Here is a 72089-nt window from a genome sequence, read left to right as displayed (position 1 = left end):
TGCTAACCTATCAAATCTCAAGGCATACTCTGTAATCGTCATCCGATTCTGAGTTAGGTTGATAAACTCGTTAACCTTTGCAGCTTGGACTGCGACACTGTAGTAATTCTCATTAAAAATGTCTCTAAACTCTTCCCAGGTCATAACTGTGACATTTCTTCTTTGAGTTACCACATCCCATCAGATGCGGGCATCCTCTCTGAACATGTAACTGGCATAAGCTACCCTCTCATTCCCTTCCACCCTCATGAAATCCAGAATGGAAGAAATCATGTTCATCCACTGCTTTGCCCGTAGTGGGTCTGGTCCACCCTTGAAGGTGGGAGGATGCTACTTCCTGAACCTCTCATACAAAGGTTCCCACCTATTCTCCATAACAGGTTGAACTGGCACTAACACCACAACTTGCTGAACCTGCAAATCAATGCCCTGAGGAGGGCCTGTTGCCTCAGCTGTTGAAGCTCTTCTTCTATTCGGTGCAGTTTGGCTTCCATTTTGGCAAACAACTGTTGCCAATTCTGTGGGGCAGGTGGAGGGTTCTGACCCTGGTTGTCATCCTCAGCCCTATTACCGCAGAGTCTGATTAATTGTCGAGGCATCTGTTGCCAATATGCCTGCAATCAACGACGCCGCTCATTAGGCATGATAACAACATCCAAAACCACCTCCCAATTCACATCAACAAATTGCAATTGCATATAGGGCAGTTCTAGTCAAAGACCAATCATAAACAACAGTCTGCAATACACAAATAACATACAACACTCAAAGGGGCCATGCCCTAGCATCATGCATATATTAACGCATTCATCATGCTCTATATAAAATAATCAGGCAAACAGGGAACTTAAGCACATAATCAAGCATATAATTCAATCACTGCCAACCAATCTTGAGTCAAGCTTGTCACTGGCAGCGAGTGTACATGTTCAGTCAATCTCCAGGAACCATAAACCTTGGCTTGCTCTGATACCAAGTTGTAATGCCCTACTTCCTTAAAGTCGTTACTAAGTGAGTTTTAAACGTCCAATTAACTCGTTGTGAATGCTAAAAATCTGGTACTTAATGGAGACCCAAAACAAGTGCCAAGAGCCCCTCACGTGCCACCAAGGACCCGCGCGTGTTGACCGCGCGACGCCCCTGCTCCGCGTGCGCGCACCTCGCGACGCCCCTGCTCTGCGCGCGCGCACTGCGCAACGCCCCTGCTCCGTGCTCGCGCACCGTGCGATGCCCTTGCTCCGCGCGCACGCATCGTGCGACACCACCAGGATCCGTGCACGGGGTGGCCTCGCCCTCAAGGGCCACGCCCAAGTAACATGCAAGCATAGGGTGGCCTCGCCCAAGGACTAAGCACGCCCAGTGGCCTCGCCCCAAAGGGCCTCGTCCCAAGGGCCACGCGTGCCTAGTGGCCTCGCCCCAAAGGGCCTCGCCCAAAGACTAAGCACGCCCAGTGGCCTCACCCCAAAGGGCCCAGTCCCAAAGGCCATGCGTGCCTAGTGGCCTCGCCCCAAAGGGCCCAGTCCCAAAGGCCACGCGTGCCTAGTGGCCTCGCCCAAGGACTAAGCACGCCCAATGGCCTCGCCCCAAAGGGCCTCATCTCAAGGGCCACGTGTGCCTAGTGACCTCGCCCCAAAGGGCCTCGTCCTAAGGGCCACACGTGCATGATGCCAGTGTTCAAGGTGGCCCACAAGAGATAAAAAGAGTACGAACGAGGTACCTCTAAAGGGGTACGTGCATGCCTGCTAGGATCAGGGGACAGGCCTGACACCTGTACCCGACAAGTAGTGGCAGTTGGGAATAGTACGAAGAGTGGCTACACCTCCACCATGTCTCTGACACCCGTACAAGGCGAGTGGTGGAGTCATGACCGGGTACAAAAGCTGAGGTGCTCCCATGACCTCTGACCGTGTACCGGAGTCGACACCACTACACCTGATACCACCTTCCTGATAGTGTACTTGTGCACAGATTGGTCTCCAGGACCACCATGTATCCAAGGCCATCAGAGCCTATTATAAATAGAACCCCTCTCCCACATGGGGGGGGGGGGGGGTTGGAAAATTTAATGTAGCAAGTGCTTGAGAGTGAATGAAAGATTGATTTCTCCATTGTTGTTCTATCATTGTTCTTGAGTTATTACTTAAATTTCTACAGCTTTTTCATTGACTATCTTTACTTGATAATTTTTTCCAACTCAACTTAGTTGACGAGTTCTCACCGTCAACACTCGCTAATCGAGGTTTTAGGTTAAAAATGTGGCTAAAATGTAATAAAAGTCATAATTTGAAAATGTTTTCATTCATTGGAATTATAAAGCTTTATACATTTGGGATCCCAAAATACTGTTTAGAAATATTTACAACTCAAAAATACGATTAAGGTCGACTAAACGACAACATTTAGATTAATACATAACATCTCCAAAAAATACCCCTAGCTGTGGCAGCCAGGTAGGCCGAACATGTACACGTCGCTTCATGCTCTCTGTACTCATGGTTGGTCGACTTTTCCCTTGCCCTTATCGACACCATAGAGCACCCGTGACCCGAAGCCCAGCAAGAAAACTTAACACAAATAATCAACATATGCATATCTATCAGTCAGCATATAATAAAGCAGCTAACAGGCTAAACACTTAGTGGCCATGCCGTCCCAGGCACTTTACTAGGCCCTGGGTTCGCGGTCCACACCGTGAGGATGACTTAAGCATCCGAGAAGGGTCTCACCCTAGTGACTTGCACTCTGCGTGCTCAACACGGCTCCCAGCCCTTTGCCATACTCGGCCTTGCACTCCACGTGCTTAACGCCGTTCCCGGCCCCTTGATGTAGCATCTCAAATTTGCTAATAAGATTTAGGGCCTTGATTAGCGTGCCTGGAGGGCAATAAGTGATTTTTTATGCTAATATGTGAATTTGCTGAGTATGTGATTAGAAATGCATGTTTCGGTGAATTAAATATGCATGTGGGCCCCATTTGGTTATTAGGGGCATATTTGAAATTTTAGCCCGTTGAGGGCATAAATTTAATAATTGTGATGTATTCGTGTTGCACGATCCGAGATAGTCCTAGGGAGCGGTTTAGCTAGAAAGTCACAACGGGGTCGAATACCTGACTTGGAGCGAGTCAATGGGTAGTTCGAGCATTAGATGTTTTATTGGGTTATCGGGTTATGGAAATAAAAATTTGGAGATATATTTGAAGTTAGAACATATAGGAGGGATATCAGAGAAATTTACCATTTTGCCCTCAGGGATGTTTTTGGTACCCCGAGCCTTAGAGGTAACTTAAATGACTTAGGATTAGTAAAACAAAGCCAAGAAACATTCTGAACCTTGGAGAAACCAACTCTCTCTATCTTGGAGTTCTCTCTCTTTGGAAGCTTGGAGACTTTGATCTATAGGAGGATTTTGGCTTGCTTTTCAAGGGAATTAAAGTTGGTTATGAATGAGGATTAGCTCAGGGACAAGTTATAAGTTGAGGTAAGGAATCTAGCACCTAATTATCTGAATTATGTTGAATTTCTGCTGATGTTTCAAGGTTGTGCATGTGAGCTAGGTGGAGAATCACTCTTGAGTTTTAGATGAGGTTTGGGGTCAATTCTTGTTAGGTTTTGTTGCTGAGACTATGGTAGAACTTCTGTGGTGATAGACTTGAAACGTTGGGTTGATTTTGGGGTAAATTAGCTTGGATTTGGTGGAGAAAATGGAGGATTTTTCTAGGTTTGAAGGGTCGGGCCGTGGCATTGTTCTTGCTGAGCCGCGGCCATCTAGAACACTTGGGAGGCAAGGAAGAAGGGTGGGCCGCGGCACACCATGGCTTGGGCTGCGACGCACATGCCTTGTTTTGGGGGTTGGGGTTTCTGGTTGAGGCGGGCCGTGGCATGGGTTCTTGAGGCCGCGACGCTTAGTGAGTTTATGGACTCCAAGGAGGTTTTAGGCTTGAGAATCCAAAAGTTAAGGCTCGGGATGGATTTTATCATCCAGATTGATAGAATTCAAGGTCCCAAAGACTAGCATTATGAACCAAAGTTATTTACTGGATTAGAACTAGATGGATGAATGTTGTTGATACGTTGTGAATAGGTTTTCAGCGAGGCTTGGACTAGGGGATTGTGCTTGGGACATCGGTGCTTGGAAAGCTCAGGATATAGGTAAGAAAACTGTTGTACTCGTAGAGCAGGGTGAACCCTATAGTTTGTGTTGCAGGGAAAGACCCTATATGATTGTGTTGCAGGGCGTGGCCCCATTGATTATGTTTATACGTGTTTAAGTATTTGTTTAATTATTCTATGGGTGCATATATGTGAATGAACGGCAAGAGCCGGGAATGATGAAGGTCGAGAACGGCAAGGGGCTGGGAGCAGCGTTAAGCACGCGGAGTGCGAGTTGCCAGGGTGAGACCCCTGTAGGATACCTAGGATATCCTCATGGTGTAGACCGCAAATTCAGGGCCTGGTAAAGCGCCTGGGACGACATGGTCGATATGTGTTTAGCCTGCTGGCAGTTTTGTTATGTGTTGTATGATGGTTATGCATATGCTATTTTCTTGTGTGGAGTTTTCTTGCTGGGCTTCGGCTCACGGGTGCTCTATGGTGCAGGTAAGGGCAAGAGGAAAGTCGACCAACCATGAGTACAAAGAGCGTGAAGTGACGTGTACATGTTTGGCCTGCCTGGCTGCCACAACCAGGGGTATTTTTGGGAGATGTTTGTATTAAACCTAATTTTTTCGTTTAGTCGACTTTAATTATATTTGTTTTAGCTGTAAATATTTCTAAAACAGTATTTTGGGATCCCAAATGTTTAACGCTTTATAATTTTCAATGGATGATTACATTTTCAAAGTGTATGACTTTTATTACAGTTTAGCTACACTTTTAAACCTAAAACCTCGATTAGCGAGTTAATTGCACGTTTTAAACTCACTTAGTAACGACTCTAAGGAGTTAGGGTGTTACAACTTGGTATTAGAGTGAGCCAAGGTTTATGGTTCCTGGAGATTGACTGAACATGTACGCTCGCTGTCAGTGACAAGCTCGACTCACGGTTGGTTGGTAATGATTGAATTTTATGCTTGATTATGTGCTTAAATGCCCTGTTTGCCTGCTTTTCTTATATAGAGCATGCTGAATGAGTTAACTTATGCATGATGTTAGGGCATGGCTCGTTGAGTGTTATATGCTATTTGTATGTTATGTGGATTGTTGTTTTCGATTGGCTGATGTGAATTGGGAGGTGGTTTTGGATGTTGTTATCATGCGTGATGAGCGGCGTCGTTCATTGCAGGCATATTATTAAGATGCCTCGACAATCATCGAGACTTCGCGGCAGCAGGGCCGAGGATGACAACTAGGGTCAGGACCTTCCTCTTGCCCCACAAAATTGGCAACAGATGTTTGCCAAAATGAAAGCTAGACTACATCGAACAGAGGAAGAACTTCGGCAGCTGAGGCAGCAGGCTCCTCCTCAGGCCACTGGGTTGCCAGTTCAGTAGGTTGTGGCGCCAGTGCCGGTTCAGCCTGTTATGGAGAATAGGTGGGAACCTTTTTATGAGAGGTTTAGGAAGCAGCATCCTCCCACCTTTGAGGGTGGACCAGACCCACTGCGGGCAGAGCAGTGAATGAATATGATTTCCTCAATCTTGGATTTTATGAGGGTGGTAGGGAACAAGAGGGTAGCTTGTGCCAGCTACATGTTCAGAGAGGATGCCCGCATCTGGTGGGATGTAGTGACTCAGAGAAGGAATGTCACAACTATGACTTGGGAAGAATTCCGAAACATCTTCAATGAGAAATATTACAGAGTTGCAGTCCGAGCTGCGAAGGTTGACGAGTTCATCAACCTGACTCAGAACCGGTTGACAGTTACTGAGTACGCCTTGAGATTTGACTAGTTGGCGAAGTTTACGCCAGATTTAGTGCCAACTGATGCGGCAAGAAGGGATAGGTTTGTGCGAGGGTTGAATGTTATGATCGCTCGTGATGTTATGATTACATTGGATCTAGAGACTACTACATATGCCCAGGTAGTGGACAAGGCCCTTATAGCCGAGGGGGCCGAGGATCAGATATGGAGAGAAAGCACTGTTAGGCGCGATGCCAGGAGGTCAGTGCCTCCTTTTATTGGATTCATTTGGGGTAGTGGATCCAGTGAGTAGAAGAGAAAGGCCCCAGATTATTTTGTTCCACCTAGCTTGGATAGGAGGGTACGGGGTGCTTTTGGCAGCCGTCAGGGCAGAGGTGACAACTAGAGGAGTTTTCGAGTGTGTTCTTGGTGCAGACGGCGACATCAGGGAGAGTGCAGGATCAGGGTTTGCTTTATCTATGGGAGTGTCAATCATTTGAAGAAGGACTACCCATAGGCTAGGAAAGAGGAGCTAAAGTAGGGTGACAATCTCGCTCCTGCCAGAGTATTCACCTTGAGTCAGACTGAGGTGGAGGCTAGCCCATCAGTCGTGACAGGTCAGATTTCTAGTGCTGGTTCTTCTTAAACTGCATTGATTGATTTGAGAGCTACCCATTCATTTGTGTCTACTAGAGTGATAGAACAGTTGTGTAGACCTAGTGTAGTGTATGCTAGGGGTTTCATACTTTTTTGCCGACTGGGGAACTGGTAGTCTCTAGGAGATGGATTAGAGCATTGCTAGTAGAGATAGACGGTAGGGAGTTGTCAGTTGATTTGATTGAGCTAGTGATTGATGACTTCGATATGATTCTAGGGATGGATTTGTTATCGAAGTATGGGGCGACGATTGACTGCAAGAGTAGGATGGTGACTTTTGAACCAGAAGGGGAGGTACCCTTTGTATTTGTGGGGACAGTTAATGGACTATGGGTACCTATGATTTCTGCACTGAAGGCTAGAGACCTAATGCAGGAAGGTTGCATAGGATTCCTAGCAAATATTGTGGATATCTCTAGGGTTATGTCGGTTGGACCGAGTGAGACCAGATTGGTATGTTAGCTTCCAGATTTATTTCTAGCAGATTTTCCAGGGTTGCCGCCACAACGGGAGATCGAGTTCGTTATAGAGTTGGTGCCAGGGGTGGAGCCAGTATCTAGGACACCTTACAGAATGGATTCGTTGTGAGTAGGTTTTCAGCGAGGCTTGGAGTAGGGGACTGTGCTCGGGACATCGATGCTTGGAAAGCTCGGGACACTGGTAAGAAAGCTGTTGTACCGGTAGAGCAAGGCGAGGCCCTATAGTTTGTGTTGCAGGGCACGACCCTATATGATTGTGTTGCAGGGCGTGGCCCCATTGATTATGTTTATACGTGTTTAAGTATTTGTTTAATTATGCTATGTGTGCATATATGTTAATGAACGGCAAGAGTTGGGAACGGGGAAGGCCGAGAACAGTGAGATTTGGGAACGGCGAAGGCCGAGAACAGCAAGGCCGAGTACGGAAAGAGGCCAGGAGCAGCGTTAAGCACGCGGAGTGCGAGTTTCCAGGGTGAGACCCCTATAGGATACCTGGGATATCCTCGTGGTGTAGACCGCAAACCTAGGGCGGCATGGTCGATATGTGTTTAGCCTGTTGGTGGTTTTGTTATGTGTTGAATGATGATTATGCATATGTTATTTGCTTGTGTAGAGTTTTCTTGCTAGGCCTCGGCTCACGGGTGCTCTATGGTGCAAGTAAGGGCAAGGGGAAAGTCAACCAACCATAAGTACGGAGAGCGTGAAGCGACGTGTACATGTTTGGCCTGCCTGGCTGCCACAACCAGGGGTATTTTTGGGAGATGTTTGTATTAAACCTAATTTTGTCGTTTAGTCAACTTTAATTATATATTTTTTGAGTTGTAAATATTTCTAAAATAGTATTTTGGGATCTCAAATTTTTAACGCTTTATAATTTTCAATGGATGATTACATTTTCAAATTGTATGACTTTTATTACAGTTTAGCTACACTTTTAAACCTAAAACCTCGATTAGCGAGTTAATTGCACGTTTTAAACTCACTTAGTAATGACTTTAAGGAGGTAGGGCGTTACACTTGCCGTACTCGCCCTTCGCCGTTCATTCACAAATATGCAATACATAGCATATATTCAACAAATATTTAAACAAATACAGAACATAAACAATAGGGGTACGCCCTGCAATTCTATCAAATAGGGTCGTGCCCTGCAATACAAACTATAGGGCCACACCCTGTTTAACGGGTACAACAGTTTTCTTACCTATGTCCTAAGCTTCTCGAGCACTAATATCCCGAGAACAGTCCCCTAGTCCGAGCTTCGCTGAAAACCTAGTCACAACGCATTGACAAAAGCTATCTATCATGCCTAATCCATTAAATTACTTTGGAATGCAATTCTAGTCTCCGAGAGGTTGAATTCTATCAATCCGGGTGATAAAATCCATCCCGGGCCTTAACAATTGGGTTCCCAAGAAAAAAACCTACAAAACAACCAATGCATTGAATTAGGGCCATGGCCCAGCCCCTTAAGGGCCACGACGCGCCCCAAAACAGAGGCACAATGCCTCCCTGTTGGGAGATGCGGGCTGTGGCATGCCCTTCCTAGGGCTGCGGCGCGCCTCAAGAACAGAGGCCTCCTTAGGCCTTCACGTACACGCGGGCTGCAGCATGCCCGACCTTGGGCTACAGCTCGACCCCCAAACCCAGAAAACCTCCATGCATTCCATGAGCTAACCTCCCTGAATTTCACCATTTCTGAGCCTTAATCCTAGAATTCTGCCCAGGACTCAATTCCAAACTACATAACCAGTTAATTCACCCAGAAACTCCAACAACAAATCTCCAAAAACACTTCAATTCCATCACTTAAGTTCTAACTCCCAAACTCTAAAAACAGAGAAAACTAAACAGAAGTTAATCTTAAATCCTTACCTCTGAATTAGTTTTGGCCTAAGCTTGACTCTAGTTGCCCCAACTTCACTTCTCCCCAAGCTCAACAAACATGAAGCTTGAATTCCTATGCTTGATTCCCCTCTAAAATCTTCAACCACCAAAGAGGGAGATGGAGAGAGAGAACTGGTTTTGTAAGAGAAAACAGCTGAGAAACTTCTATCTTCTTACTTTTGTTCTAGTGGTTTCCCAAGGTTCTAAGTGTATATCCATTAGCCAAAAAGACTAAACTGCCCCTAAGCCTATCCTCAACTCTTTAATGCCATCAAGGGCATTTCAGTCATTTGCCAAATCCCACTCAGTCCTCGAGTATTCCTATAAATCCCCATTTAATTCCGACATACTAAATCATTGATAAGTTAGTATCCATTACTCAATAATTCCCGAACACATAATATATACCCAAAATACCCTCAGGCTCCTCCCAAGCCGGGCATTTGACCCCATTGTGACTTTCTAGCTAAACCCTCCCTAGGACTGTCTCGGGTCGTGCATCACAAATACATCACCACTTACACGTGGTGTCAATCACAATATACACAAATATTGCATTTATGGCCCTTAGCGGGCTAAAATTACAAACATGCCCCTAACAACCAAATGGGGCCCACATGCATACTTAATTTACCTAAACATGCATTTTTAGTCACATACTCATCAAATTCACATATTATCATAATAATTCAATTATTGCCCTCCAGGCATGCTAATCAAGGCCCTAAGCCTTATTAGCAAATTTGGGACGCTACACTATAACTATAAAGTCGTCCATTGATTTAGTCATTACATGAGTTATAACCCTCTGCTAGTTGTTTAGAATTAAAGCTAGCTCTTAATGTTCATTAATGTAACGTCCCAAAAATGCTAATAGGGTTTAGTGCCTTGATTAGCATGTCAGGAGGGCATAATTGGACATATGTGTGATTTATAGATTAAATGCTGACTATGTGGCATGCATGATTTATATGATAATATGAATATATTTATATCCATGATTATGAGTATTAAATATGCATGTGGGCCCGTTTTTGTTTATAAGGTCATATCTATAATCCTGGCCCGTTAAGGGCATAAATATGATTATATATGTTAAATGATTGAGACCACATTATTATGTGGATATATTTGTAGTATATGGCTCGAGGCGATCCTAGTGTGCGAATTAGCAAAATAGTCACAACAGGGTTTAATACCCGGCCCGGGGTGAGCCTAGGGGTATTTCGAGAAACTTAACATATACTTGAGATTTATTGGGTAACGAGTAAAGTATTTGGTGATTAGTTGGACATGTTGGGATTAATTGGGAATCGGTAGGATGACTTGAGGAATTAGCGGGAATCGGGGTTAATGACCATTTTGCCCGTAAGGGCAAATAGGAGGCTGGGTTAGTATAAGGGCTATTTTGGTCATTTTAATTAAAGAGATATATTGGGAAGAGTTAGACTTAGGTTGGAGTGATCAGAACTTAGTGGAACATATCAGAATACTCTCAAACACTCTGTCCATCTCCCTCTCCCTCTTACACGTTCTCCCTTTCCCTTTTCTAGAGATTAAGTGAACTTTGAAGCTTTGGAGGAGAAAACTCAAGGAATTCAGCAAAGAAATTTGGGAAATTAAGCTAGGGTCAGCCAAGGAACAACTGGGGAATTCAAGATACTAAACTGACGTAAGAATTTTGTCTTGTTTTTGCTAGGAATTCTAATTGTTAGGTTGAGTTTAGACTAGTTTTTGGATGTTGATCGAGTTTTGATTTGGGGTGGTAATTTTAGTAGGTTTTGGGGTGAGTTATTATCCCTAAGCTATGTGGTTTAGAGTCCTAGACTCAGTTTTGGGTTTGGTTGAAGGTTGCAAGGGATTTAGGTTGAATTGAGCTAGGAAAGTGTTGGAGAAACCCAGGGAATTCTGGGTTCATGGGGGCACGTTGTGACCTAGTTCATGGGCGCCACGGCCCGCGTGCACCAAAAGGCCCTGGGGGCTTGCTGACTTGTGGGCACGTCGCGATCCTAGGGGCAAGTCGCGACCTGCCTTCCCCCCGAAGCAAGAGGCTAGCACCTCTGACTTGAGGCGCGTCGTGACCCGCCTAGGCAGCCATAGCCTAGGTTGGTTTTTAGGCTTGGGGAGGCTCAGGGATTTAAACCTAAGAGCTCAGGACAATTCTACTACCTAGTTTAGTAGAATTCAAGGTCCCGGAGACTAGTATTTGTTTTTAAAACATTTAATTGGATTAGAATTTGATAGTTACCCACTACTGCTAGTGACTAGGGTTACCGTTAAGGCTCAGGACTAAGGGTCGTGCTCGCGACCGCTTTTTATCCTTCCCTCGGGACTTAAGACAAGAAAACTGCACCCAAGCGGTTGTGAATGGGACTGATATTCCCTGTAAGTGAATGTATGTGTTATGTAATTTATATATTTGTTACGTGTAATATGAAAGTACGACCTAAGAGAGCCGAGGCTAATGGTAAGTATACTGAACGCAGCTCGGCCTAAGCGAGCTGGGATCAACTAAGTAACCAGAGGGCTCGACCTAAGGATGCCGACACCTAAATATTGCATTAAAGATTGAATTATATGTTTGGAAGTATATGTGTTTATCATTGCCTAGCCTAATACTTGTATTCTGTTGATTAATTGAACTAATTGGACTAAAGTTTGTTATATACACTTGTTGCTATCTATGCTTGTTGATTATGGTTTTCTTGCTGAGCCTTGGCTCACGGGTGCTACGTGGTGCAGGTAAAGGCAAAGGAAAGCTAGACCAACCAAGAATTGGAGAGCTTTGGGGGTGGTGTGTACATTGGAAGCTGCTCGACTGTCACGGCCGAGGGACCTACATGGATTAGAGCTCAAAACTGTATTTTCCCACTTAGATTGGCTTTTTCTGTATTAACTTTTTAGGGTTGTATCTACCATGTAAACAGTATTTTTGGGATCCAATGTATAAAACACTTGTTTTAATGAAAGTCAACCATTCTATGATCAAAATCTTTTAACCCTAACTTGTCAGTTGACTTTAGAAGCACATTTATGTTCAAATGACTTGATTAGTGAGTCTTGAACTATTTTAAACACACAGTGTACCGGTCTTGGTTACCCATGGCGTTACAACTTGGTATCACAGCGATCTAGGTTTAAGGGTTCCTGAAGAGTCGCTGGGCATGTACACTCGTCGCTAAAGACAAGCTCGACTCAGGGTTCGGTAACCATATATGTGATTATATATTTGAATGTTTAAATGAAATATAAATGCTTTGTCTGCACGATTAATAGGGAGCATGAGATATACTGATAGAGCCTAGCCCTTGACTGCTAAGTGAATATGCTAAGGCATTCTTATTAGCATTGCTACTGTATGTGAATAATTGTTTAAATGCCTGATTGCATTATGATTGTGTATTGTTAGTTGAGTTTCGGCGCTGGACTGTGGAATGATTATAAAACTGTTATCATTGTCTGACCAGCCGAGTCGTTGATTGCAGATAAACTTGGATAGTTATGTGTCAAAGGCGATCAATTCGACTAGACAACACCGGGGTCTGGGCTAGGGGTGATGAGCAGGGTCTGTAACGCCCTGGCTACCCCAGAACAGTTACGGTGAACGGTGGACCGGAAATTTAACTCGTTACCTGAGTCCTTTGGTCAAAAACGTGCTCTAAGTGTAATTAACAGGTTAAGGTACAAAACCAATAAAAAGGAAATTGAGATTTTATTACAAAATGCTCTGCAGAGCTAAATAAAACATTTACAAGTGGTTCTCAGTACAAAATGGTCACTAGTGTCTGAAATTTACAATCCCGCCGACCTAAGCGGCAAAAATAGGGTAAACCCCCTAGTTCCTCTGAGAACTCCTTGGCCGTGGTGGTCAAGCGGCCGCATATGTACACATCACCACTTCAGCTCTCCACTCAAGGCTAGGTGAGCTTTTCTTTCCCTTTACCTGCACCACATAGCACCCATGAGCCATAGCCCAGCAAGAAAACATAATACTTTTCATGAACATTATCAAATGATTATCATTATAATCACACTGAACATAAAGCTTTCAAGCAAATGTGTGAATATCACATGATTTAGCGGGAGAGTGGCTGTTAGGTAAGCCACCGGCCTCCAAGCTCTGTTTTCTAGCGGGAGAGTGGCTGATAGATAAGCCACTAGCCTCCAAGCTCTGTTTTGTAGCAGGAGAGTGGCTGATAGGTAAGCCACTAGCCTCCAAGCTCTGTTTGTTCATCGACCCTCAGGGTCGGTCAGGCATTAATGCTCCTTGAGTCATTCAATGCTAGTGGTCGATTAGATCTAATCTCTGTTGGCTTGCGTGATTCACGCCAAGGCCGTTCTGACAAGTAAGTCAGCGCTTCCTGACCTGTGTCCAGTAACACTGCCGAGCCTGACAAATAAGTCACAGCCTCACAGCTGATACTAACACTTTTGTCGATTCGGTATTCAATCCATGTCCATATTTATACAATCAACATGCCTCACAAATATCCATGCATGTCACACTTGGGGTGCAGTTTTCTTACCTTTGATTCGAGCTAGAATGAGCAAAAGAACAACATTTGAGAACGGTTTAGCTTTTAGTCCTTTAGCGGTTACCTAATCACAACACATTTGGGATACCATTAATAATCAAGATAATCAAGGGTCTCAAACCATTATATAACCTCCAAGAGATCAATCCAAACTAATCCAAGTAGCAAGGACACTCCCGAGGCCTAAAACTAGGTTTCCGGGGTCAAAACGAGGAAACGGGGCAAAAACAGGGCAAGGGCTGCGGCCCTAGCACCTTGGGCCGTGGCCCCCAGGGTTCCTAGAGGCTAGGGCCGCGGCGCCCAGCGAGCACAAGCTCCCCACCTGCTTCTTCAAAGAAGGGCCGCGACGCCTCAAGAACAGGGTCGCGGCACTCCACCCTGGGCCATTCCCAACCGCGTTTCTAACACTCCAAAGCCTCCAAAATCATCCCTAAACATTCCCCAATCATCAAAACAAAGTTCCCAAGCTTCCCCATGCATCAAAACCCTCAAAACCCAAGGCTCGAACGAACCGAAAACTCAACAATTCACAAAATCAATTCAAAGCTTAGAAACTCAGAAAAACTCAAAACTTAAACTTCGATTACCTTCAATTGGGTTGTTTTCCGTCGAATCCTTCGGTTAAGAAGCTTCTAATCTTCCCTAGTATCGCTATGCCTCGATCCTCACTCGATTCCGACTCCTAGAACTCAAGATTTCGTCAAAAAGGCTTAAACGGTAAAACGAACTTTGAAAAGGGAGAACGGAAGGTTTTCTTATTGTATGTTCTATCTGATAAGCTCTTCAACCTTAAGTAACCTCAAATAAAACCTAATGCTCGGGGTCCCGAAAACACCCCCGGGGACATTATAGTCAAAACCTCCAAAATTTCACCCTGATCTCAAATATTCCCAATTTATCATCAAATGAACATTTCTATTACCCCAAAATTGACCCCATTATGGTAAAACCGCTAATCCACTAAAAATAACCGTCTCATGACAAATAGCTCGAATATATCTCCATAATAATGGAATCTCATTCACCAATCAGGTTATGCACCCAAATACACAAATTACCCTCAACGGGCCAATTATCATCACACCCCTGTAACAAGAGATATGGACTCACATGCATGCATTTCAAATCATATCATAATATAATCAACATATACATGCATTATCAATTAATAACATAATTAAGCAAGTATGGCCCTCCCGGCCTACTATTCATGCCGTTAAACTCATCGGGGAATTCGGGGCATTACAACTATCCCCTCCTTACTGAAATTTCGTCCCCGAAATTTACCTGAACAGCTCGGGATACTGACTCCGCATATCTGACTCCAGCTCCCAGGTCGCCTCCTCGACCTTGCTGTTCCTCCACAATACCTTAACCAAAGGTATTGTTTTATTCCTGAGGACCTTGTCCTTTCTATCAAGTATCTGAACTGGCTGCTCCTCAAAGGAGAGATCTGGCTCAAGCTCCAGATCTTCATAACTTAGAATATGGCCCACATTAGATACATACCTCCGAAGAGCTGATACATGAAACACATTATGCACGGCAGACAACGCCGGAGGCAAAGCCAATCTGTAAGCCACCTGACCTATCCTCTCTAGGATCTCGAATGGACCTACAAATCTAGGACTCAGCTTGCCTTTCTTCCCAAACCTTCTCACCCCTTTCCATGGTGAGACTCTAAGGAAAACATAGTCCCCTACCTGGAACTCCACGTTCCTGCGCTTGGGATCTGCATAGCTCTTCTGTCTACTCTGAGAAGCAAGCATTCTAGCTCTAATCTTCCCAATAGCCTCACTGGTCCTCTGAACTGCATCAGGACCTAAGTATCTCCTTTCTCCTGTCTCATCCCAATGAATGGGAGATCTGCACTTCCTACCATATAGCATCCCATAAGGTGCTACTCCAATGGTAGATTGGTAACTGTTATTATAGGAGAACTCAATCAAAGGCAGATACTTACTCCATGACCCACCGAAATCCAGTACACATGCTCTCAGCATGTCCTCCAAAATCTCGATCGTCCTCTCAGATTGCCCATCTGTCTGAGGATGATAAGCTGTACTGAACTTCAACTGTGTCCCCATGGCTGTCTGTAAACTCTTCCAAAACTTGGAAGTAAAAGTGGGGTCCCGATCTGACACGATCGACCTAGGTGCACCATGGAGTCGCACGATCTCCCTCACATAGAGATCTGCATACTGATCAACTGTATATGTAGTCCTCACTGGCAGAAAGTGAGATGACTTGGTGTAGCGATCCACTATCACCCAAATAGAATCATGCTGACCTGTAGTCCTGGGTAAGCCCACCACAAAGTCCATTGTGATGTCTTCCCACTTCCACTCTGGAATATCCAGAGGCTGCAGTGTTCCTGCCGGCCTCTGATGCTCAGCCTTGACCTGTTGACATGTCAAGCACTTAGCCACATATTCTACTACATCTTTCTTCATCCCCGGCCACCAGTATAACGATCTTACATCCTGGTACATCTTCGTGGTGCCTGGATGCAAAGAGTAAGGTGTAGTATGAGATTCATCCAGAATCTCTCGCCTCAATGCAGTGTCTAACGGAACACATATCCGCCCCTTGTATCTCAACAAACCTACCTCAGACACTGTATAATCCCTGGATGCTCCAGCCAGAACATCCTCCCTGATCTTAATCAGCTGAGGATCACTCAGCTGACCCTCTTTGATCCTCTCTAACAATGTAGACTGTAGCGTAATGTTAGCCAACTGGCCCACCAGCAACTCTATACCAGCTCTTGTCATATCATCTGCTAACTCTCTGGCTATCAGTCTCACACCATGAATCTGCCCCGGACCCTTCCGGCTCAAAGCATCAGCTACCACGTTGGCTTTCCCTGGATGATACAAAATCTCACAATCATAGTCTTTTACTAACTCCAGCCAACGTCTTTGCCTCATGTTCAGGTCTTTCTGGGTGAAGAAGTACTTCAGGCTCTTGTGGTCTGTATAAATCTCACATTTCTCTCCATAGAGATAATGCCTCCATATCTTCAAAGCAAAAACCACAGCCGCCAACTCTAGATCATGAGTAGGATATCTCCTTTCATACTCTTTCAGCTGCCGAGAAGCATAGGCAATAACCTTCTCTGATTTCATTAAAACACAGCCCAAACCTTGATGAGAAGCATCACAGTAAATCACAAATTTCTCCTGATCTGTCGGAAGACTCAGAATTGGAGCTGTAATCAATCTCTGCTTCAGTTCCTGGAAATTGTTCTCACACTTATCTGACCACACAAACTTCTGGCTCTTGCGTGTCAGCTCAGTCAAAGCACTAGCAATCTTCGAGAACCCTTCCATGAACTGCCTGTAATACCCTACCAACCCAAGGAAACTTCTAACCTCAGAAGCATTCTTTGGCCTTGGCCAATCTCTGACCGCTTCGATCTTTGATGGATCTACCTTAATCCCCTCCTTACTGACAATATGTCCAAGAAAGGATACCTGAGACAACCAGAATTCACACTTCTTGAACTTAGCAAACAATCTGTGTTCCCTCAGTCTCTGTAGAACCAACCTCAGATGCTGCTCATGTTCTAATTCAGTATGAGAATATACCAGAATATCATCAATGAAGACGATCACAAACTGGTCTAAATAATCCCTAAACACTCTGTTCATCATATCCATGAAAGCAGCAGGGGCATTAGTCAATCCAACTGACATAACTAGAAACTCATAATGCCCATACCTAGTACGAAAAGCAGTCTTCGGTATGTATCCCTCCTTGACCCTCAACTGATGATAACCAGAACGAAGGTCGATCTTAGAGAATACCTTCATACCTTGCAACTGATCGAACAGATCATCTATCCTTGGCAAAGGATACTTATTCTTAATTGTCAACTTATTCAGTTCCCTGTAATCTATACACATTCTCAGAGAACCATCTTTCTTCTTTACAAACAGAACTGGCGCACCCCAGGGTGAGAAACTAGGTCTGATGAAACCCATATCTAGCAGCTCTTGCAACTGCACTTTCAATTCTTTCAACTCAGCTGGGGCCATTCTGTATGGTGCTCTAGACACTGGCTCCGTCCCTGGTGCCAGTTCTATAACGAACTCAATTTCCCTGTGTGGTGGCAACCCTGGCAAATCCTCTGGAAACACATCCAGAAACTCACATACAAGTCTAGTATCCTCTGGTCTCACTGGCATGACCTGAGTGGTGTCAACCACACTGGCTAAGAATCCAATGCATCCTCTCTGCAAAAGATCCCTGGCCCTCAACACAGAAATCATAGGAATGCGGGGTCCATGCACAGTGCCAACAAACACAAAAGGATCCTCACCTTCAGGCTCAAAGGTGACCATCTTCCTTCTGCAGTCAATAGTTGCCCCATACTTTGCCAACCAATCCATACCCAGTATCATATCGAAGTCAGTCATAACTAACTCTATCAGGTCCACTGACAACTCTCTGCCCTCTCCTGTCACTGGCAAAGATCTGACCCACCTTCTGGACACCACTATCTCACCAGTGGGTAACAAAGTACAAAACCCCACAACATAGAAATCACAAGGTCTACACAACCTATCAATAACGCTACTAGCAACAAAGGAATGCGTAGCACCAGAATCAATTAACACATGATAAGGGGTTCCTGCACTAAGAAGCTGACCTGTAACAACTGAGGGGGAAGCCTCAGCTTCTGCTTGAGTCAACGTGAACAATCGAGCTGGGGCCGAGCAGTCCACCTTTCTGGGTTCCTCTTTCCCTATCTGAGGGCAATCTTTCTTAAGGTGACCCACTACTCCACACAAATAGCAGGCCTTTGCTCTACACTCCCCCAAATAGCGCCTCTTGCACCTAGGGCATTCAGGACGAGCCTTCCAGGCTTCACTGTTCCCAGGACGACCTACTGTAATACCACGAGGTCTCCTGTCAGGACCTGGAACTGGGAAGGTATCAGGAACCTTCCTCTTCTGATCACTGGGGCCAACACCCCTACCAGAACCAACAAATGGAGGACCTGGCCTCCTGAAATCCCTTCTGGCTGCATTGTCACGCCAGATCTTAATCTCTGCACTCTCAGCTGTGAGTGCCTTCTCCACCACCTGTGCATAAGTAGTGACTCCTGCCACAGTGGTGATGCGAACATCACGGGCTAACCTGGGCTGTAGCCCCTGGAGGAATCTCTCTCTCCTGGTCCCATCAGTGAGCACCAGCTCTTTGGCAAACTTTGCCAAACAGTCAAAATTTAAGGCGTATTCAGTAACCGATAAGCTTCCCTGAAGTAGCCTCATAAACTCATCGGCTTTCGCCGCTCTTATAGCATCATTATAGTATTTCTCATTAAATAAGGTTTGAAACTCCTCCCAACTCAGGAGATTAACATCCTTAGTCTGGCCAACCACTTCCCACCAAATCCGGGCATCTTCCCGAAACATATAGGCAGCACAGGCCACCCTCTCACTACCAACCACCTTCATAAAGTCAAGATTAGTATTAAGCATGCTCATCCATTGCTCAGCTTTGATAGGATCAGCGCTGCCTTCAAAAACTGGAGGTTACTGTTTCCTGAACCGCTCATAAAGAGGTTCCAATCTGTTTTCAACCCCAGGCTGCTGCCCAATAACTGGCACTGACACAGAAGGTGCCTCTGACACATTAACCACTGCAGGCACTTGTTGCTGCCTCAGGAGACGAAGCTTCTCTCCCTTTTTCAATACTATATCCTGCAAATCACTAAACAACTGTTGCCAGTTTGCAGGTGCTGGCTGTGGAATCTAGGATTGGTCATTCTCTTGTCCCTGGCTGTTGTCATTATTCTGACCCTGACCACTCTAGCCAGCTGTAGTGTCTGTCTGTTCTGGGTTCATTCTATCCCTGATACCTTACTGAAACAATAATCAATACGGCCAGTCAGGTAGTAATAACTAAACCTCTTGCCGCCTCACGGTCCAAGAACAAGCAGTCAATTATCATGTTCCATAGTCATTCAATATGCACAAACGGATACATGTTTATGGCACTCAGCACTCAGCATGTATCACATAACCAGTCATAATATCTCATGCATACAGGTAAAGCATTTGCACCACATTTAGGCAGTTATGCACATAACTACATAAAGAGTTACCAAACCATGAGTCGAGCTTGACTTCAGTGATGTGTGTACATGCCCAGCCAGTCTACAGGAACCTTAACCTTGGCATTGCTCTGATACCAAGTTGTAACGCCCTGGCTACCCCAGAACAGTTACGGTGAACGGTGGACCGGAAATTTGACTCGTTACCTGAGTCCTTTGGTCAAAAACGTGCTCTAAGTGTAATTAATAGGTTAAGGTACAAAACCAATAAAAAGGAAATGGAGATTTTATTACAAACTGCTCTGCAGAGCTAAATAAAACATTTACAAGTGGTTCTCAGTAAAAAATGGTCACTAGTGTCTGAAATTTACAATCCCGTCGACCTAAGCGACAAAAATAGGGTAAACCCCCTAGTTCCTCTGAGAACTCCTTGGCCGTGGTGGTCAAGTGGCCGCATATGTACACATCACCACTTCAGCTCTCCACTCAAGGGTAGGTGAGCTTTTCTTTCCCTTTACCTGCACCACATAACACCCATGAGCCATAGCCCAGCAAGAAAACATAATACTTTTCATAAACAATATCAAATGATTATCATTATAATCACACTGAACATAAAGCTTTCAAGAAAATGTGTGAATATCACATGATTTTAGCGGGAGAGTGGCTGTTAGGTAAGCCACTGGCCTCCAAGCTTTGTTTTCTAGCGGGAGAGTGGCTGATAGATAAGCCACTAGCCTCCAAGCTCTGTTTTGTAGCGGGAGAGTGGCTGATAGGTAAGCCACTAGCCTCCAAGCTCTGTTTGTTCATCGACCCTCAGGGTCGGTCAGGCATTAATGCTCCTTGAGTCATTCAATGCTAGTGGTCGATTAGATCTAATCTCTGTTGGCTTGCGTGATTCACGCCAAGGCCGTTCTGACAAGTAAGTCAGCGCTTCCTGACCTGTGTCCAGTAACACTGCCGAGCCTGACAAATAAGTCACAGCCTCACAGCTGATACTAACACTTTTGTCGATTTGGTATTCAATCCATGTCCATATTTATACAATCAACATGCCTCACAAATATCCATGCATGTCACACTTGGGGTGCAGTTCTCTTACCTTTGATTCGAGCTAGAATGAGCAAAAGAACAACCTTTGAGAACAGTTTAGCTTTTAGTCCTTTAGCGGTTACCTAATCACAACACATTTGGGATACCATTAATAATCAAGATAATCAAGGGTCTCAAACCATTATATAACCTCCAAGAGATCAATCCAAACTAATCCAAGTAGCAAGGACACTCCCGAGGCCTAAAACTAGGTTTCCGGGGTCAAAACGAGCAAACGGGGCGAAAACAGGGCAAGGGCTGCGGCCCTAGCACCTTGGGCCACGGCCCCCAGGGTTCCCAGAGGCTAGGGCCGCGGTGCCCTTCATCAAGGGCCACGGCGCCCAGCGAGCACAAGCTCCCCACCTGCTTCTTCAAAGAAGGGCCGCGACGCCTCAAGAACAGGGTCGCGGCACTCCACCCTGGGCCATTCCCAACCGCGTTTCTAACACTCCAAAGCCTCCAAAATCATCCCTAAACATTCCCCAATCATCAAAACAAAGTTCCCAAGCTTCCCCATGCATCAAAACCCTCAAAACCCAAGGCTCGAACGAACCGAAAACTCAACAATTCAAAGCTTAGAAACTCGGAAAAACTCAAAACTTAAACTTCGATTACCTTCAATTGGGTTGTTTTTCGTTGAATCCTTCGGTTAAGAAGCTTCTAATCTTCCCTAGGATCGCTATGCCTCAATCCTCACTCGATTCCGACTCCTAGAACTCAAGATTTCGTCAAAAAGGCTTAAACGGTAAAACGAACTTTGAAAAGGGAGAACGAAAGGTTTTCTTATCGTATGTTCTATCTGATAAGCTACTTCAACCTTAAGTAACCTCAAATAAAACCTAATGCTCGGGGTCCCGAAAACACCCCTGGGGACATTATAGTCAAAACCTCCAAAATTTCACCCTGATCTCAAATATTCCCAATTTATCATCAAATGAACATTTCTATTACCCCAAAATTGACCCCATTATGGTAAAACCACTAATCCACTAAAAATAATCGTCTCATGACAAATAGCTCGAATATATCTCCATAATAATGGAATCTCATTCACCAATCAGGTTATGCACCCAAATACACAAATTACCCTCAACGGGCCATATTATCATCACACCCCTGTAACAAGAGATATGGACTCACATGCATGCATTTCACATCATATCATAATATAATCAACATATACATGCATTTATCAATTAATAACATAATTAAGCAAGTATGGCCCTCCCGGCCTACTATTCATGCCGTTAAACTCATCGGGGAATTCGAGGCATTATAGGGTCGGAACCCTCCACCAGGCCCTAAAAATTGGCAGCAATTGATTGTTGATATGCAAGCTAAACTTCAAAGTTAGGAAGAAGAGATTCGCCTTCTGAGGCAGCAGGCTCCGTTAGGGAGTGCTGCACCTAATTTTCCACCCGTTGTGGCACTAGTTGTGCAACCGCCTGAGATTGGGAACAGGTGGGAGCCTCTTTATAAAAGATTTAGGAGACAACACCTCCAATCTTTGAGGGAGGAGTAGATCCACTTAAAGCTGAACAGTGGATGAGTATGATCACCTCAATCTTGGATTTTATGAGGGTGGAAGGTAATGACAGGGTGGCATGTGCCACCTATATGCTTCATGATGATGCTCATATCTGGTGGGAGGTAGCATCACAGACTCGAGATGTTTTTGCTATGAGTTGGGATGGGTTCTGTAACGCCCTAGTTACCCCAAGACCGTTACGGTGAACGTTGAACCGTGAATTTAACTCGCTACCCGAGTTCTTTGGTTAAAAACGTGCTTCTAGGTGTTACTAACAGGTTAAGGTGAAAAACCAATCAATAGGGAAGGATATATTTTATTTAAAACATAAAACTGTTCATGGGCCCATCAAAATATTTACAAGTTATTTACAACTCAAAATGGTCATTACAGTTTAAATTTACAACCCGCCGACCTAAGCGGCAAAAATAGGGTAAACCCCCTAGTTCCTCTGAGAACTCCTTGGACGTGGTGGTCAAGCGGCCGCATATGTACATAGCACCACCTAAGCTCTCCACTCAAAGCTGGGTGAGCTTTTCTTTCCCTTTACCTGCACCACATAACACCCATGAGTCAAAGCCCAGCAAGAAAACACAATATTGCATGAATATAATATCAACAATGATCATAATAATCATTGAGGACTTTCAGTCCAAAATAGAGGAGTGACAATTGGGAAAGTCACTAAAGTGGGTTCCGTTCCCATTAGCCATGTGACGATAGGGTCACTTGGGCTTTACAAATAAGTGATCCTTTCACTAGCTCATCAAGATAGGTGTTTAATGAACTAGTCACCAATATAACCTACCGCATGACCATAGAGTCACAACCATGGGATTCCGCTCCCTAGCCACATGACAAACAGTCACCTAGGCCTTAGGCCCTGGCTTTGAGTAACTAATCTTAGACTAGTCAAGCGCTTATAATTTTCATCAACCTTAGGGTCGGTCCAGCATTAATGATCCTAGAGTCATTCAACACTCATATCGATTAGATCTAATCTTTTATCGGCTCTACGTTCTTGACGCTTATGCTGTTTCTGACTCTCAAGTCATAAATACGTGACCAATGCCGATTCTGAATAGTTAGTGCCATACACAAGTAAGCAAGATTTTCCAAGCATTTAATATGAAATCAATGTACACATTTAACATCCAACATGCCTCTATAACAACCATGCATGTCATATACACAGGGTGCAGTTGTCTTACTACTAGTTTGAGCGAGAATGAATAAAAGAACGACCCTTGAGAATGATCAACTTTTAAGTCCTTTAGCGGTCACCTAGTCATAACCAAATATGGGATTCCATCAATAAAATGAATAACAAAGGTTCCTGAACCAAGATCTATCCTCCGGGACATCAAACCCCACTAACCATGTAGTAGGAACGATCCCGAGGCCTAAAATTGAGTTCCCATGATCATAACACCCAATTGGCCTCAAAAGCCCTCATGAGCTGCGACCCCAAAACCTTGAGCCGCGACCTCCAGCCAAACCAGGAGCAAGCACCACAGCGCACCCTACCCAGTGCCACGGCCCCCAGCACACACAAGCTTCACCTCCTTCAGCATCGAGCTTGGGTCGCGACGCCCAAGAACAGGGCCGCAACCCCCACCTGGGAACAAGCCATAACTCCATTTTTCCACATTCTAAACCTTCCAAAAACATACCTAAACATCTCCAAATCCAAAAATCAAAGTTCCTAAACATCCCAATGATCCAAAATCATCAAATCCCGAGGCTCAAACGAATAAAAAACTCATGGATACACAAAATCCAAATCAAAGCTTAGAAACTCTAAAACTCAAAACTTAAAGCTTGAATTACCTTTGATTGGGTTGTTTCTCATTAAATCCTTCAGTCAAGAAGCTTCTAATCTTTCCTAGGATCGCTATGCCTCGATCCTCGCTTGATTTCGACTCCTAGAACTTAAGATTTCTTCGAAATTGCCACGAATGGTCACAAAGGTTAAGGAGAGAGAGAGAAAGTGTTTTTTTAACGTACGATTCTTTCTGTCAGACTACTTCAGGCTTAAGTAACCTCAAATAAAACCTAATGCTCGGGGTCCCAAAAACACCCCCGGGGAAAAAATAGTCAAAACTCCAAGAATTTCCTCCTGATCTCAATAACTCCCAATATATCATCAAATAAACACTCTCTCCAATATCCCTATAATTGACCCCGTTATGACAAAACCACTAATTTGCAACATAGGGCCGTCTCATGCCGAATAGCTCGAATATATCCCCATAATAATGGGATCTCATCCATAAATCACAATATGCACCAAAATACAAAAATATGCCCTTAATGGGCCAAATTACCAAAATGCCCTAATAATCAAATGTGGACCCACATGCATGAATTTAACATCACATTATAATATAATTCACATAAACATGCATATAGTCATTTAATGGCGTAATAAAACAATTATGGCCCTTCCGGCCTACTAATCCAGTCATTAAACCGCATTAGAGATTTTGGGGCATTACAGGTTCAGAGATTTATTGTAACGCCCTACTTCCTTAGAGCCGTTACTAAGTGATTTTTAAGACAAAACAGTGTGCAATGAACTCGCTAACCGAGGTTTTGAGACAAAAGTGTGACTAATTAAAATTTAAGGCTGTAATCTTAGAAAATGTATCGTTTCATTTAAAACTGCTAGTATTAAACATTTGGGATCCCAAAATAAGGTTTGAAAACTATTTACATCTTGAAATAAGTTTACAGTTGGTAAATCATAAAATCATAGATTATTACAGCCATTTTCAAATAAACCCCCAACCAAAGCAGTCGGGCAGGCCAAACATGTACACGTTGCTTCACGCTCTCCGTACTCATGGTTGGTTGACTCAGTCATTGCCCTTACCTGCAACACAGAGCACCCGTGAGCCGAAGCCCAGCAAGAAAACTCATGCAGAACATAACATATGCAATGTATACAGTTTATCATAACAGATAATCCACAAATAAACAAGTCAACCATTAGACTAAGCAAACACGGCCATGCCGCCCCAGAAACCTTACTAAAGCCCTGGGGTATCGGTTCTCACCGCGAGGATAACTCATGTATCCCTTGGGTCCCACCCTGAATATAGCATAACACATGTATCCACCGGGCCCCGCCCTGACTATAGCATCCCATGTGCTAGGTGTTACTTTCGGCCCCACGGCCGCCCCGGCCTACGCCGTACTCGGCCCTTGCCGCCCCGGCCTACGCCGTACTCGGCCATTGCCGTTCATTTCATCATAATCACACATATAGTACATTCGAAATGAACATTCACACACATCACGGTTCATTTAAGGTTAAACATTTGCACACAACACAATCTGGGGCCATGCCCTGCAATCATCTCATCATGCAACATGCAATATAGGGCCATGCCCGGAAATCACACTATGGGCTCACGCCCTATCCTACGGGTGTTATAGTTTTCTTACCTTTCCAATCAATAGCTTAGATCACCTGACTCCTTGAGCACGATCCCACACGAGCCTTAGCGCACACCTAGGCACAAACATAGGTCAAAGTCAACACCGAACCCCAAGTCCGAATACCTAGCCTGGGGACCAATCCCGAGCCCCCGGGAAGTCCCAAATCCCCAAAAAAAAGTGGCGGAAACAAGCCCCGAACCCTAGGTCAAAATCCCTCATCAAAACTCAAAAATTCCCCTCTGTGAACAGTGCAGCGCTACAGCGCTCTAAAGAGGGCGCTGTAGCGCTACAAGCAGAATGCACCCCCCCAGAAACAGGGACTAGCGCTACAGCGCCCACTGACTAGCGCTGTAGCGCTAGTTGCAGCCCAGAAAACCCAAAATCGCATTTCTGCGATTTCCTTCAACCAATTCAATCCCAAACTTGTCCAAACCTTTTCCAAGCCCAAAATCAAGCTTATACACACCTCACACTCATCCCAAGCATCCCAAGAACTCAATCCCAAGCTCAAGCAACCCAACAACTCAAAATCTACCATGAACAACCCTAAACCAGAAATTCATGTAAACCACAAAGATAGAGTCTTAGAAATCATACCATTAATGCAATTTCGACCTTGATTCAACCCTAGGCCTCCTTAGCTTGCTCATCATCAAAGCTTGACCTGCTTTTCCCCAAAAGTCCCATCCATTTAGCTCAAAAACACAGCTCAAAACCAGTAAAGCCCTAAAACTGAAATCCTCAAGAACTTACCTCAAGTTTCAGATGTTCTTGCTAATCCTTGCCAAGTCTTCAAGTGTGACCTTAAGATTCTTGATGCACAGCCTATCCTAGCTCCCCACTGAGCTTGACCTTAAGAAAAATGAAGAGAAGAGGTGCTAGAACCCCCAAACCGATCCCTTAGAAAACCCATCAGTTTTCTCTCTTTTCTTTCTTTCCTTTTTCCTTTCTTTTTCAGCCCCTTTACTCTATTCTACAAAATCCACTAAGTGTATAAAGCCTTATTTATTCTATCTTCAAAAGCCAATTGACCAAAATGCCCTCCCTATTAATTCTAAACCCTTTTACGCAAGTAGGGCCATTTTAGTCATTTACCCAATTCCCGCTAATCCTCAAGTGTCTCTAATATTTTCCCGTTGCTTCCCAATACCTGATAAATCACCAAATAATTATCCCCCATCATCAAAATAAATCTCAATCTATTTCTCTGAATTCCTGTTCATACCTCTAGGCTCGCCCCGAGCCGGGTATAAATTCCCGCTAAGACTTTCCGCTAGCCTGCTCACTGGGATCGCCTCGAGTCACAAATCACAAAAACATCCACATCACGGTGTGGTCTCAACAATCATCACATATCAATACAGTTATGCCCAACATGGCCAAAATTACAATTATGCCCTTCTAACACGATCCGGGCCTACATGCATTCTAACATACATAGTCATGCATCTCAGATAAACAAATGGTCATATAACATGCTTTAAATCATAACCATGCATTTAAATCATTAAAATCACACATAAATCCCATCATGCCCTCCTGGCACGCTAATCAAGGCCCTTAAGCCTTAATAGCGGATTTGGGTCGTTACATTTATTCAACTAGAATTATTAGAATATTACCGTCAGGGTGGCAAAGGTGAATGAGTTCACTGGGTTGGTTCAGAGCAGCATGACAGTTACTGAGTATGCCCTGAAATTTGACAGGCTAGAAAAGTTTGCATCAGATCTAGTGCCTACAGATGCAGCTAGACATGATAGGTTTGTTCGAGGGCTTAACACTATGATAGCTCGAGAAGTGAGGATCACATCAGTACCTGGGGAGACGACTTACGCCCAAACTGTTGAGAAGGCCCTCACTGTTGAGGAGGTAGAGAACAAGAACTGGAGGGAGAACGCTGCGAGACAGGATGTTTGCAGGGCAGTGCCTCCATTACAGGGTTTGGTAGAGGTGGAAACCCCAATTATTAGAAGAGGAAGAAGACTCTCGACACCTCGACCATTGCCGGTCCTGATAGGAGGGGTCAGGGTGCCCAGGGTGGCCGCTAGGGAGGTGGTGAGAGATGGAGGAGCTTTCCAGAGTGCACTAGATGTCGGAAATGCCATCTGAGCGAATGTCAGGCTAAGGCCTATTACTTGTGCGGGGTGGTTGGACACCTCAAGAAGGATTGCCCGATGTTGAAGAAAGAGGAACTAGGGAAGGTGGATAGCTTGACTCTAGCTTGAGTGTTCACCTTGACATAGGCAGAGGCTAAGGCTAGTCCTTTGGTAGTGACAGGTCAAATTTCTAGTGCTGGCTCTTCATATACTATATTGATTGATTCTGGTGCTACACATTCATTTGTTTCTAGTAAAGTGATTGATAGACTATGTAGACCTAGTGAGTATTATATTGTGGGGTTTGGGACTATACTACGTACAGAGGAGCTGGTAGTTTCTAGGAGATGGATTAGAGCACTGCTAGTGATGGTTGATAGTAGGGAACTATCAGTAGATTTGATAGTGTTGGGTATGGATGATTTCGACATGATTTTGGGGATGGATTGGCTAGTCAGATACGGGGCCACTATAGATTGCAGGAAGAAGATGGTGACTTTTGAGCCAGAGGGTGAGGACCCCTTCGTTTTTGTGGGTACTATGCATGGACCTCGCGTTCCTGTGATATCAACGTTGAGGGCTAGGGACCTATTACAAGGAAGTTGTATAGGTTTTCTATCTAGTGTGGTGGATACCACCAGAGTTATGCAAGTGGGGCCGAGAGAGACTAGACTGGTATGTGAGTTTTTGGATGTGTTTCTTGAGGATTTACCGGGATTACCGCCGCATAGTGAAGTTCAGTTTGTCATTGAGTTAGCACCAGGTAAAGAGCTAGTGTTCAGGGCACCATATAGGATGGCTCCGGCAGAGCTAAAAGAGTTGAAGAAACAGTTGCAAAAATTATTGGATTTGGGATTCATTAGACCTAGCTACTCGCCTTGGGGTGCTCTGGTTTTTTTGTGAAGAAGGATGAGACTCTGAGAATGTGTATAGACTATTGGGAGTTGAACAAGCTAACAATCAAGAACAAGTACCCCCTACCGTGGATAGATGACCTGTTCAATCAGCTACAGGGTAAGATGGTATTCTTGAAGATTGATCTTCGATCTATTTATCACCAGCTGAGGATCAAGGACGAGGATATTCCAAAGACGGCCTTTCGTACAAGGTATGGGCATTATGAGTTCCTAGTCATGTCATTCAGTTTGACCAATGCCCCAACAACATTTATGGATTTGATGAACAAGATGTTCAAGGACTTCTTAGACCAGTTTGTGATTTTCTTCATTGATGACATCCTAGTTTACTCCAGTTCAGAGACAAAGCATAAGCAGCATCTCTGATGAGTATTGTAGAGGTTGAGGGAGCATCGGTTATATGCTAAATTTAAGAAGTGTGAGTTTTGGCTGCCGGAGGTGACATTCCTTGGACACATTGTTAGTGGAGATGGGATTAAGGTGGATTTGGGCAAGGTAGAAGCAGCTAGGGATTGGCCGAGGCCAAGGAATGCCTCGGAGGTTAGGAGTTTCCTTGGATTTGCGGGATATTACCGACGGTTCGTGGAAGGGTTTTCAAAGATTGCCACACCATTGACCAAGTAGACATGGAAGAATCTGAGGTTCACATGGTCAGACAAATGTGAGGGTAACTGTAACGCCCTACTACCTTAGAGCCGTTACTAAGTGAGTTTGAAATGTGCAATTAACTCGCTCAGCGAGGTTTTTAGAACAAAAGTGTGATTAAACAAAAAGACAAGGCTGTAATCTTTAAAAGTACTCATTTTCACTAAAAGTTCCAAGAGTTTAACATTTGGGATCCCAAAATGAGGTTTGTAAAATATTTACAATCCAAAATAGATTTATAGATGACCAATTATCAAAACATAGTTTAGTACAACCATTTCTCAAAATGCCCCCAACCAAAGCAGTCGGGCAGGCCAAACATGTACGCGCCGCCCCCACGCTCTCCGTACTCATGGCTGGTTGACCTTCTCTTTGCCCTTACCTGCAACACAGAGCACCCATGAGCCGAAGCCCAGCAAGAAAACTCATACGGCACATAACATATGCATATCATACAATCACTATAGCAGATAACTCATATCTAATCAAACAGTCCATAAGATTTAAACACATATGCGACCATGCCGTCCCAGAGGCGTTACCAAAGCCTGGGATCTCGGTCTACACCGTAAGGATATCCCATGTATCCATTGGGGTCTCACCCTAACCACAAGCACTCCATGTGCTAAGTGGTATTCCCGGCCCCACTGCCGTTCTCGGCCCTTCGCCATTCCCGGCTCCTTTGCCGTTCTTTTTGCTATAACCATAGTTAGCATTCTCAAACAACAATCAAACATATAATAATTCATTTAAAGCTACATCCTAGCAATGATACAATCTAGGGCCGTGCCCTGCAACCACAATATGGGCCCATGCCCTGCTCTACGGGTGTTAAAGTTTTCTTACCTGTATCCTGAGCTTTCCGATGCACCAAGGTCACAAGCACGGTCCTCTATCACGAGCCTCTCCAAAATCCTAGTCACAACACATATAAAACACTTTTAATACTAACCAATCCCAAAACCACTTCCTGGGACCAATCCCATACTCTCGGGACCTCTACTTCCCTAAAACAATGTATTGGAACCATCCCCCGAGTCCCCGGGAAAAAGCCCTAAAAATGCAATATTTGGCTACCAAAAATAGCCTAGGGCCGCAACACTCCCATCAAGAGCTGCGGTGCCCAGAAGCTTTCCCCTAATCCTGATGCATGCTTGCGCCATGGCACCAAAGAACAGGGCCATGGCGCCCCTCGCGAACCCAGATTTCTGGGTTTTCCCCCCTGCATTTTCCCAAGCCAAAACAACTCCAATTCAACCCAAACAAGTACCTAAGCCCCAAAATCAATTTAAAACCCCAAATGAACCCTTTAACAACCTATAAACATAAAAAACAAGCTCAATTACACAATCACACTCAAAATCCATTCTTGAGTTTCAAATTCCTGAAACTTAAACCATGGCTTCCAAGACTTAAACCAGAGCTTGAAAACTATAAATCATGCCTCTAAAATCTTAAACCACATCAGATACGAAAAATTAAACATGCTAAGGATTCTTACCTCAATCAAAACTCAGCTTGAACTCCTCTCAATTCCAGCCTCCAACCTCTTTCCTCTTGATTATCCTAACTGAATTTCCAAGTAAAACCAGCCATATTTCCTTTAGGTTCCCACACTCAATCTCTGAAAATTCAGACTTAAATTTAACAAAAATAGAGCACAATTCTTACCTTTGAACAATCCTAGCTTAAATCTAGTTTTGGTTGCCTCAAACTCCTTTGAATTTCCTCCTAGGTTTCAAGTTCCAACCCTCCTTCTTGCTGCCCTTTCTTTCTAGCCTTTTCTTCCAATTTTCAGCTTAAACCAATATATGACCAAGTGTTATACGTGAACCATCCTTCCCTTCAGCTCAAACTTATCTATCCTTAGCCAATTGACCATTCTACCCTTCCCTAGAAATTCTCTCCTAACTAAACCTCAAGGGCACTCTTGTCCTTTCTCCTATATTACAATTCTACAATTTTTCCATCTGAACTTGTTACTCTCAGCAGTTACTAATGGTTACACAGGTTACTCAATCACCAATAACCATTAACCACTAATTCTCAAATTTCAAGATTCCCAAAGTACCCCTAGGCTCCTCTCGAGACAGGTATAAAATCCCGTTGTGACTTTTAAATTAACTAGCTTCCTAGGACCGTCTCGGCACGTGCATCACATTAATATCACCACACCCACGTGGTACAAATCACATAATAAAATTATCACATTTATGCCCTCAGCGGGCTAAAATTACCAATTTACCCCTAAAACACAAACGGGGCCCACATGCATATTTATACCACCTAAACATGCATTCTAATCATATATTCATTCAAATTCATATATTATCATGTTAATTCACTTATTGCCCTCCAGGCACACTAATCAAGGTCCTAAACCTTATTAGCAACTTGGGGTGTTACAATAATCCTCTCCTTACAATAATTTCGTCCTCGAAATTACCTGAACAACTCGGGATACCGCTCCCGCATATCAGACTCAAGCTCCCATGTCGCCTCTTCAACCTTGCTGTTCCTCCACAACACTTTAATCAAGGCGATGGTCTTACTCCGCAAGACTTTGTCCTTCCTATCAAAGATCTGAACAGGCTTCTCCTCGTATGACAAATCCTGATCCAACTCCAAATTCTCATAGCTCAACACATGAGTAGTACCTGATACATATTTCCAAAGCATGGGCACATGAAACATGTCATGAACCCCTGATAGAGCTGGAGGCATTGCTAATCTATAGGCTACCTCTCCAACTCGTTCCAGAACCTCAAAGGGGCCAACAAACCTGGGACTCAGCTTGCCCTAAACACCGAATTGTTTCATTCCTCTCAGGGGTGAAACCCTGAGGAACACATAATCGCCGACCTGAAACTCTACACTCCTGCGTCTCAGATCTGAGTAACTCTTCTGGCGACTCTGGGAGGCGAGCATACATGCTCTAATCTTCTCAATTGCCTCATTGGTCCTCTGAACCATCTCAGGACCTAAATATCTTCTCTCACCTGTCTCATCCCAGTGTATCGGTGACCTGCACTTCCTCCCATATAACATCTCATATGGAGCCACTCCGATAGTCGCCTGATAGCTGTTGTTGTACAAGAACTCAATCAATGGGAGATATTTGCTCCAAGATCCCCCAAAATCTAACACACAGGCTTATAACATATCCTCCAATATCTGAATCGTCCTCTCAGACTGCCTATCTGTCTGAGGATGATAAGCGGTACTGAATCGTAGCTGTGTGCCCATTGCCTTTTGCAGGCTCTCCCAAAACTTGGAGGTGAAGGTGGGGTCTCTGTTGGATACTATCGACCTTGGAGCCCCATGAAGTCGGACAATTTCCTTCACATAAAGCTCAGCGTACTGCTCCATAGTATAAGTTGTTCTCACAGGTAAAAAGTGGGCGGACTTAGTATACCTGTCCACAATCACCCACACGGAGTCATGCTAACCCACGGTCTTCGGCAATCCAACCACAAAGTCCATGGTAATATCTTCCCATTTCCATTCGGGAATCCCTAGAGGCTGCAATAATCCTGCTGGCCTCTGATGCTCAGCCTTGATCTGCTGACAAGTTAGGCACCTTGCCACATAGTCTACCACATCCCTCTTCATGCCTGACCACCAGTACAAAACTCTCAAATCTTGGTACATCTTCGTAGTATCTGGGTGTAAAGAGTAGGGAGTGGTATGAGACTCATCCAGAATCTCTCGCTGAATATCTGAGTCAATTGGTACACAAATTCGTCCCTTGTACTTCAATAGGCCCATCTCTGAGATAGAGAAGTCCTTAATCGTTCCAGCTAGGACATTCTCCCTACGTTCAACTAACTGAGGATCCTTTCCCTGTGCTTTCTTAATCCTCTCAAGGAGCATGGACTGAAGAGTAATATTGACTAACCTACCAACCACTAACTCAATACCTGCTCTGGCCATCTCCTCAGCTAGTCTGTCTTATACCTGCCTCGAACTAAACAACTGTCCTGGGCCCTTCCGGCTCAATGCATCAGCCACTACATTAGCCTTCCCAGGATGATATAGGATGTCACAATCGTAATCCTTTACCAATTCTAGTCACCGTCTTTGGCACATATTCAAGTCTTTCTGAGTAAAGAAATACTTTAAATTCTTGTGGTCAGTATATATCTCGCACTTTTCACCGTACAGATAATGTCTCCAAACCTTAAGTGTGAATACCACCGCAGCTAACTCCAGATCATGTGTGGGATATCTCTGCTTGTACTCCTTTAACTGCCTTGACGCATAAGCTATTACTTTCCCAGCTTGCATCAACACACATCCCAAATCCTGTCTAGAAGTGTCATAGTAGACAACAAACTTCTCATTATCTGTCGGCAGGCTCAACACTGGTGCAGTAATCAATCGCCGCTTCAACTCCTTGAAATTGTTCTCACACCGATCTGTCCACACATATTTGGTCTTCTTCCTAGTCAACTCTGTCAATGGAGTAGCAATTCTAGAGAATCCTTCTACAAACCATCGGTAGTACCCCGCTAACCCGAGAAAACTTCTAACTTTAGGAACACTGCTCGATCTAGGCCAATCTCTCACTGCCTCTATCTTACTTGGGTCAACCAGTATCCCCTCCTTACTAATGATATGGCCCAGAAATGTAACTTGCAGTAACCAGAACTCGCACTTGCTAAACTTAGCATATAACTTGTGTTCCCTCAATCACTGTAACGCCAGGCGCAGATGATGCTCATGCTCCATCTCTGACTGGGAGTATACTAGTATATCATCGATAAATACAATCACGAACTTATCCAGGTAGTCCTTGAAAATTCTATTCATCATATCCATAAAAGCTGCTGGGCATTAGTTAATCCAAAGGACATAACTAGAAATTCATAATGCCTGTACCTTGTCCGAAAAGCTGTCTTCGGTATGTCCTCCTCTTTAATTCTCAACTGATGATAGCCTGACCGAAGATTGATCTTTGAAAACACCGTACTCCCCTGAAGCTGATCAAATAAATCATCAATCCTAGGCAGTGGATACTTATTCTTAATGGTTAGCTTATTCAACTCCCTGTAATCAATGCACATCCTAAGCGACCCATCCTTCTTCTTAACAAATAGCACTGGAGCACCCCATGGCGAGAAACTCGGTCTAATAAACCCCAAATCCAGTAACTCCTGTAACTGAATCTTCAGTTCTTTTAACTCTGCTGGAGCCATTCTATAGGGTGCCCTGGAAACTGGCTCCATCCCCGGTGCCAACTCTATGACGAATTCAATCTCCCGCTGTGGCGGCAACCCCGGCAAGTCCGCTGGAAATAAGTCTGGAAACTCACGCACCAATCTGGTTTCATTCGGTCCCACTGTCACCACCTTAGAGGTATCTACAACACTCGCTAGGAATCCTATACAACCTTCCTACATCAGGTCTCTAGCCTTTAGTGCTGAGATCATAGGCACTCGCAGTCCATTCACCGTCCCCACAAACACAAAAGGTACCTCACCTTATGGTTCAAAAGTCACCATACGCAGCTTGCAATCAATCGTCGCTCCATACCTCGTTAACCAATCCATTCCTAATATCATATCAAAGTCATCCATGTCTAATTCAACCAAATCAACAAACAATTCTTTACCATCTATCTCTACTAGTAATGCTCTAACCCATTTCCTAGAGACTACCAGTTCTTCTGTTGGCAACAAAGTCTGAAAACCCCTAGCATACACAATACTAGGTCTATAAAGCTTGTCTATCACCCTAGCCGATACAAATGAGTGGGTAGCCCCTGAATCAATCAATGCAGTAAACAAAGAACTAGCGCTAGAGATCTGACCTGTCACAACTGAGGGACTAGCCTCCGCCTCAGTCTGAGTCAAAGCAAATACCCTGGCAGGAGCGAGACTGTCTCCCTACTTTGGCTCTTCTTTCTTAACTTATGGGCAGTCTTTATTCAGATGGTTGGCACTCCCACAGATAAAACATGCCCTAATCCGGCACTCACCCTGATGTCGTCATCTGCATCGAGGACACACCGGAAAACTCCTCCAATTGTCACCTCCGCCCTGACGACTACCAACAGAACCTCGTACCCTCCTATCATAACTAGGAGGAACAAATGAATCTGGAACCCTTCTTTTTTGCTCACTGGGGCCACTGCCCCGACTAGATCCAACAAGAGGAGGCATCGTCCTCTTGGCATTGCGCCTAACAGCGCTGTCCTACCATATTTGATCCTCAGCCCTCTTTGCAGTAAGGGCCTTATCCACCGCTTGAGCGTAAGTAGTAGTCTCTGGAATCAACGTAATATTCACATCACGGGCGATCATCACATTCAACCCCCGTATAAATCTATCTCTCCTGGCCGCATCCGTCGGCACTAAGTCTGGCGCAAACTTTGCCAGTCTGTCGAATCTCAGGGCATACTCAGTAACTGATAACCTATTCTGAGTCAGGTTGAGAAACTCATCAACCTTCACAGCTCGAACTGCTATGTTGTAGTATTTCTCATTAAAGATACTCTTAAATTCTTCCCATGTCATGACTGCAACATTCCTCCGCTGACTCACTACATCCCACCAGATGCGGGCATCCTCCCTAAGCATGTAGCTAGCACAAGCTACCCTTTCATTTCCTTCGACCCTCATAAAGTCTAAGATCAAGGAAATTATATTCATCCACTGCTCGGCCCGCACTGGGTCTAACCCACCCTTAAAGGTAGGAGGTTGTTGCTTCCTGAATCTTTCGTACAAGGGTTCCCACCTGTTCTCAACCACAGGCTGAACCGGCACTGGCGCCATATTCTGCTGTATTGGTAACCCTGTAACCTGTGGAGGGGCCTGTTGCCTCATCTGACGAAGTTCTTCCTCTGTTCTCTGTAATCTAGCCTCCATTTCGGCTAACATCTACTGCCAGTTCTGTGGGGCGGGTGGAGGGTCCTAACCCTGATTGTCATCCTCGGCCCGACTACCGTAGAGTCTAGATGATTGCCGAGGCATTACACTATATGCCTGCAATCAGTGACACCGTTCATCAGGCATGATAACAAAATCCAATTCCACTTCCCATTCCCAGCAACCAACCGAAATCAATAATCCAGATAAAATACAAATAGCATATAACACACAACGGGCCTTGCCCTGGCATCATGCATATGTTATCTTACTCATCATGCTCTTTATGAACTAAGCAGGCAAACAAGGCATTCAAACACATATTCAAGTATATTTATCAACCATACCAATTAACCCTGAGTCGAGTTTTTCAATGGCAGCGTGCGTACATGTTCGGTTAATCTCCAGAACCAATAAACCTTGGCTCGCTCTGATACCAAGTTGTAATGCCCTACTACCTTAGAGCCGTTATTAAGTGAGTTTAAAATGTGCAATTAACTCGCTCAGCGAGGATTTTAGAACAAAAGTGTGATTAAACAAAAAGACAAGGCTGTAATCTTTAAAAGTACTCCTTTTCACTAAAAGTTCCAAGAGTTTAACATTTGGGATCCCAAAATGAGGTTTGTAAAATATTTACAATTCAAAATAGATTTACAGAAGATCAATTATCAAAACACAGTTTAGTACAGCCATTTCTCAAAATGCGCCCAACCAAAGCAGTCGGGCAGGCCAAACATGTACGCGCCGCCCCCATGCTCTCCGTACTCATGGCTGGTTGACCTTCTCTTTGCCCTTACCTGCAACACAAAGCACCCGTGAGCCGAAGCCCAGCAAGAAAACTCATACAGCACATAACATATGCATATCATACAATCACTATAGCAGATAACTCATATCTAATCAAACAGTCCATAAGATTTAAACACATATGCGGCCATGCCGTCCCAAAAGCGTTACCAAAGTCTGGGATCTCGGTCTACACCGTAAGGATATCCCATGTATCCATTGGGGTCTCACCCTAACCACAAGCACTCCATGTGCTAAGTGGTATTCCTGGCCCCACTGCCGTTCTCGGCCCTTCGCCGTTCCCGGCTCCTTTGCCGTTCTTTTTGCTATAACCACAGTTAGCATTCTCAAACAACAATCAAACATATAATAATTCATTTAAAGCTACATCCTAGCAATGATACAATCTAGGGCCATGCCCTGCAACCACACTATGGGCCCATGCTCTGCTCTACAGGTGTTACAATTTTCTTACCTGTATCCTGAGCTTTCCGATGCACCAAGGTCACAAGCACAGTCCTCTATCACGAGCCTCTCCAAAATCCTAGTCACAACACATATAAAACACTTTTATACGAACCAATCCAAAAACCACTTCCCGGGACAAATCCCGTACTCTCGGGACCTCTAATTCCCTAAAACAATGTATTGGAACCATCCCACGAGCCCCTGGGCAAAAGCCCTAAAAATGCAATATTTGGCTGCCAAAAATAGCCTAGGGCCGCGGCACTCCCATCAAGGGCCGCGACGCCCATAATCTTTCCCCTAATCCTGATGCATGCTTGTGCCGCGACACCAAAGAACAGGGCCGCAACGCCCCTACGCGAACCCAGATTTCTGGGTTTTCCCCCCTGCATTTTCCCAAGCCAAAACAACTCCAATTCAACCCAAACAAGTACCTAAGCCCCAAAATCAATTTAAAACCCCAAATGAACCCTTTAACAACCTATAAACATAAAAAACAAGCTCAATTACACAATCACACTCAAAATCCATTCTTGAGTTTCAAATTCCTGAAACTTAAACCATGGCTTCCAAGACTTAAACCAGAGCTTGAAAACTATAAATCATGCCTCTAAAATCTTAAACCACATCAGATACGAAAAATTAAACATGCTAAGGATTCTTACCTCAATCAAAACTCAGCTTGAACTCCTCTCAATTCCAGCCTCCAACCTCTTTCCTCTTGATTATCCTAACTGAATTTCCAAGTAAAACTAGCCATATTTCCTTTTGGTTCCCACACTCAATCTCTGAAATTCAGACTTAAATTTAACAAAAATAAAGCACAATTCTTAACTTTGAACAATCCTAGCTTAAATCTGGTTTTGGTTGCCTCAAACTCCTTTGAATTTCCTCCTAGGTTTCAAGTTCCAGCCCTCCTTCTTGATGCCCTTTCTTTCTAGCCTTTTCTTCCAATTTTCAGCTTAAACCAATATATGACCAAGTGTTATACATGAACCATCCTTCCCTTCAGCTTAAACTTATCTATCCTTCCCTAGAAATTCTCTCCTAACTAAACCTCAAGGGCACTCTTGTCCTTTCACCTATATTACAATCCTACCATTTTTCCATCTGAACTTGTTACTCTCAGCAGTTACTAATGGTTACACAGGTTACTCAATCACCAATAACCATTAACCACTAATTCTCAAATTATAAGATTCCCAAAGTACCCCTAGGCTCCTCCCAAGCCAGGTATAAAATCCTGTTGTGACTTTTAAATTAACTAGCTCCCTAGGACCGTCTCGGCATGTGCATCACATTAATATCACCACACCCACGTGGTATAATCACATAATACAATTATCACATTTATGCCCTCAGCGGGCTAAAATTACCAATTTACCCCTAACACGCAAACGGGGCCCACATGTATATTTATACCACCTAAACATGCTTTCTAATCACATATTCATTCAAATTCATATATTATCATGTTAATTCACTTATTGCCCTCCAAGCACTCTAATCAAGGTTCTAAACCTGATTAGCAACTTGGGGTGTTACAGTAACATCCAGGATTTGAAGCGATAGTTTATTACTGCTCTTGTCTTGAGTCTTCCTTCAAAGTGAGGGAAATTTGTGGTGTTCTATGACGCATTGAGAATGGGATTGGGATTCGTGTTGATGCATAATGAGAAGGTTATTGCCTATGCGTTGTGGCAGCTGAAGGATTATGAACAACGGTACCCTACCCATGATTTGGAACTAGCAACAGTGGTATTCGCACTGAAAGTATGGAAACATTATTTGTATGGAGAGAAGTGCGAGATATACACCGATCATATGATTTTGTAGTATTTCTTCACCCAGAAGGACTTAAACATGAGACAGAGACACTGGCTGGAATTGGTGAAGGACTACGACTTTGACATCCTTTACCACCCAGGCAAAGCCAATGTAGTGGCATATGCATTGAGCCAGAGGGGCCCAAGACAGTTATTCAGTTCGAAGCAGATATCGGAGGAATTAGCCGAGGAGATGACTAGAGCGAGGATAGAGTCGGTTGTGGACCGAATGGCCAATATTACTTTGTAGTCTACCCTCCTAGAGAGGATAAGAGAGGGTAAAGTGGGTGACGTATAGTTACAGGAGGTTAGAGGAAATGTCCTAGTTGAAGTGGCTAAGGATTATTCCATTTCGGAGACGGGTTTACTACGGTATAAGGGTTGAATTTGTGTTACGATGGATATGGGTATCAGACGACAGATTGTTGATGAATCCCATACTACACCATACTCACTCCATCCAGGCACCACAGAGATGTACCAGGATCTATGGACTTTATATTGGTGGCCTGGGATGAAGAAAGGTGTGGTTGAATACGTGGCCAAGTGTTTAACCTGTCAGCAGGTAAAGGTTGAACACCAGCGACCGGCGGGGTTATTACAACCTTTAGGTATTCCTGAGTGGAAGTGAGAAGATATTACTATGGTTTTGTGGGATGTTTACCTAGGACAGTGGGGCAGCATGGCTCAGTGTGGGTAATAGTGGACAAGTACCCAAAGTCAGCTCACTTTCTGCCAATGAGGATGACCTATACTATGGATCAGTACGCAGCATTGTATATGAGGGAGATTGTACGCCTCCATGGGGTTCCTAAATCTTTAGTATCAGATCGGGATCCCATATTGACCTCCAAGATTTGGGGTGGTTTGTAGAAGGCCATAGGAACTCAAATGAAGTTCCGTACAACCTTTCATCCAGTGATAGATGGACAATCTGAGAGGATGATCCGGATATTGGAGGACATGCTTAGATCATGTGTTCTAGACTTCGAGGGGTCTTGAAGTAAGTACCTCCCATTGATTGAGTTTTCGTACAACAACAACTATCAATCAACGATTGGAGTAGCTCCATACGAGATGTTATACGAAAGGAAATGTAGATCACCCATTCATTGGGATGAGAAGGGGGAGAGGAGGTGTAACGCCCTGGTTAGCCAAGATCGCCACACTGTGTACTTTAAATAGTGCTTAACTCACTAAACAAGTCATTAGGTCATAAATGTGCATCTAAGTGTTATTAATGGGCCAGGGTAAACATTTCGGTAAAAAGAAATGGATATATTTTATTTAAAACATTAAAGTATACATGGGATCCCATAGAAGTGTTTACAAAGTCGTTTACATTCCAAAATGGTCATTACAGTTCAAAAGTTACAATCCACCGACCTAAGCGACAAAAATAGGGTTAAACCCTAGTTCCCTTGAGAAACACCTTGGCCGTGGTGGTCAAGCAGCCGCATATGTACACCTCGCCACCTAAGTTCTCCCTCAAGGCTGGGTGAACTTTTCTTTTCCTTTACCTGCACCACATAGCACTCGTGAGCCAAGGCTCAGCAAGAAAACTTATTATTGCATGTATTCAATGTAAATAAATGATCTTGTAATCATTTTAGGGCTTCAGCCCTAATCAGGTGATGACTAGTAAGTCAAACCCGGGTGTTGACGGTGAGAACTTGTCAACCAAGTTAAGTTAGAAAAATAGAAACGTAGAGATTATCAAAAGAAAAACTTTAAAGATTTAATTGGAAACTCAAAGAACACTTGCAGAAGAAAAATGGTGAACTGAATTTGTATTTCTTATGGTGTAGTGCTATAGTGTTTTTTCCAACCCCCTTCCATGTGGAAGTGGGGTTCATTTTATAGTGGGTTCTAATGGCCCTGGATACATTGTGGTCCAGGGGTCCAGGTGGTACACAAGTACACTGTCAGGAGAGTGGTCTCAGGGGTAGTGGTGTTGGTTCCAGTACATGGCCAGGTACCATGAGGATGTCTCCACTACTTGATTCGTATGAATGTCAGAGAAGTGGTGCCAGGCATAGTGGTGCAGGTGGTGCTGGTGTCGACTCTGACATCTAGCCATAGACACACAGGCCATGTCCCTTCTCCCCGTACTCCCACTACTCAACTGGCATGAGTATCCGTATCAGACTTACGGGGCCTTAAAGGCCATACCCCGTACAAGATTGTACTAGCATGATCCTTTTGAATCATACTTGGGATTTTACCTCTAAATGCTGGAGTCTAGATAGACCTTCATGGGAGACACTCACTTGAGGTGTAGGGTGCGAGACACCCGAAGCACCTGGGCATGCATGGGGCGTGTGAGGCCCCTTGGGCGGATATGGGGCGCACCAGGCGTGAGGCCATTTGGGCATGCATGGGGTGAGGCCCTTTGGCCACATGGGCACATGTGGGGCGCACGAGGCCCCTCGGCCACCTGGGCATGCATGGGGCGCACCAGGCGCGAGGCCATTTGGGCATGCATGGGGCGAGGCCCCTTGGCCACCTGGGCATGCGTGGGGCGTGCGAGGCCCCTCGGCCACCTGGGCACGCGTGGGGCACACGAGGTGTGAGGCTACTAGGTGCGCGTGGGGCGTGCGAGTCGCTGGCCTTCACGAGGCCCCTCGGCCACTTGGGCACGCATGGGGCGCGCGGGGCCCCTCAGCTGCCTGGGCGTGAGACGTTCCTTCCCATGCGTCATGAGATGATGGTCCTGCTGAGGTGCATGGATGCTAGGCACGCGGAGGTTAGCCTCATGTACCTATCCGTGGGATGATGGTGGCCCAAGGGCCTCACGACACAGGCATGTATTTAGGTATTCGTGAGACCTTAGCGTGCACTTTGGACCTCTTTCAAGCATGGAATTTTGTGCATTCACACCGGGGTCCTACGCCCTAAATAGATAAATAATTAATCATTCTGGGGCCCTGCGCCTTGAATAGATGACTAATAAGTCCTCTGGGGTCCTGCGTCTTGAATAGATGACTAACGAGTCTCTCTGAGGCCATGCACCCTAAGCCATGTGACTATCAAGTCACCTGAACCTTTTTGGTCCTGGCTTTGAGTAACTAGTCATAAATTAGCCAAGAGTTTTAGTTTTCTTCGACCAACAGGTCAGTCAAGCATTTAATGCTCATTTTGATTAGATCTAATCATTTTAGCCTGCGATTAGAACGCTAATGCCGCTCTTGACTCATAAGTCAATTCTATGAGACCAACGCTTAGTGTTATTGCCGATCATGATTGATAAGTAAGAACTTCCCGACCGGTACTAAACACCATTGCCATTTTTGACTAATAAGTCATGCCATTCACAAATAAGCAACCCTGCCAGGCATTCACAATGCAACCAATGTCCATATATAGAGCACTCAACATGCCTCATCAATAATCATGTATGTCACAAAGTCACATACTGGGTGCAATCTTCTTACCTCAAGTTCGAGCGTAAAATAAATGAATAATGACCCTGAGAATGATCCTGTCCTTAGGCTCTTAGCGGTCACCTAATCATAACCAAATATGAAATCCCATCAATAAAATGAGTAATAAAAGGTTCATGAACTAAAACCCAATTCTTGGGACCTCGAAACCTACTAAAACAGTTAGTAGATTCGATCTCGAGCCTTAAGAATCGAAAACCCGCGCTTAAAACTTGTTAAAACTCAACCTGGCATAAAGAAGACAGGTGGGCCACTGTAATGCCCTAAACTCCAGGGACCGTTACGGTGTGCCTTGTAAACAGTGCTAAACTCGCTAATCGAGTCATTTGGCCAAAATCATGTACTAAGTATGATTAGCGGTTTAGGGATTAATTTTTTTGGATAAGATGTAATGTTTCATTAGAATGTATAATATATATATGTTGGGATCCCAAAATTATAATTTTAGAGTCTACTACAAGAAAATATTTACAACAGGCCATTCTATGCGGCAAAACAGGGTTTAACCCTTGTTCCTTCTCAACCTCGGCCGTGGTGGACGAGCAGCTGCATATGTACACCTCATCACCTAAGCTCTCCAACTCAAGGATGGTCCAGCTTTCTTTTGCCTTTACCTGCACCACATAGCACCCATGAGCCGAAGCCCAGCAAGAAAACACAATAAAGCATGGTATAATATCAGCAATGATCGTAATAACCATCTAGGATTCTCAGTCCAAACAAATAGGTGACAGTCGCAACAGTCACCAACGTGGGTACAACCCCCTCTAGCCATGTGACGTTAGGGTCACTCGAGCTTAACTGATAAAAGAACCTTCATAAGTTTGAACAGGATAGGTGCATGGTGATTAGTCACCAACATAACCTTCCCCATGACTTACAGTCATAACCTTGGAACATCGTTCCCTAGCCATGTGACAAACAGTCACCGGGCCATATGCCCTGGCTCTGAATAACTAGTCTCAGACTAGCCAAGCGCTTATAAGTTCATCGACCTTAGGGTTGGTCCAGCGTTAATACCCCATATGAGTCATTCTTTGCTGATATCGATTAGATCTAATCTTCATTTGGCTCGGCGTTCACGACTTTATGCCATTTCTGACTCTTAGGTCAGTAAAACACGACCAGTGTTCAACCCATTGTGAACTTGACTAGTAAATCACAGCTTCACACATGGATCTAACACCATTGCCGATTCTGGCTAATAAGTTAGTGCCACACACAAGTAAGCCATGCCACCAAACATATATCACATATCCAATATCCATAAACAAGGTATTTAGCATGCTAACTTAACATGTACTAGTACAATTAGGACTATGCACGAACACAGAGGCTCAAGCTCTAAACAATATCATACTCAATATGTAAAGCATGTCCTAATCACATGTTTCTCGTGCATCATATGCATTATATTTAACAATCCAACATGCACCAATAATAGCCATGCATGTCACATATACACAGGGTGCAGTTTTCTTACCTTAGATTCAAGCTAGAACCAATATAAGAACAACCCTTGAGAAAGATCAACCTTTAAGCCCTTAGCGGTCACCTAATCATAACCAAATATGGGATACCATCAATAAAAATGATCAACATAGGTTACCAAACCAAAATCTAGCCTCTGGGACAACAATCCAAACTAATCCAAGTAGTAGGAACACTCCCGAGGCCTATAGCTAAAATCCCGGGGTCAAAACGAGCAAACGGGGTGAAAACAGGGCAAGGGCTGCGGCCCTAGGACCTTGGGCCACGACCCCCAGAATTTTTTGAAGCAAGCGCCGCGGCTCCCAACACCAAGGGCCGCGGCGCCCAGCCAAGTCAAAACCCTTCTCCTTCTTCATCGAGCTAGGGCCGCGACCCCCAACCCTGGGCCATGCCCAAACGTATTTTCAACTTCTAAAAGCTTCCAGAATCATACCCAAACATTCCCAAATCATCAAAACAAAGTTCCCAAGCTTCCCAAAACTCCATAACCCTCAATACCCAAGGTTCAAACCAACCAAAAACTCAACAATTTACAAAGTCCAATTCTAAGCTTAAAAACTTTAGAAACTCAAAACTTCAAACTTAGATTACCTTTGATTGGCTTGTTTTCCGTCAAATACTTAGGTTAAGAAGCTTCTAATCTTTCCTAGGATCGCTATGCTTCGACCCTCGCTTGATTCCAACAACTAGAACTCGAAATTCCTTTAAGAAAGCTTCGAACGGTAAAATAGGCTATCGGGAAGAGAGAGAGAGATTTTCTAACGTACGTTCTTATCTGACAAGCTACTTCAAGCTTAAGTAACCTCAAATAAAACCTAGGGCTCGGGGTGCCGAAAACACCCCCGGGGACATTATAGTCAAAACTTCCAGAATTCCATCCTGATCTCAAATACTCCCAATTTATCATCAAATAAACATTCTTATTACCCAATACTTGACCCAGTTATGACAAAACCGCTAACTCATAATCTATGATCGTCTCATGCCGAATAGCTCGAATTTATCTCCATAATAATAAAAACTCATTCACAAATTACAATATGCACCCAATTTACAAGTATGCCCTCAACAGGCCAAATTATCAAAATGCCCTTATGATTATAAATATACCCATATGCATGCATTTATCATCATATAATAATATAATTCACATTAACATGCATATGATCATTTAATACCATGATAAATCAATTATGGCCCTCCCGGCCTCCTAATCAAGGTCCTAAACCCTATTAGGAAATTCAGGGCATTACAGCCACGACTTGCCCCCAAGTTTCGCGGCGTGCCCCAAGACAGAGAGCCCCCTGTTTAGGTGCCAGGGGTGGGCCACGACTTGACCCTGAGGGTCGTGGTGCGCCTGCCAAATAGAGCCCAGGGGAGGCTCTGGGGTTCATTCAAGTTGCGACTTGTATGAACTCGGTCGTGACTTGACCCCGGGAACCCACCTCCCCTGCATTTTCCTCAATTCCAACTCAGTCAAATCTTCATCAAACCAATCCCAGTATCACAATTAATTATTACCACAACATTACCACCATTCTAACAACAAAACCCAAGTTCTATAACACTTAAAACATCCTCAAACACCTAATTACACAATCAAATATCAAACTTATAAACCATCTAAAAAAGGGAGTAAAAACTTGAGATTTAAACTTAAAATCCTTACCTCAATCCCAAAATTGAACCGTTTTCAGTTGCTGATCACTAGCCTAAACTCTCAAGCCTTAAATCCTCAAGTTAATCTTCCAGCCTAGCTTCAAAAATCCAATGGAAGGAAAGAGAGAAAGATGATCGAGAGACAGAAGAGAGGGGAACTCTGTTGTTTCTGCCTATGTAATCTAAAACCTTCCTTGGCTAAACATATATAATGATCACAATGACCAAAATGCCCCTGGGGCCATTTTAATTCCTCAAAGCCACCCAAGGGTATAACTGTCATTTCCCACCTATCCCGTTAATCATAATTAACGTCCTCCAATTCCCGTTACTCCCAATATCCTCAATTAATTAATAAATCATATCCCATTACCCGCTCATTCTCGGTAATGTACTAAGCATCAAATTGCACCTACGCTCGTCCCGAGCCTGGTAATTAACCCCATTATGACCAAACCGCTAACTTGTTTCCTTGTGGTCTCATCCATACATCACATACATGCACATAAATATACAATTATGCCCTTTACGAGTCAAAATTATGAAAATGCCCTTCCAATAAAAAGTGGGCCCACGTGCATGCAATTATCATCATATAATAATATAACTCACATAATCATGCATATAATCACATAATCACATATTAAATCAATTATGGCCCTCCTAGCCCCCTAATGTAGGCACTAAGCCACATTAGGGAATTTGGGACGTTACAAGAAGTATTTGGGATCGGAGATGGTTGAGAAGACTAATGAAGCTATTAAAAAGATCTGAGCTCGAATGCTCGCCTCGCAGAGAGACAGAAAAGCTACGCTGATCCCAAGCATAGGTATGTGAAGTTCTAGGTTGGGGACCACGTATTTCTGTGAGTTTTTCCACTGCGTGGGTTGAGGAGATTTGGAAAAAAGGGTAAGCTGAGCCCTAGATTCATATGACCTTTTGAGATCATGGAGAGGATCGGGTAGGTAGCCTATAGATTGGCTCTGCCACCGTCATTATCTAGAGTTCACGACGTATTGCACATTTCAATGCTTCAGAAATACATCTCAGATACGACTCATGTATTGGGATATGAGGATCTAGAACTACAAACAGATTTATCGTATGAGGAGTGACCGGTTCAGATCCTAGATAGGAAGGATAAAGTTTTGAGGAACAAGACAATCCCTATAGTCAAAGTGTTGTGGAGGAATAGCAAGGTCGAGGAAGCGACGTGGGAGCTTGAGTTAGCTAGGTGGGATCAATATCCTAAGTTATTCAGGTAAATTTCGAGGATGAAATTTTCAGTAGGAGGGGATAGTTGTAACGTCCCAAAAATGCTAATAGGGTTTAGTGCCTTGATTAGCATGCCGGGAGGGCATAATTGGACATATGTGTGATTTATTGATTAAATGTGTGACTATGTCGCATGTATGATTTATATGATAATATGAATATATTTATATGCATGTGGGGCCATTTTTGTTTATAAGGGCATATTTGTAATCTTGGCCCGTTAAGGGCATAAATGTGATTATATGTGTTAAATGATTGAGACCACATTATTATGTGGATATATTTGTAGTATACAGCTCAAGGCGATCCTAGTGAGCGTATTAGCGAAATAGTCACATCAAGGTTTAATACCCGGCTCGGGGTGAGCCTAGTGGTATTTTGGGAAACTTAACATATACTTGAGATTTATTGGGTAACGAGTAAAGCATTTGGTGATTAGTTACGCATGTTGGGATTAATTGGGAATCGGTAGGATGACTCGAGGAATTAGCGGGAATCGGGGCTAATGACCATTTTACACCTAAGGGAAAATAGGAGGCTGGGTTAGTATAAGCGACATTTTGGTCATTTTAATAAAAGACATAAAATGGGAAGAGTTAGACTTAGGCTGGAGTGATCAGAACTTAGTGGAACATATCAGAATACTCTCAAACACTTTCTCCATCTCCCTCTCCCTCTTACACGTTCTCCCTTTCCCTTTCTAGAGATTAAGTGAACTTTGAAGCTTTGGAGGAGAAAACTCAAGGAATTCAGCAGAGAAATTTGGGAAATTAAGCTAGGGTTAGCCAAAGAAAATCTCGGGGATTCAAGCTACTAAAATGAGGTAATAATTATGTTTTGTTTCTGCTAGGAATCATATTGTTAGGCTGAGTTTAGACCGATTTTTAGATGATGATTGAGTTCTGATTTGGGGTGGTAATTTTAGTAGGTTTTGGGGTGAGTTATTATCCCTAAACTATGTGGTTAAGAGTCCTAGACTCGGTTCTGGGATTGGTTGAAGGTTGCAAGGGATTTTAGGTTGAATTGAGCTGGGAAAGTGTTTAAGAAACCTAGGGAATTTTGGGTTCACAAGGGCGCGTCGTGACCCAGTTCATGGGTGCTGCGGCCCGCGTGCCCGAGAAGGCCTTGAGGGATCATTAACTTGTGGGCGCGCCGTGACCCTAGGTGGCAAGTCGCGACCCGCCTTCCCCCTGAAGCAAGAGGCTGGTGCCTTTGACTTGAGGCGCGCTGCGACCCTTAGGGTTAGGTCGCAGCCCGCCTAGGCAGCCATAGCCTAGGTTGGTTTTTAGGCTCAGAGAGGCTCAGGGATTTAAACCTAAGAGCTCAGAACGATGGAGTGAGGCCCGGGACCATAGTCTGGCATTACAAGAATTTTCCAACCCCCTCCATGATCGAGTGAAGCCCTATTTATAAGTGGGCTCTTATGGCCCTTAGTGCATTGTGGTCTCAAAGGGACAAAGCACTGCGTATCCAGGCTGTAAGTGATCATGGTGAAGGTGGTAGAGGTGGTCAGCTTCAGCACGTGTCAGGGGTTTGCAGAAGTACTCTTCCTTGGTTCGATGTTGTACCTCCACTATTTTTCGGGTACGAAACTCATAGGCATGCCTGGGGAGTCCTTGCTATGTACCATTCTTGTACCTCCACTGCTTGCTTGATACGGATGCCATGGTCATGCCTCTAGCCTCCTTATGGTCGGACATCCTGTACCCATACCTGTACCTTTTAATTGTTGGTTATCCTCACACATCCAAAATATATCTTCTTTCATAGATTTCTAATATTTTTCTAAGTGTGGGATGCCTTTACCAGTTCTAGACATGTGATGTGGCAATGAAGTCTTTATTAAGCAAGGCCCTCACGTGGTCTCACGCACGTGCGAGGCATCCGAAAATTGTTGCCAAGACCTGATGGACCCTGGCCTGAGTCTCTTAAACCACTTGTATGCATGACCCTTTAACGTGACAACAAAGCAGTGGCATCTGGCTCAGCTATTAATCCCCCTTAACTTCATTAGGTCATTGAACAAGTCAAGATGGTACTTTTGATCTGTATTGCCCTCGTAAGGGGTCATGTGAGGCTCTTTGAAGTTGGCTAGGAGCCACATGTCTTGGATTTCTCTAGTGAAGGGTGATTCGTATTCAAACTCATCATCAGTAGCGTGCCCCCCAGACACGATGATTATCTTGCTTCGTAGACTCCTCATCTCAGTATCTAAGTCTTGTCTCCTTTTGTTCAAGGAGTCTCTCAAGTTGGATGGATTGGCCTTTCCTTTCCTTTTGTCTTCCAAGGGAGCCACAGGAGGTGTGGTCCTTGATGAGTCAGTTTTTAGCATAGTTTTTAACCTGTGTTTAGGGTAAGTTTGAGTCAATTTAGTGGAATGTTATGCAGTATTACGCTTGTTTTGGTATGTTTGCAGAAAATAGAATAAGGAAACATGGAGTTGTGGAAATGAATGAAAAATCATAACAATTTGGGAAATTTATGCTAAAAGTTGACAAGAAGATAGTTGAGGATTCATACGCAGAGAGACTTGTTCATTTTAGAACTTTGGAAATAAGTTTTGAGGTCAATATGAAGGGCTGCGGTGCTTACATGAAGAGCTGCAGCGCAAGGGAAAAACAGAGAGAGCCATTTTCTGGAATTTTCAAGGGCCGCGGCGCATGGGTGAAGGGTCGCGGCGCTTGCTGGAGTCAGAGACCGTGTTTTTGCAAATTCAGAGAGGCGCGCTGCGACACTTAAATACCAGGGCCGCGACGCGTGTATTTTTTCGTGGCTATCAGAAGGGCGAAATCGTCATTTATTTTGAAAAACAGTTTTAGGGTTTCTATTTAAATATGTTTTTAAGAGTTAATTAGGGGGAATTATTAATTTTTGATGTTCAGAAATTACTAGAGACTTGGGAGAACATTGAAGATATGAGAGTTTGATTTCTTGATCTCTTCTTTATTCTCTCTATTCTTGAGTTTATGTTTATATTTAATTTTATTGATTCTGTTATGTTTGTTTTGAACTAATCTTGTTATTAGGGTGTTAGTGGATTCTCCTTGAAGCTTTTGATTTCTTAATGCAATTTTTTTGAATTTCTTTCTCCTATTGTGAATTATTTATCTTATGCTTAATGCTTGTGAGTGATTGATCACCATTTACATGTTTATATGATTTTAACCTATGCTCTGGAAAGAGAAGGCTAATTATGCTATAGGTAGATAATCGCAATTTTATATTAGATGGAAGTACTTCTATGAATTGTGTAGTTCAGGGATTACGTGTTTAAAGCATGCAATATGTTGATTTACCACAGAGATGTAGGAAATAATATGTTGTAGAGAATTATATATCCTAGCAAGACTATAATATATAGTTGTAATCTGCTATCACAATAGAATTAAGAAATATTGAAAGTGGTTAAAAATCATAAGTGGATGGTTGATGAAACTAAAACCCTAACTTTTACATCCATTGAATTAAATCATATTTTTATCTCTGAATTTCTCTAGTGCTTAATAGTTCCCTTAATTTTAGTAATAATTATTTTACTCATAATTATGAAATTATTATTTAAATCAATTAGAATTAGAAGTTAATTATTTGCAATTAATATCAGTCTTCGTGGGATCGACACTTTACTTATCGTGTATTACTTGATTTGACCACGTATACTTGCGTGTTAATTTTAAAGAGATCAAGTTTTTGGCGCCGTTGCTGGGGACTATTTTTATTAATATCAATAAAGTTAATTTTTGTTCTAATTTGATTTGTTTTTTTTTATTTTTTTTATGTTTTGTATAACATATATTCAGATCAAGGTTTATTGTGTTCCATAAATTTTTGGTATATGCGAAGCAATAGACAAAATGAGATTATACCAATAGATCAGGAAATTGAACGTGGAGACAGAACCAGAAAATAAAAAGGAGATTGGATTTTATCATGGCTGACAATTTGGGAAACAGTGCTAATAATGGTCAAGGGGCTGCAGAAGTTCCTAGGGAGCAAGGCCCAAGAACTTTGAGAGATTATGTACTTTCTACTGTTACAGGAGTGCATTCATGCATTAGACCTCCAACAATTGGTGCCAACAATTTTGAGATTAAGCCTGCAATTCTTCAAATGGTTCAGTCAACTGTTCAGTTTGGAGGTATGCCAATGGAGGACCCCAATTTACACATAGTTAATTTTCTGGAGTTATGTGCAACGTTCAAGATGAATGGGGTGAGTGATGATGCTATAAGATTGAGGTTATTCCCATTTTCACTAAGGGACAGGGCAAAGAGTTGGCTGATATCTTTACAGGCAAATTCTATCACTACACGGGAGGAGTTAGCTCAGAAGTTCCTTGCCAAGTTCTTTCCTCCAGGGAAGGCTGCAAAATTGAGGGGATAAATTAATAATTTTTATCAGATGGATGGAGAGTCACTGTATGATTCTTGGGAGCGCTTTAAGGAGTTGTTAAGGAAGTGTCCACACCATTGAATAGAAAAGTGGATGCTGGTGCATAATTTTTATAATGGGTTGAATGGAAGCACTAGGATAATTATAGATGCCGCAGTGGGAGGTGCCTTTATGAGTAAGAGTGCTAATGAGGCATATGAGCTATTAGAGGAGATGGCGATGAATAATTATCAATGGCCAACTGAAAGGGGACAACCAAAGAAGGTGGCTAGAATGATGGAATTGGATGCTATATCCATGCTTACAGCTCAAGTAGCAGCCTTGACAAAGCAACTACAAAAGACTGCACTCCCATCTGAAGCTATGCAAATTCAAAACCTTTGTGAAGTGTGTGGTACAACTCATCAACCCAACCAATGCCCTGCTATAGATATAAATAACATGCCCATGGAAGAAGTACAAGCTATAGGAAATTACCAAAGACAACCTAATAACCCCAATTCCATGTCTTACACCCTAGTTTGGAAGAATAATCCTAATTTCTCCTGGTTTAACAATCAAAATACTTTACAACCTTATCCTCCACCTCAGCCACAGTATCAACCTGCCCAAAATAGACCACCATATCCACAACAATATGCACACCAAAACCGTCCACCTGGATATTATCAACCACAAAATAAACCACCTCACCCAATGCCAATGAAACTAGCTAAACCTCAACCTAATGTACATAACTAATTCATGACTGAAACCAGGGCGTCCATAAGAAGTTTGGAGACTCAAATAGGGCAATTGGCTACTTTAATGACTAATAGAGCTTAAGGAAATTTTCCTAGCACTACATAAGTTAATCCTAATGAACAGTGCCAAGCTATTACTTTGAGGAGTGGAATGAGATATGAAGGGCCAACTAAGAATCAGTCAGAAGAAGAAGAAGGTCAGAAGGGAAATACACAAGGTATTGAAGAAAAGAAGTTTAATGATGAAATGGTTACTGAAGACCTTAAGAAAGAAGAGGAGACTCCACCTGTGAGTATTGAGAAACATGTTAGAATTCCATATCCACAAAGACTTCGTAACCAAAATTTAGATAAACAATTTGCAAAGTTTTTAGAGGTGTTCAAGAAGCTACATATAAATATACCGTTCGCAGAAGCATTAGAACAGATGCCCAGCTATGTAAAGTTTATGGAGGAAATTCTTTCTAATAAGAGAAAGATGGGTGACTATGAAATGGTGGCATTAACGGAAGAATGTAGTGCAATTTTGCAAAGAAAACTTCCTCAAAAGTTACGAGATCCTGGGAGTTTTACTATTCCATGCACGATTGGGGAGTTTGAATGTAAGCATGCACTTTGTGATTTGGTGGCATTAATTTAATGCCTTTGTCAGTATTCCGTAGACTTGGTTTGGGTGAAGCTAGGCCAACCACAGTAACATTGCAGCTGGCTGATAGATCTGTGAAGCATCCACGTGGTATTATAGAAGATGTATTGGTAAAGGTGGATAAGTTTATATTTCCAGCTGATTTTATAGTTCTAGATATGGAGGAGGATGAAAATGTTCCTATTATTTTGGGGAGACCATTCTTAGCAACTGGGCAAGCATTGATAGATGTGCAAAAAGGAGAGTTAAAGCCTAGAGTTCAAGGGGAAGAAGTAGTATTTAATATGTTTAAGGCTATGACTTATCCTAAAGCAAGTGATAGTTGTTTCTCAGTTGATGTGGTAGAAGAAGTAGTAGGAAGAAAAGAATTAATTGAGGATCCTCTTGAATTAAGTCTTATAGTTGATGATGTAGATGGTGAGGAAAATGAAGAAGCGATGAGTTATTTGAAGTGGATAAAATCATCTGAGCCATGGAACCATAAGAAATTTGAAGAATTGGGTGAGGGACCGGAAATACCATTACCATCGATTCTGAAGCCACCTGTTTTAGAACTGAAAGTTTTACCAGACCATCTCCATTATGCTTATCTTGGGGAAAAAGAGACTCTTCCGATTATAGTTTCATCATTTCTTTCAGAAGTACAGGAGGATAAGTTGTTGAGGGTGTTAAGAGCTCATAAAACTGCTATAGGGTGGACTCTGGCTGATATAAGAGGAATTAGCCCATCGATAGTTATGCATAGAATTCTCATGGAAGATGATGCGAGACCGACTATTGATGCTCAATGAAGACTTAATCCGAAAATGAAAGAAGTGGCGAGGAAAGAGATTTTGAAATGGTTAGATGCTGGAGTGATTTACCCTATTTCTAATAGTGCTTGGGTGAGTCTAGTGCAAGTAGTACCTAAAAAGGGTGGTATGACTGTGGTGAAGAATGAAAGTAATGAACTGATTCCAACAAGGACTGTGACGGGTTGGGGGATTTGTATAGATTATCGAAAGTTGAATAAGGCAACTAGGAAAGATCATTTTCCTTTGCCTTTTATTGATCAGATGTTGGATAGGTTGGCAGGGCATAACTACTATTGTTTTCTAGACGGGTACTCAGAATATCATCAAATTGTAATTGCACCGGAGGATCAAGAGAAGACAACATTTATATGTCCTTATGGGACTTTTGCTTTTAGAAGGATGCCATTCGTGTTATGTAATGCACCAACCACATTTCAATGGTGTATGATGGCAATATTTTCTGACATGGTTGAGAAGGGGATTGGAATTTTTATGGATGATTTTTCCGTTTATGGGTCCTCTTTTGACACGTGTTTGACTAATTTGGAGATGGTTTTGAGGAGGTGTGAAGAGTCGCATTTGGTGCTTAATTGGGAAAAGTGCCACTTTATGGTAAATTAGGGAATTGTATTGGGGCATAAGATTTCTAAGAAAGGCATTGAAGTAGATATGGCTAAAATTTCTACGATAGAGAATTTTCCACCACCGGTTTCAGTAAAAGGAGTACGGAGTTTCTTAGGTCACGCGTGATTTTATAGGAGGTTTATCAAAGGTTTCTCCAAGGTTTTGAAGCCACTGTCCACTTTTTTAATGAATGAATGGGGTTACGTTCGATTTTGATGAGAAGTGTCAACAAGCTTTTAGGATACTTAAGGAGAAATTGATTTCGGCACCTATAGTTGTTGCACCTCAATGGGATTTACCATTTGAATTGACGTGTGAAGCCAGTGATTTTGCGGTTGGGGCAGTGTTGGGACAAAGAGTTGACAAGGTATTCAGAACGATTTATTATGCAAGTCGTACCTTGAATGATGCTCAAATAAATTACGCAACTACAGAAAAGGAGTTGTTGGCCATAGTGTTTGCTTTTGATAAATTTCGGTCGTACTTGATTGGGAATAAGGTGGTTGTTTACACAGATCATTTTACGATAGTATCTTATGACCAAGAAAGATTACAAGCCTCGTCTTATTCGGTGGATTTTGTTGTTACAAGAATTTGATGTGGAAATTAAGTATAAGAAATGTACTGAGAATTTGGTGGCCGATCATTTGTCTAGATTGGAGGTTGATGAAGATTCTCTTGATAAAGAAGTTCAGATTAATGATGCTTTTCCTGATGAGCAGCTGTTCGAAGCAAGTGTTTGCAAGGATGTTCCATGGTTTGTAGACTATGTTAATTATTTGGCTGCTAAGGTTATACCTCCTGAGATGACAAGGCAACAACTAAAGAAATTTTATTCAGAGGTGAAGAATTATTATTGGGAGGAGCCTATTCTGTATAAACATTGCCATGATCAAGTTATTAGGAGATGTGTGCCCGAAGAGGAGATGTTTTCAATCTTAACTCACTGTCATAGTTTGCATTGCAGTGGTCATTTTGGAGGAACAAGAACAACAACAAAGGTTTTGCAAAGTGGATTTTACTGGCCAACATTATTTAAAGATGCTAATGATTTTGTCAAAAGTTGTGATCGTTGTCAACATAATGGGAATATATCGAGAAGAGATCAAATGCCAATGACTGGTATTTTGGAAGTTGAGTTATTTGACGTATGGGGGATAGACTTTATGGGACCCTTACCATCATCGTATAATAATAAATATATTTTGCTTGCGTGGATTATGTTTCTAAATGGGTAGAAGCCGAAGCAACTCCTACTTGTGATGGGAAGGAAGTAATTAAATTCCTTCATAAAAATATCTTTACTTGATTCGACACCCCCAGAGCAATTATTAGTGATCGGGGAAGTCATTTTTGCAATAAGTGGTTCACTACTCTTTGTGTTCGCTATGGTGTTCATCATCGAAAGGCGTTATTCTATCATCCAATTGCAAATGGCCAAGCTGAAGTGTCGAATAGGGAAATAAAAGGTATCTTGGAAAAGACAGTAAATACTTTGAGGAAGGATTGGTCGAAGAAGCTTGATGATTCACTTTGGGCTTATCGCACTGCATTCAAAACTCCGATTGGTATGCATCCTATTGATTGGTGTTTGGTAAGGCTTGTCATTTACCAGTGGAACTGGAGCATAGAGCTTATTGGGCTGTGAAAAAGTTAAATATTGATCTCTTTATGGCGGGACAGAATAAGCTTATGGAGTTAAATGAGCTTGAAGAATTCTGAAATGAAGCTTATGAGAATGCAAAGATCTATAAGGAGAAGTCGAAGGCCTTTCGTGATAAGCGAATATTGAGGAAGGATTTTCAACCAAGAGATAAAGTCCTGCTATGAATTCCAGACTTAAAATTTTTCCTGGTAAATTGAAGTCGCGATGGTCAGAACCGTACACGGTAGTTGTGTAACTTCCTTATGGGCAGTGCAAGTTCATAGTGAGAAGATGGAACATTTTAAGGTGAATGGTCAGAGGTTGAAGCATTACTTGGAGGGTCCGGTGGAAAAATGCAAGTCCGTGGTGATGTTGGAACCAATTTCATCTGAAGATAAAGAAGCATTCGACTAAATGACGTTAACGACAGCGTAGTTGACAGGCATCTCATTATTTCTAATTTTCATTTGTTTTAAGTTTTAAAGTTTATGAAAATTTTTAGTTTTTTTTATTTTTTAGTTTTGGCTTGACATATTATTTTCTTTTAGTTTTTATTTTTAAGTATTTTTGAATGTAATAGAACTGTGGAAATCGTGAAAACTATTGAAAAAAACTGAAAATGATGAAAATGTTGAAACTTGAAGAGAGGGCTGTGGCGGATGGAGCAAGGGCCACGACCCTTGACAAAATCAGAGAGGGTGCAATGGCTCGGCATGCAGCAAGCGCTGCGACGCATGGGTGAAGGGTCGCGGCGCTTCATCGGGTTCTCAGAAAAAAAAATATTTTTGAAAAAATAATTTGACACGGGCCGCGGTGCTTAAGGGAGCGCACCACGGCGCATGTGGGATCCGAGGCCTTAAGAGGGTTTCCCCTCTTCCATTTTTGTCACTTCTTCCATTTTGAAAAATTTCAAGAATTCTCTCTCAATTTTCTCTCTAAATTTTCTCTCTTTTAACCCATAAATTTTCTCTCCAATTCCCTATTACACCTTAAATCCTTATATATTATCCTCCAAACATTTCTTTTTCCTTCAAATTCCTTATTTGGTATAGAAATCCCTAATTCCCAAAACCTTCAAACCCTTATTTTTCAAATTCTATCCACTGGAGTTCAAATGGTGATTTAATGTTTACTTGGTGCAATTGAAGGGTTCAAGAGGAGTCTATCACAGTCAAGTAAGTGTTTCTACAAATATTTGAATTTTTTTTGGGCTATTTCCTTATATTGAAGACATTATTGAAGGGATTATAGTTTTGAGATTATTGTGTGAATTGAGAAGCATTGTATTGAGATTTTGAATTGTTTGAAAATACATTGTGAAGTTTGGGGAATATTGAAAATATAGGGGAGGTGCTGTCAAATTCTTAGTGGGATATTATGGGACCTAAAAGAAATCCTTCTAGGGCATCATCCTCTAGGAACACAAATAGATCATCTTCTTCTAAGGAACCTGAACAGCCACCAGAATATGATGCTACAAAATTTGTGAGTAAGGCAGCTTTTGATCGGTATAAAAGGATACATAAGAGAAAGGTGATAAGTGAGAGAGGTTTTGAGTATACTGAATCACCCTGTGAAATTTCTACTTATGAAGATATTTGTGGAGAAATTCAACGAAGGGGTTGGGCTATGTTTGCTGCGGAGGATCTAAGTCATGCCAATTTTTCGGTGGTTTTAGAATTTTATGCAAATTATGTTGAGATGAAAAATATGGAAGTATTTGTGAGAGGTGTCCAAGTTCCTGTAGGTATAAATACTATTGTTGTTTTGTACAACATGCCAACGTATGAACAAGAGGATGATGAGTATCATCAATGGGCTCATGGGGATGATATTAATTGGATAGAGGTGGCTGAAACTTTGAGTATACCAGGAGCTTGTTTTACTATTGTTGGTGGTGTTCCAAAGTATCTTTGGCGTTATCAATTGAATCATGTGGCTTAGGCTTGGGTGCATTTTGTGAGTGCACGACTAATGCCGACTACTCACATGTCGGATATCAATAAGGAGAGGTTGTTATTGGTGTATGCCATTATGACTGGGATGACTATTGATGTGGGCCGCATTATTAGGAAAAGTATGAAATATATTAGCATGTTGACTACTACGGCAGGATTAGGACATGGCTCGTTAATCACTGATTTATGCCGTACATATGGAGTTGTTATGTTTGGAAGTGACGTAGTTAGGAAGCCTATGTCTGCAATTTCTAAAAATAGAGTGCTTAATTATGAACCACCTTCCTTAGAAGCACCACCACCTCGACTGCGTGCCACTGATAAGAGACAGCGAATTAATGATGTAGAAGATGAGGATAATGAAGCAGACTTAGAGGGTACTCAATCTGAGGAGCCTAGGCTTGAGGTACCAGTTGTACAGCCACCTATTCAGCCTGAAGCTGGTACTTTTGATCCATATAAGAAGAAGATGTAGAATCAATTCCACTATTTGGTTCAACAGAACAATTATCAGATTGCTCAAAATCAGCACATGCAGCAGTATTTGGCGCAGCAAAGTGAGTATCAAATCGCTCACGTGGACCAGCTCAATGCGTTGGTAAATCGGTGGTCCCTTCGAAACAATGAAGACGTAGCTCCATTCCCACTACCATCTCAGTTTTTTCCTTATCAACCGCCACCGCCTCCACCATTTTGAATGTTTATGGTAAGTCTCTTTTTCTTTACTTTTATTTTATTTTTTAAAACAAACATTGGGGACAATGTTTAGATTAAGTTTGGGGGAAGAGATTTATTGTTGTTTGTTGTGTCTGTGTTATCTTGTTTTGTGTTGATTATGTCTAATTTGTGTTAGTTGTGTTTCATTTAAGTTGTTTAGGGTGTCAGTTGAATCAAGTAGAAAATGATTAGCCAATGATAATATGATTGAATGACGAGCTGTGTAAATTGAATGGGAATAAAACTGTAAAAAATCTGTGTGCTTGGTTGAATATTATGTTCTATTTTTCTTAAACACTTAAATAATTGAGAGCTTAATCATGATTTTGATAAATTATACGTGATTGAATAAAATTTATGCTTGCTAAATTTAAAATAGGAAGGGAAGATTGAAATTGGTTTATCCTAGAACTTGTTTGCTTGCTTTTTGAGGCGAAATCCTAGATCACATGCATGCTTAGAAAAATGATTTAGGCATTTTTTTTGAACTGTTTGAGCCTTTCAAACCAACCTTGATGTATTAAATCCTTAGTTACCCATTTTTGAGCCTAAATTGATTTTTTTTTTATTGATTGACATTTTCTTTAACCTTATAACTTGAGAACCTAATTATTATTTTTCTTTCCATGAATGTACCATGAGCATAGGAACGATAATTGGGAGTAATTGGGATTGATTTGTAATAGGAGGTTATGTATGACAAGTTGTGTCAACAATGAAGAAAATATATTTTGAGAGAAAGAAGAGAAAAGTAGAAAAGGAAAAAAAAAAGAGGAAAAAAATATATATACAATGTTGAGAAATCATTACACTCCAAATTGTATTATCAAGGAATAAGTTTGGGGGAGTGTAATGTTATATATGAATTTTTTTTTATTATGCAATTTCTCTCAAAATGATAAGATATTGGAAACTTTGGGATTGAGCTTGTGATTTGTATTAAAGGTTGAATTGGTTGGTTAGTGTTCATGGTACATTTTGAGCTTAAATGACTTTCTCATCCACCTCTGCGTAAGCCATTCAATTATAAGCTTGAAAAGACCTATTGATTTCTGAGCATGTTTTGTCTACAATAGTGGAGATTAGCAAGTGTAGCAAGCTTATGGGATATTATTTGGTTGTTGGATTGAAGTGGAAATTTAGTGAGCATAAATAAATTCAATTACATGTTATTTGTTAATCATGATTTTGAGAGCTGCTATTTTTGTTGTTTAATTGAATGGAATAAGTATTTTAACTGAAATTCTGGATTAAAAGTTAAGTTCCTTGAAGATTATATAAGTGAGTTGTTTGTCATAGCTTGAGGCTTAGTATTGTTATTGGCTTGATTCATTTGTGTGTGTTGTGTTTTTGTTCATTAGTTGAGTTGTTTGCTTTAGTTTCCTCGAGGACGAGTAAAAGTCAAGTTTGGGGGAATTCGATGAGTCAGTTTTCAGCATAGTTTTTAACCTGTGTTTAGGGTAAGTTTGAGTCAATTTGGTGGAATGTTATGCGGTATTACGCTTGTTTTGGTATGTTTGCAGGAAATATAATAAGGAAACATGGAGTTGTGGAAATGAATGAAAAATCATAACAATTTTTGAAATTTATGCTAAAAGTTGACAAGAAGACAGTTGAGGATTCATACGCAGAGAGACTTGTTCATTTTGGAGCTTTGGAAATAAGTTTTGGGGTCAATATGAAGGGCTGCGGTGCTTACATGAAGAGCTGCGGCGCAAGGGAAAAACAAAGAGAACCATTTTCTGGAATTTTCAAGGGTCGCGGCGCATGGGTGAAGGGCCGCGGCCCTTGCTGGAGTCAGAGACCGGGTTTTCGCAAATTCAGAGAGGCACAACGTGGCACTTAATTACTAGGGCCGCGACACAGGTATTTTTTTCGTGGTTATCAGAAGGGAGAAATCATCATTTATTTTGAAAAACAGTTTTAGGGTTTCTATTTAAATACATTTTTAAGAGTTAATTAGGGGGAATTATTAATTTTTGATGTTCAGAAATTACTAGAGACTTGGGAGAACATTGAAGATCTGAGAATTTGATTTCTTGATCTCTTCTTTATTCTCTCTATTCTTGAGTTTATTTTTATATTTATATTTAATTTGATTGATTTCATTATGTTTGTTTTGAACTAATCTTGTTATTAGGGTGTTAGTGGATTCTCCTTGAAGCTTTAGATTTCTCAATGCAATTTTTCTGAATTTCTTTCTCCCACTGTGAATTATTTATCTTATGCGTAATGCTTATGAATGATTGATCACCATTTACATGTTTATATGATTTTAACCTATGCTTTGAAAAGAGAAGGCTAATTATGCTATAGGTAGATAATCACAATTTTATATTAGACGGAAGTACTTCTATGAATTGTGTAGTTCAGGGATTACGTGTTTAAAGCCTGCACTATGTTGATTTACCACAGAGATGTAGGAAATAATATGTTGTAGAGAATTATAGATCCTAGCAAGACTATAATATATAGTTGTAATATGCTATCACAATAGAATTAAGAAATATTGAAAATTGGTCAGAAATCATAAGTGGATGGTTGATGAAACTAAAACCCTAACTTTTACATCCATTGAATTAAATCATATTTTTATCTCTGAATTTCTCTAGTGCTTAATAATTTCCTTAATTTTAGTAATAATTATTTTACTCATAATTCTGAAATTATTATTTAAATCAATTAGAATTAAAAGTTAATTATTGGTAATTAATATCATTCTTCGTGGGATCGACACTTTACTTATCGTATATTACTTGATTTGACCACATATACTTGCGTGTTAATTTTAAAGAGATCAGTCCTCTCATCCGTCCTTCTCTCGTTGAGCTCTTCCCTCAAGTCTGGGGGTGTTTCCCTTGAAGTGACCTCAACTTCATTTTGAGAGTTAGCGTCGTTCCTCCGCTCTGGCCTCTTAGGTTGCTTCGCCTTCCCGGGACGTTCATGCTGCTTTGGCTGGGTATTGCTAGTGTAGAGTTGAGTCCTCCTGCCATCCACATGGGCTGTGGTCTCTCCTCCCTCATGGCCTTTATCCTTTCGCTTAGGAAATGGCATGCTTGATTTTCCATGTAACAGGCCATTTAAAACCTCTTGCATATTTTCTAAGGTGGTTTCTAGCCTTTAATTCTTTCGGTGTAACTCACGTATCTCATCTTCAAATAATCAAGTCCTAGAGCTCAAGTTTATGGAATGTACTAAGGGACTCTTGTCGGGTCTGCGCATTGAAGGACTCGGATCTTGTTGGTCGGAGTTCGACACTTGCAGTGGCCCAGGGAGGAAACACTCCTACGCCACCTGTAGGGGCAACTGTTGGTCTTGGACGGTCTCCATCGAGCTGGACAGCTGGGGATGAAGCCTCCCTTTCATCTTCAAGAGCCCTGGGCTCCTTTGGTGCATCCATATTTTTAGGTGGTGAAGGGTTCCTCATGAAGGTTTTCAACTGATCTCCGTCCAGGCGGACCTTAACCTCTCGTGGTTCTCTCAAATGCTTAGAACGTCTTGGCATCTTTCACTACCAAAATCAATTGAAGAACAGTGGATTGACACTTATCCTTCCCACAAACGATGCCAAACTGTTGATGGTGAGAACTCATCAACGAATTAAGGTCAGAAAATTCAAAGACTTAACCAGAAACATATGAACTTAGAAAAACTTATGGAGATTTAGAGAAAAAAATGCAGAAGAGTAATGGAAGAGAACATGTATATTGTTCTTTGAATAGTTTGGCATTACAAGAATTTTCCAACCCCTTCCATGATGGAGTGAGGCCTTATTTATAGGTGGGCTCTTATGGCCCTTAGTACATTGTGGTCCTAAATGGACAAAGCACTGCATATCCAGGCTGTAGGTGATCGTGGTGCAGGTGGTAGTGGTGGTCGACTACAACACGTGTTAGGGGTCTGCAGAAGTACTCTGCCTTGGTATGATGTTGTACCTCCACTACTTGTTGGGTACAAACCTCATAAGTTTGCCTGGGGATTCCTTGATATGTACCATTCTTGTACCTCCACTACTTGCCTGATACGGATGCGATGGTCATGCCTCTAGCCTCCTTATGGCCAGACAACCTGTACCTGCACCCGTACTTTGTCCTTGATGGTTATCCTCACACATCCAAAATATAACTTCTTTCATAGATTTCTAATATTTTGCTAAGTGTGGGATGCCTTTACCAGTTCTCCTCGTATACTTGGGTGACCTAGCACGAATGACATGTGATGTGGCAATGAAGTCTTTACTATGCAAGGCTCTCCTAAGGCCCTTGTGTGCTCTTGCACACAGGTGAGGCGTTCCAAGCACATGGGCGGCATTGCCACACTCGGTGTAACATGGTGAGGCGTTTGGGCCTTGCAAAGCGCCTGGATGGGTGCAAGGTGCTTAAAGGGGTGCGAGGCCCTGGCAGTGCGTGAGGCGCCTAGAGGGGCATGAGGTGCCTGAGGTGCCTGGAGGGGTGTGAGGCCTTGAAGGGGCACGAGGTGCCTAGAGTGGCGTGAGGCACTAGAGGGGCGCGAGGCGATGGAGGGGCATGGTACGTGAGCGAGGTGCATCCGAAGACAAGTCTGCAAGAGGCTCACCTAGAGTAGGCCAATTTGCACGAGGCACACCCGAAGTGAGCCTATGCAGGGCGGCTAGTGATGGTCATGCATTTCCAGTCTATTATTTATTTTATGTTTTTACCCTCATAGCGTCTGGGCACCGCTTCGAGAGATCAATGGGGCTTTAGACATGATCGGGTCTTTTACTGCTGTGGAATTTTAAGCATCCACACTTGCCCCCCTGTCTACGAGAGGGCCTTTAGGCACTCTGGTAGACTTTTCGGTACGGTGTCTCCAAACCATATTTGGTGTTAGTTTGTTTCTTTTCTTTGGTGGTATGAAGTAGCACACTTTGGGGTGATCCTTATGATTCCCTAAAATTGATTGTAAGCCTATCGTTTCGCTTCGTGGATCCCAATGCGAGTGTTAGGCTTCATTCTTAACCATGGATTAAATGTTGGATTCAATGGCTAGGATGAGTTTGAGCCTCCTATAAATAGGCCTTCTCCTTAAAGGTAATCAATACATTCATTTCTCTTAGCTTAGTGGTTCTTTAGTCTTCAAAACTTCCAAGAGGTGAGTGGTTCTATCCCCCACAAGTGAACTTTGTCTTTCTTTTCTTTTCTCTCTCTTTTTTTTTTATATAGATATTTGTAAGTATACTTGGAGACTAAAAATAATTTTATATATATATATCCCCTTCGTTTGTTGTAGGCACGCACTTTTGACCCTTTTGCGGTTGGGACAGTGTGCAACTTCACTTGTTTAAGGTATGCCTCCACCCTTTCTTGTGTCCTTTGGGTCTAAATCAGTGTTATTTGGGAAGGGTTGCTTCGATCGGAACACCATGTGAGCTGATGTATGCATTTGCACCCATTAGCACGTATACCCTCCATTGTACCATGTAGCTGGTCATTTGGAGCACTTGTGTCTAAGGATTTTGAGTTTATTCATTTGTGTCTTGTAGTACACTTTCCTCAGACACTTACACTCGTGTTCGTTATGAGACGTCGTCACATGGCTTTTGACGGGTCGTCTAGCGTACCTCCTAGTGTTGAACCGATAGAGTTATCTTTGTCGGATTCAGAGCCATCTATAGATAAATCAGACCACACGCGAGATCTTAAGGAATGCATGTATGTATAATTTGGAGCAATTAACCGCACTTAGGCAACAAATTTGGGTTGTTGAAAGTGAGATAGATTGTGTTTTGAGGGGTGCGAAGACTGCTTCTCTTAGGGATCTTGACGACTACATTGCTAGTCTCAGAGTGAGTCTCCTATATTTACAAACGGAGCTGGCGTTTATGGAAGGGAACCTTCCACCTGAACCTTCACTCCCTGGCTCTCTTCTTTATGAGGAAGCTTTCTATAGCGATTTTGAAGCCACCTCTGGATCCCCTCAACCATTGTCCATAGAGTATTTATTTTTAATGCTTCAGCCTCCAACACTTAGGTGGAAAACTCCCGCGGGCAGCCAATGGCAGGAATGTAAGTGGAAGGTAAAATGTCTAGTACTAACGTCACCTTTTTCTTTTGGTCATGTAGATATGTCAAAGAGAAGTAGTCGAAATGTGGCGCCCGAGAAGCTAGATTCAGGTCCCCTACTAGCGGCTTCCCTTGTCTCCCATATGTCAGATAATAAGTTAATGGAACTGATAGGGAGGTGACATATAAGTGGTGAGTTCCAATGCTACGTTCCCACTCCTACGTGTCGGGCACATGAGCCACCCCCTGGTTTTATGCCGTTCAGTGAACACATATTGAAGGCGAGAGGCACGATTCCTCTCCATCCGTTCTTTGAAGAGGCACTAAAGTACTTCGGGCTTGCTCCTCTCCAGCTAGCACCAAGTAGCTGGCTGACTCTCTACTTCCTATATATGGCGTATATGAGACACGTGGGTCACGCTCCAACGGTGAAGGAGGTGCACTTCATGTACAACCTTATGCTGACTCCTAAGTCGAAGGGCTTCTATTTCCTGCAGAAGGCCAACACCCAAGTCTCGTTGATCGAGGGTGGTGTTTCTAATCTTGGTTCATGGAAAACAGGATTTCTTCTTCATTATGGGCTGCCCCTCGGTTTGTGAGCACTTCCGTACCTCTCCAAAAAAGCACTGTATCTCTTTTCATTCATTTGTCAAGAAGGGTTCTTCAATTTTTGTTTTTGTTTATCTCTTTCGTCGATGTTAAGCTGACAATCGACCTTGTGGTTCAGGAGACCTCCCTCCTCAAAAAATATCTACTCAAACTTCTTTGTGTAGAGGACTTGGCTAAGGTTGACATCACAGAGAAGATGGCGACTTACCTCTTTACTATGGCAAACCTCAATGCCTACGGTCTCTTGGGCGTCTCCGATTCTGATTTATTGTGGCATGTCACGGAGCGAAAGAAAAAGGACCTTCCAACAAGCTCAAACTCCTCTTATGGAGATGAAGATTGGGTTCAAGATGAACCTTCACCTGAGTCCAAGCGGCCAGCCCACGTGTCTCCTGCTACTGCGGATCCTGATGTAGCCTCCCATTCGCGAGCTATGCTTCCCAATCCAGGGCATTTCGTCTTGCCCTCTTATGATGAGTTTAATGTTGTGCCCGCCTGCTTTTCTAGCTACGACCTTTCTGGAGGTCCTCCGCCTCGTTCAGCCAGTGGGTCATCTATTCCTATCCATTCAGGCATCCCTAGTTCGAGTGAGGTGCCATGGGTGAACCACATGTCGGCTCCTTACATACAAAGGTTTACCCGTGCTGCCGAGGATATCGCAGAGACCGAGTGGAGGGCCTTGAGAGTTTTAACATGACTGAGCTGGGGGAGGCTCTTATGTAGTCCACAACCTGGGTAAGTTTGTATCTTGTGATATTTTATTGTGAGTGTGCTTCCTTGTACATATATTTCCTATACCTCGACCTCTTATATGTGCACCTTTTTTTTTTGCAGACTTCTCTCATGGCTCAGCAGTTAACAACTTCAGCGAGAGATCTGTCCTCGGCCGAGGTGGAAAAATTCCAGCTGACCGCTAAAATCCAGGAGCTCAAGAAGCAGCTTGTTGAGGCCAATCTCAAGGTAGAAGCAGCTGTTGCAAAGGCTTCCTCTTTGTCTAAGAGTAGGAAGAGAGCAGAAGCCATGGCAGAGGCACTACGGGAGAAGATCGTTGCTCTTGAGGTTGAATTGGCGGAGGTTGAGTATAAATCGGTGGAGCGCACCCTTTATGGTGTGTGGAAACAAAATCCTGCCGTTGCTAAGGCTGCCGAATGGAATGCTTGCAACGGGAAATCATGAATTTTTTTTTTGGCCTTGTCTTTTTTGCTCCCTTGCATGGGAAGTTTATATCTACATATTTTGACTATGTTGTAACCGCTAATTAATTGTTGTGTCTGTGAGGTTTCTCCATGTCATTTTCTTCTTACAGGGAACTTTGACAAGTTCTCATGGTTTATTCTTGTTTTGTGACAGAACACTACTATGTTCTTTTATCTGATTAGGCTTCTTATTAGCACCTCTTTACTCTAAAGGGGTTCCTTTTGGGACCTCTTTACTGTGTTTGCCATATGTCTTTTGGTGCATCGTGACTGCTTGTAAAGATATGTTGACCCTTTGGGTTCTTGCTATCCTTTTATATATTTCTTGCGCACTCTTGTTATTTTATGTGAGAAGCGTCCTTCTCGTCAATATGCATGGTACTATTTTTACAAGGGTCTCCTTTGGGACCCTTTTTGGCTGGACAGCTTGACTGCCACTCCAGACTTATTGACAGACGTTGTCCTTGAAGCCCTACTCCTCATGGAGGTGCTGACCTCTCATTAATTTAGGGAATACCTTTGGCTTGTTACCTCTACAGAGTCTCTTGGCTCTCCTGAGATCCATGAGGGTAGCTAATCCTCATTAACCCAGGAGATGCTTTACGAGGTTCTTTTTTTTTTTTTTTGTATACCTGCCTTACGACTCCTTTGATATTTATAGGGGTAGCTAATCCTTATGAATTCAAGGGACGCCTTGCAGGGTTTTTCATCATCATTTTTTTTTTATATATATCTCCTTCCTACCCCCAAGTGGTCGGTGGGATTTACCTCATTGAGCACTTTGGTCGTTTTATCCCCAACATGTGTGCATATCCGTTATATGGGTGTTTTTTTAAAAAAAAAAGTAACAACAGGGATGGAAAATGAAATATTCTTGTTAAAGATAGGTAGATTACAAAGGTGCTCATGGCAGTATTTTATCTATCGAGGCTTTTGAGACAACCTCCTTAATTCTTAACTATTTAATCTGACATTGCATACTTAGAAAAAGTAAAGGCATTCTTGCATCATACATGGAGGTCATACTGATAGTATATTTTTAGGTGCTCTGCGTTCCACGCTCTGGGTACCATGGTATCATCCAAACGTGCTAGCTTGTAGGTGTTTGGTGGCACTACCTGCGCAACCTGGTAGGGTCCCTCCCAGTTCGTCCCTAGTACACCCATTCTTGGGTCATGAGTTTTTGGCAGGACTTTCCTTAACACGAGGTCTCCTACCCTGAATGCCCTCTCTCGCACCCTTGATTTATAGTACTTGCGGCTCGCTGTTGGTACGTCGCCAACCTTAGCTGTGCCTTTTCTCTTCTCTCCTCCAACAAGTCCAAATTTTTAGCCAACACTGCGTGGTTAGCCTAGTCATCATATGCTTGTACACGGAAAGAATTGACTTTCATCTCTATTGGAAGAACTGCCTCACATCCATAGGCTAAGACGAAAGGTGTTTCTCCGGTAGTGAAACCAGGGGTGGTCCTGTAGGCCCAGAGAACATTAGGCAGTTCTTCGACCTAGGCTCCCTTCAACTTTTCCAATTTCATTTTCAGGTTCTTCTTGAGGATCTTGTTGATGGCTTCCACTTGACCATAGGATTGCGAATGTACTATGGCAGAAAAGCTCCTCTTGATCCCCCTTTCTCTGCAATATTCGTTGAACAACCCTCCATAAAACTGGGTGCCATTGTCGGAGATTATCTTGTAGGGCACCCCATACCTACAGACGATAAACTTGTTGATGAAGGCGGTGATTTTCTTAGCCATTATATTTACTAGAGGCTCTGCTTCAAGCCACTTGGCAAAGTAATCCACTGCTACAACCACGTACTTTGCTCCTCCTCTTCTTGCTGGTAACACGCCAATCAAGGTGATCCCCCACACAGCAAAGGGCCACGAACTGGTCATGCTCACCAGCTCATTTGGTGACTATCTGGGGCCGTTTGCATGTTGTTGGCAATTGTCGCATCTCCTTGCGAAGTCGCTCGCGTCCTTTTCCATGGTAGGCCAATAATACCCCTGTCGGATGGCCTTTTTTGTTGTGGATTGCCCCCGGCATGATTTCCACATTCTCCTTTGTGTATCTCTCATTAAACTTTCACAACTTCCTCCTTGTTTATACATCGGAGGAGCGGGGTGGAGAAGCCCCTTTTATACAAGACTCCATACACTAGGGTGTATTAGGCGGCTTTGTAAACCAGCTTGTGGGCATCCTTTTTGTCTAGGCAACGTTCCATCGCTTAAGTACCTCAAGATGGGTTTGGTTCATGAACCCTCGGGGACGTTGACCATGTGAACTTCCCTCTCTGCGATACTTGGTTTCGACAGGTATTCCACAGGGATGGACTCAAGCATATCTCCATCTCGGGTGGAGACAAGCTTGCGAGAGCATCAAAATTCATGTTTTGTTCTCTTGGGATTTGTTCTATGGTATAGTGTTCTAGTTGGTCCAAATACCCTTTCACCTCGGCCACGTATGCAGCCATCTTTAGGCCTCTTGCTTGATAATCACCTTCCACCTGAAATACAATGAATTGCGAGTCACTAAAAACATGCAAATGTGTTACCTTCAGCTTCTTGGCTAATCGCAGGGCAGCCATGAGTGCTTCATAATCTGCTTCATTGTTGGAAGCTTCAAATCCGAATCTTATTTCGCAATACATCTTGTCCCCCCCAGGTCCCATCACTACTATGCCAACTCCTGCCCCTCGGATGCTCCGTCCACATGAAGACTCCATTCTTCAGGTTGCTTTTCTTTTCCTTCGTAAGTCGGTTCATTTTCCTCTATCTCTCCCTCTCCATGGGGTCGGTAGGTAAACTCGACCATAAAGTCTACAAGTACCTGCCTGTTGATTAAGATTCTTGGGGTATAAGTGATGTCGAACTAACTTAATTCAGTCGACTATTTTAGCAACCTTCCTGAAGTCTCTGGTTTATGCAAGACTTGGCTCAAAGGGGTGCTGGTGAGCACTTCAATAGCATTAGCGTGAAAATAGGGCCTTAGCTTTCGTGAGGCCACCACCATGGCGTATGCTAATTTTTCTATTTCTTGGTACCGGGTTTCTGCTTCTACCAACCGCTTGCTGACATAGTATACTGGCTGTTCGTGCTTCTTTTCCCCTTTTACTAGGGTGACGCGAATGGCGTGTTCCGACACAACTAAGTATAGGTACAACTGTAGCGTCCCAGAATTTTACTTAGTTAGATAGTAGTAGTAGTCGGTAGTAATAGCTTATAGTATGTTAGTTTTAGCAGATATTGGTTCAAGCCGAAATTTAGTTGGATACTCAAAGCAATAGTTATGGATTTTATAAGTTTAACCTATAGTTTAGAAATATTAACTATAACATAAGGTTTAATTTTTTTTAGTAGTTATGATTATTATAGTATAGTGTAGGTTTACGATATTAGTAGCCTTGTTTGTGGAAAATGGGGTGATTGCATAAGAATAAATTAATTATGATATTATTTGTTATGGATCGAGCCTACATAAAGTCCAAAAGCCCAATAAGATTTTGGCTTTAGTAAATTCGAAATCAGCCTAGAGAATTAGAATTTGTTATTTTATGGTCAGTTAAGATATTTGTGGATTAGGTTGTTATTTAGATAACTAAATACATTTTTCGTAACTTTATGATACTGTAACTTCCGACCTATTTTTGACCTAGTTATATTATGAATTTCGAAATATAGTATTTCTAGAGAGTTGTAGATAATTGAATTAGCTTTCTAACAGTATAAAGATGGTCTAAATCAGAATCATACAGCTCCAGTTATATTGATTTTACTACAGGTGAGTTTAGAGTTACAAGATTTAGGAAGTTAGAGGTTGGGATATTTTTTTATGTTAGATTATTCCTCAATTATTTAATAAAAATATTAATAAGATAATTTAAAGATATTTTCTACAGAAGTTAGGATTCTATTTTATTTATATTTAAATTTAGATTATAGTTAGAATGAAATTAATTAAGTTTAAATAAAAGAAAGATCTAGAAACTCTAGAACCTTCCATAACCATTAAGAGCATGACACTTGTCATAATCATATTTTTTTAAAGATATAAATTTAAATAAAAGAAAGATCTAGAAACTCTAGAACCTACCAGAACCATTAAGAGCATGGCACTTGTCATAATTATATTTATTTAAGGATTTAAGTATTTTTTTAATAGGATAGTTTCACTCCTCAAACTCTATAAATAGGACCCTTCACTCAGCCATTTTATTCATTCTTCAAGCACAGTTTAGAGCCTCCAATCTGCTTAGATTATTCTTGAGAGAAACACTATGGTTTGGGATAAAAGCTTTACCATCTTAAGCTTTGTAAACTCTTGGGTAGTGAGATATAATGTGATTTCGATATCAAGGTGAAGAACGATTCTAGTTTATCCAAGGTGTTTGAGTTCTTTAATTTAAGGTTCTTCTCAGTAAGTTTCTTCTTTGATGCTTTACTTTTTTTTTTCATCTCTTTTCTTTAGAAACTCACCATTCTTTATGTTTGGTTTTAGGAGTTCCAATCCTGCTCTTGTCTCCAATATTTCAGTTTTTGGTAAGGAAAATTAGGTAGTGTAGTATTAGGATATAGTTATGAAATGGTTTATGTTTGTATGATCTAACATTTCAGGTACAATAAAGGGGTAAGTGTGTCTGGACCTAAGGTGTCTAATGATGTATGATGGACTATGTCCGGTAGGCTCGGTTGCCAAAACATTATGACGGAACTTTGTCCGGTGTATGACAAACCTCATCCGGTGTATGACAGAACTATGTCCGGTGTATGACAGACTTTTGTCCGGGGCATAATTGCCACTCGTGTATAAACACTTATCTTTTTATTATATCTGACTTGTCATTATGACCCATAGTTACAATTATGATTATGATTTATGACCTATGATCTATAGTTATGATTATGATTTATGTCCTATGATTTATGTCCTATGATGTATGATCTATGACCTATGACTTATGACTTAGAGTATGACCTATGATTTATAGATTATGATTTAGAATTATGACTTAAGTTATGATATGATCTAGAGGTTTGTGTTGGTATGACTTTTGTGAATTTATGATATGTTTGATTATATGACTAACCTTTGCTTGTATTTTCCGTACTGGGCTTAGAAGCTCACTCCTTATGATGTTGTTATTTCAGGAAATTAAGGTTAGAAAGGCCGGCGGCGAGTGGGACCTAAGAGTTTCGTGATGTATTCGTTGGGGACCACATAGTCGAGGAAGATCAAGTGAGACTATTTTTTTTATTTTATTAAAACATGTTATTTTAAAAAAGTTTTATTTAAATATTGCTCATTTTTATGTTAAAGACAATTATGTTATTTTTTGAAAAACCATGGCCATGTATTTATTTTAAAGTTTATTTTTAAGTTTTTATTCAATAAAAGAGCAATATTTACGATTACGACCCAACGTTGTGTTCTTGGTAATCTATGAGAAATTAGGGCGTTACAGATGGTATTAGAGCCCACGACTATATTAGTCCTGAACGTTCACACAAAATACACACGATAGCTACAAAGGACCTACTCGTTACTAAGTAAGTATACACATTGTTTTCCAAATTTTTTTGTAATATTTTTCTTGTGTTATTTTCATAAATTAGCCCAATGGACAAAGGTTAAAGCTATAAGAAGGATACCAACCTTGAGTATGATAATGGATCCGATGTGAAGGATTAGACACATATAAGAACAGATCGTTAAAATTTATTATATGCTTGTTTAGAATATTTTTA

General features: G+C 42.5%; 2 protein-coding genes and 1 non-coding gene across 3 annotated transcripts; 2 read left to right on the top strand and 1 right to left on the bottom strand.

Moving 5' to 3' along the window:
• Window positions 1–51367: 51367 nt before the first annotated feature.
• Window positions 51368–51474, bottom strand: LOC133792832 (small nucleolar RNA R71). The gene has a single exon (XR_009874304.1). It is a non-coding gene; the product is annotated as a small nucleolar RNA R71 (small nucleolar RNA).
• Window positions 51475–51667: 193 nt separating this feature from the next.
• Window positions 51668–53571, top strand: LOC133792197 (uncharacterized). The gene is made up of 4 exons (XM_062230113.1): window positions 51668–52120; window positions 52259–52649; window positions 52787–52870; window positions 52988–53571. Exons 1-4 carry the CDS (start codon window positions 51668–51670, stop codon window positions 53569–53571), a joined length of 1512 nt encoding a protein of 503 aa, XP_062086097.1.
• Window positions 53572–53586: 15 nt separating this feature from the next.
• On the top strand, window positions 53587–56257 carry LOC133792196 (uncharacterized). The gene is made up of 5 exons (XM_062230112.1): window positions 53587–54186; window positions 54422–54565; window positions 54729–55346; window positions 55562–55766; window positions 56064–56257. Exons 1-5 carry the CDS (start codon window positions 53587–53589, stop codon window positions 56255–56257), a joined length of 1761 nt encoding a protein of 586 aa, XP_062086096.1.
• Window positions 56258–72089: the final 15832 nt, after the last annotated feature.

This window comes from Humulus lupulus, chromosome 7, assembly GCF_963169125.1.
Source record: "Humulus lupulus chromosome 7, drHumLupu1.1, whole genome shotgun sequence".
NCBI classification, from domain to species: Eukaryota; Viridiplantae; Streptophyta; class Magnoliopsida; order Rosales; family Cannabaceae; genus Humulus; species Humulus lupulus.
This window is presented reverse-complemented; position numbering and strand designations above follow the sequence as displayed.

Bases quoted from the DNA above. Each gene is read 5' to 3' on its own strand.
- LOC133792197 (XM_062230113.1), top strand. From the start codon at position 51,668: ATGGAATTGGATGCTATATCCATGCTTACAGCTCAAGTAGCAGCCTTG. The intron at 52,650-52,786 runs GTAGTGCAATTT...TGCCTTTGTCAG, and splicing joins GGTGGCATTAACGGAAGAAT to TATTCCGTAGACTTGGTTTG. The intron at 52,871-52,987 runs GTATTATAGAAG...GACCATTCTTAG, and splicing joins ATCTGTGAAGCATCCACGTG to CAACTGGGCAAGCATTGATA.
- LOC133792196 (XM_062230112.1), top strand. From the start codon at position 53,587: ATGAAAGAAGTGGCGAGGAAAGAGATTTTGAAATGGTTAGATGCTGGA. The intron at 54,187-54,421 runs GTAAATTAGGGA...TTTGATGAGAAG, and splicing joins GGGAAAAGTGCCACTTTATG to TGTCAACAAGCTTTTAGGAT. The intron at 55,767-56,063 runs GTATGCATCCTA...GGTAAATTGAAG, and splicing joins TGCATTCAAAACTCCGATTG to TCGCGATGGTCAGAACCGTA.